Source organism: Equus asinus, chromosome 2 (assembly GCF_041296235.1).
Source record: "Equus asinus isolate D_3611 breed Donkey chromosome 2, EquAss-T2T_v2, whole genome shotgun sequence".
Classification (NCBI taxonomy): Eukaryota; Metazoa; Chordata; class Mammalia; order Perissodactyla; family Equidae; genus Equus; species Equus asinus.
This window is the reverse complement of record NC_091791.1, coordinates 10697561-10758508: the sequence shown is the minus strand read 5'-3', so window position 1 is coordinate 10758508 and position 60948 is coordinate 10697561. Positions and strand designations below refer to the sequence as shown.

General features: G+C 49.7%; 1 protein-coding gene across 1 annotated transcript; it reads left to right on the top strand.

The window, feature by feature from the left end:
* Positions 1-2120: 2120 nt before the first annotated feature.
* Positions 2121-50391, top strand: BTBD16 (BTB domain containing 16). Its single transcript, XM_070504512.1, has 15 exons — positions 2121-2195; positions 4489-4640; positions 8592-8665; positions 10507-10650; positions 14043-14132; positions 15281-15395; positions 21805-21874; positions 23152-23282; positions 30594-30713; positions 40746-40837; positions 41703-41785; positions 43406-43483; positions 44855-44953; positions 46348-46536; positions 47615-50391. Exons 1-15 carry the CDS (start codon positions 2121-2123, stop codon positions 47681-47683), a joined length of 1581 nt encoding a protein of 526 aa, XP_070360613.1. The 3' UTR covers positions 47684-50391.
* The last annotated feature ends 10557 nt before the right edge of the window (positions 50392-60948 follow it).

The window sequence follows — 60948 nt, the reverse complement described above, 5'->3', positions numbered from 1 at the left end:
CCTGGGCCCTGATTCTTCTAGAACCGTGGTCTTTAGAGCCAGCACTCAGCCTCTGAGGCCTAGACACTCCACACTGCCAGGCCCCAGGGGCTCTGGGTCTACACTTCCCACCAAGGGAGGCTAAGGGTGTGCCAAGATCTCACAGCTGGTCGGTGCCAGAACCAGAGTCGAAACTGAGTGTTCTTTCAGTGTATCCCACCGCCTCCCCATATGGTGACTGGTTGGAGTCACTGAAATGGGCAATCTGGGAAGGTAGTGACCTCCTCATCCCTGGAGTGTTCGAGAAGATGGGCATCCCACCGAAATCCCCCTGTAACTGTGGGATATGGGATTTGGTACAGGATGGTTCTGGCTAAGAGCTGTGCTCAATGAGGTTTGGTGTCTGAGCCATCAAAGGCCTTTGCTCTTAGGATTTCTGACTTGTCTGGGCCCTGGGGCAGGGTCACAGCACATCCCAGCACAATGGGCACCACCAGGAAGGGACCTTGAAGGAAACATGCAGGGAGCCATTTCCATTTATTTGCATTTGTTGTCTCTGACTTTGGCTAATAGCTCGGTTCCCAAGAGCTCTGGGGGGATGTATGTGCAAGGGGCTTTGCAGGTGGGCTGAAGGCCCTGGATCCCTGAGCTCAGACCCTATAGGGAGTGATGGACCCAGTCCAGGCCAAGGGTCCTGCTTAGGGACGGCAGGGAGTGCAGCACTTTGGGACGCTTCCCTGGAGTGGCCACTAGATGGCGCCCAAGGGCCTGCTCTCAGCTGTGCCCCAGAATTGGTACCTGAGGGCATCCTGGGCTGGCCAGAAGGGACAAGTGATCCAAGTCAATAGATTTCAAACTCTTTAACTGGAATCTTACGTGGGGCGCTACATTCCAGGGACAGGTAGCTGGGAAAAGGGAGAGAGCAGCAAAGAGAGCAAATCTATCCATTTGTGCACAGACATCCGCTGAGGTGGACCGTGACCCACACAGAGGCAGACACACACACACACATGCATAAACGTGCGTGCACACACACAGAGTGCCCATCCGTGTGCAAAGGCAGGGCAGTGGGTAGGGACTGGTACATTCAATTATCAAGTCAAGAGACGCTTGTTGAACGCTTCCTTGGGGCAGAGTTTGGTTGGTGGGCTCTGTGGGGACGCAGGGATGGGTAAGCCAACACAGGACACTCCACGCTAACCAACTACTCTGCAAAGCAGACTGTGGGTGTCCGGAGAGGGAGAATTGCAGATCTGAGGGTGAGGAGGGAGGGACATTCAGGGGTGCCCCCGTTTATGGGGTGTTTTATAGTTTCTAGAATACCACTGCAAGTAGGCAGAGCAGCTCCCTTCCTGTTTTACTTTATAAGTTACACGACTCAGGAGAGGCTGCACGTGGAGGCTCTCAGGGAAGCCTGCCCTCAGGACTCACGAGCTGCGCTGACTCCAGGCTCCTGACTGGAGCTGGGGTTTCTATGAGCCCCGGGGTGGAGGCCCAGGACTTCCATGGATCAAGTTTCCCCGGCCCGTCAGATGTGGCCCCCACCTCCCCCTTCCTAATTCAGGGCCTGGACGTGACAGACCGAGTCGCTGAGGACACTGTAAGATTCCGCCCTGCGCCCCCCAGAATAAAGATGCTTGGCCTTGTCCCCAGCTTTTTGTCAGTTCTTAGTTCCCAGAGAGAGCAGATTAAAAATCATCTACCCACAAAATAAATCATCAGACACAGCTTTTAATAAAGTAAAACCCTCTGGTTTTTACTTAAATATTTTTGCCAAAACATTTCTGGACACTAAAGCTAGAAATTAGAGGACCCCAGAATGCCAAAGCTGGGAGGGATCTGAGGGCCTTCTGGTCGGATCTGATTTACAGATGAGGCCTGAGGACTAGGGGGGGTGGTTCTCCCTGAGGCCCTTTTAGAGAATCTTCCGGGTTTCCCCAGATGCTCTAAGGACACATGGCACTAAGTGGAAACAGGCATGACACCATTCCGCTCAGGAGGGAGCCGAGGAGGAAGTGCACCCGGGCTGAGCATTGCTCCCGCAGCCCCTCAGCGACAGCCTCCCACACGGCCCCCAGGCCCCCAGCTGCGCTGCAACTGGGCCTGGGACAGGAAGTGCTCGGAACCTCCCTGATGTTGCCATGGTGCCCACGACGACCCAGGACACCAAAGGTGAGCTCCCCTGCCAAGGCACCTTGGCGCGTAAGAAGAAAAGGGTGAGCCCCAAATGTCCCGAGCTCTCTCAGGATTCAGCCTCAGAAGACGAACAGCCCCAGGGATCCTGTAATTCAGAGACTGAAGTGATGCGAGTACCTCCATTCAAGAAGCATCCCCTGTAAATGCACCTGTGCTGAGGAGGGGGCTTCAGAGCAGTAAGTGCGGCCGGTCCTTTTTATCCGGTTGAGAGTCAAGGAGGGCATCCCTGGTGGCCGGCCCTGCTTGGACTGGGTAGAGAGGGGCTTTGGGGGTTCCAGGCTGGGAGGCGGGAGGGGTCTGGAGCTGAGGGGCCATCGTAAGTAGCACATCATATGGTCAGCCTACTTCAAACCCTGCCCCCGTTCCCATCCTTTGGTAAAGGGTGAAGAATCGTGGGTTACCACCTATTTTGTCTCATCTGAGCCACTTTTCAAGCACAAAGCAGAGAATTTTCTGTCCACTAATGTGCTTTAAAAAAAAATGAGGTATTCTCTTGATTTGGTAAATATTCCCCACTCGAGGCTTACTCATTCTTTTATCCAAAATATAGATTCTTTAGGTCAATCTCCTCCAAAATATTTTGAAGAGACCTTTTGGAAATGTGTTGAAAATTTAATCTTTACCTCTTTTGTCTTCCAGGTGCTTCTCCCCCCACCGCCCCCTCCCGTGTAATCGCCACTGTCATTCATGAAAATGTTGAACCCGGTGAGTAGGTCGGCTTTACGAGAGGGCAGGCGGTGGTGGAGCAGAGCTCCTGGTTATGGTGGTATCACCAGGTTTCCACAGGCGGTGGGTCTTGCACCACCCAGGACTCCAGCTTTATTACTGACTCTGCTGGGAAGAGCATGTTCGGGGTCCTGCCGACGGAGCTCACCATCACTCAGGTCTCACACTGCAGCAGGCCAGCTTCTAGAGTCAGATTCCACAGTTTTCAATCACCCACCATATTCCAGGCACTATACTAAAACATAGTTCCCAAACTTTATTTTATTTTATCATTTTAACATCACTACCATCACCATCATCATCCTCATCCTCATCCTCATTGTCATCATTCCCATTTTACATATGAGAACCAAGAAGCCTAACAGGTTAAATGACTGGCCCAAGGTCGCACAACTAGTTTGTGGCAATAACAGGATTTGAATTCAGATCCTTCATTCCGTGGCCCCAGTTTCCCCACCACCCCGCTGGTGCTTGGCGTGGCTTAGGCTCAATGGCACCCATTCCTATGGGTCCCTCATTACGCACTTTTCCTGGCCAGATTTCCTTGAACCGTCGCATTTCAGGTTTATATCCGTGCTGGGTATTCTCCTGCTTCCTTAAGGAAATTGCTGATGCCCTGGGGCCTCAAGAAAAAGTCTAAAGTTCCTGCCCAATGACCCAGCTGGGCCTCTCCTCAAAGAATTGAAAACAGGTGTTCAAACAGACACTCATGCGTGAATGATTGTAGCAGCTTTATCCACAATAGCCAAAAGGTGGAAACAACCCAAGTGTCCCTCAGCTGATGAACAGATAAACAAAATGTAGGGTCTCCATACGATGGGCTATTATTCAGCCATGAAAAGGAATGAAATTCTGATACATGCCTCATAAAACATCATGCTGAGTGAAAGACCCCAGACATAAAAGCCTACATATTGTATGGTTCCATTTATACAAAATATCCAGAATAGGCAAATCTGTAGAGGCAGAAAGCAAATTAACGGTTGCCAGGAGCTGGGGGAGGAGGAAATTGGGAGTGATGGCTTCATGGGGGCAAGGTTTGCTTTTGGGATAATGAAAATGTTTTGGACTCGAAAGTGATGCTGGTTGTACAACATTGTAAATGTACTAAATTGCACACTATGAAATGGCCAATTTTATGTCTTTTGTATTTCACCACAGAAAAACACCAAAAAACAAAAAAGAACAGTCCCTGGCTGAGGTCTCCTCAGTTTGGTATCTCTCTGAATCACCTGTTAGGATAAGCTCTGAAAGAACCATTTCTTGAAGAACCATTTCCCTGCCGTGGGTTCTTCAGAGCCACCTACAAAGAAACCATCCTTCTCCCTGGCCTTTTGCCTCTGGCACCTGCTGTCCTAGATCCGAAATTCCAAATTACTGTGTAGCTTGAAATCCTCAGTCTACTGAGTACAATATATTGGGAAGCCCCAGGAAGATGGCTCATGAGAATACTGGCCATGTTTGAAAATTAACCACCATTTTAAAATATGCCTTGATTTTCTTTCTGCTGTACAATTTGGGAAACCTGGCATTTATGTGAGGTTAAAAAAAAACCCCACTACTTCCTCTCTTTCTTTATTTCCCCAGCAGCACAAACCTCGGCTGGAGCGCAGGATCGCTGGTGCAACCAACCGGTGGCGTCTCCCCAGACAGCCTGTCTCCGGGGACCTGCTGGCACTCTCCCAGTTGTGCAAGGCTTTGAGCATAGACTTTGATGAGGCGCTGAAGAACCCACACAGGTAGGGAGAGCACAGGCCCATGGCCAGAAGGGCCCCTCAGGGTGAACTGCATTTCTGGGAAGTGCCCCGTGGCTGGGCCACTGTGGTTGGGCAGATGGGCTGTCACAAGGCGCGTTTGTGTGGAAGGCTGCCTTTGGGACCATCCCTTAGGGATGCACAGGGTCAGTGTGTCTACTTCCTCTAAGAATGTGGGCAGTGATAAACGTGCAGAGAGAAACTGACCATGTTTTTTGTAGATTCTCCTTTGCATTGGGAACGTTGGATGCTAACAGGATTCTCTTATAAGTTTATCAACTGATTTGTTGACGAACAAAACTTAGCTAGTCCTGGCTCAGAGTCTGAACCCCTCTCATGAATGCCCATTTCCACCTGGTTGATTGGCTTCCTATTCATTAGAAGCTGGCTTCCCCCTCACTTCCAAAGTATTCTAGGCAGCTGGCTCAGAGCATCATTTCTTCTTATTGTGAGTCCTTTCTTGCCTCTCCTGGGGACACAGAGCTGGACCCTGTTGCAGAAGGAACACTTCACTGCCCTGGTGCCTTGGTCTCAGCGGATGCACTGCCCTCCCTGGGCTGGTAGCATCTGCCTTGTGAGCACACAGTCGAATCTTCCTGAGCACGGGCTGGACCCCTGGGCACACAAGAGCTCCTTGCTCCATGTTTGCTGAGCGAGTACCCTGATCTTTGCTTTCTAGACCCCCCTGGCCAGCCCTGCTCCATTGCGCCCCCCACCCCACAGGTGCACATTTGAATAAATCAAAACTCATCTGGATTTGGTGTCTAAATTCTCTGATGACCACAGCTTAGAAAAATTGAGTGCTGTGAGTCGCTACTTTTGGCATTGGCTATTCATAGCCTTGAACGATCTTGAATTTATATTCTGTTTGGTTAGAGCCCTGGGGAAGCCTTAGAGTTGTTGCCAAAGCTCGTTGTGTTCCTTAGCACCAGGGCCAGGCTGGGCAGGAGGTGCTGGAGCGGGGCCTGGGAATGTAGGGAAACTGATGCTGAAAACTGCTGAGGGTGGCTGGGCAGCGGAAGTGGGGGTCTCCAGGAGTTGGTTTGTGGAATCGCTGAGCTCAGCTGGGGTTGGTAGCCTGAGGGTGGGGCACAGAAGCCAAAGGACAATGGCAGTTGGTGCTAAGCTTTAGGACTATTAAAAGGAGTCTATCAGACAGCCTTGGAATTCCTTCTCCATCTTCTAGCTCTGTGACCTTTAACCAGTCACTTAACTTCTCTGAGTCTCTGTTTCCTCATCTGTGAAATGGCAATAATAGTGCCTCCCTTGAAGAGTTATCTTGAGGGTTAAATCAGACAGTACATTGAAAATGCTTGGCGTTATTTCTAGCAAATAGTAGATGCTCAATACACGGAGCAATTATCTTTGCAGCCTGGGCAGCACTTTTAGTTATCGATCCTGGTGACCTCATTTTGGGAGGTGTCAGCCCTGTGCTCTGCCAGCCGCCAACCCCGTGTGTCACTCTGCCTCTTAGCACCTTCTGCAAATCAAAGCGCCTTGCCTCCAACACAACAGATCTCTCCCTGGTGATGCGGGAAGCTGTGGTCCAGAGGCAGGGTGGGGCAAGTAGGCACTCTGGCAGGCTGACCACTCGTGTATCTGGTAGTCAGCCAATCTATGCTCAGCTTGCCTGGGCGGTTCGGCTCTGCTCCATGAGCCTCTCACCCTCCTCCTGAGACAGTGGGCTAACCTGGACATGTTCTTGTCATGGTGATGGCAGAAGGCAAGAGGGCAAGCCAAGTTGCACAAGAGCTTTTCAAAACTTCAGCTACATCACATCCTCTAACATCCCATTAGCCAAACTCAAAGTCAAGGGCAGAAAATCAAATTAGAGTTTTGCAAATATGAAGCCAAAAGCCCTTTGGATGGCTTGCTGTAGGAAGTCTATATGTCCGTAAGAAATATATGGAATTTCCCCCTTTCCCCTCTTGTTTCTCCATCATAGGTCATGACCGGGGAGAGCGAGCCCCAGCCTAACAGCACATTCCCAACGTCCCCACATGCCACTTCATCACAGGCCATTTAGTCCCAAACAGTAAAGAGGACAACTCACAGATGTCATTTATTCCATTAACTTTTCCAATGGTCCTAAAATGAACCTGGCCTTGGAATCTGCAGAGCCTGCATGATGAATGGTATATCTTGGCAAGCAGCCATGACACCAGGAGAGAGCAGTGTGGTTACTTCTCTCGTCTGGCTTCTCCTGGCTCAGCCAATGGCAGGGATGTTTGTGAGGGTAGTTGAGCTCATGGGCATAGCTCCATGGTTTCCAAAGCCCATTGCTCCATTTTGAGACCATGGTCTGAACTCTCGACCTGGGCTAGCAATTCCCAGATGTATGACCCAAACCACCAGGGGAATTGAGGCTGGCTTGGGTCAGGTCCACTGCTCCTGTTGGATAAACAACTCAAACTCTCACTGCCTTCCTGAGGCTGAGTCACTTGTAGCCACCCTGTCCACCTGGAAAGGGCGGCATGTGGTTGATTTTATTCTGGACACAGGTACCCCCACCCAAGCCCTCCTCCGTGCACCCTGGCCCATGAGGACTCCTGGGATCATTGGAAAACAGAATGGCAAAGGTGACAGTGACTAGATGTGGTCATCAAGTATCCCTTGGCTGGTTGGCTTTCTTGGGATGACTGTCTTCAAGCTGTGAATATGTGACTCAAACTTTGTTTCATTTCCTTGCTCAGCAGGATCAAAATAGTGTTTATGGGAAAGCATCTTACCTTTGTCATCATTCAATCATTGAACGGATATTTATCAAGCACTTGCATGATGGCGATGCTGGGGTTACAGCAGTAAATACACACTGAATCTGTCTTTGTGGAACTCAGAGCCTAGTGCAGAGGATGCGTGGGTAAAAGGCAACCACAAGACACTGTGGAAGGAGTTTTCATGGGGGTAATCCCAGGGCAGCAGTGGGGAGGGCTGCTGGTCCAGCCTGCCCAGAGAGCAATAGCTAAGCTTATCTGGAAGGATAAGCAGGAGCTCGTCAAGTGGAAAGGCGAGGAGAGCACTACTTGGCAGAGAGAGCCATGGGTCCAAGAGAATGGAAGCGAGAGATGGCGAGTTCAGGCTGTAGAGAAGGGCTGGAGTGGAGAGTGAAGAAGGATGAGAAGCAGGAGCTGGCTAGCCATGCTAAGGAGTTTGGGCTTTTCCCTCGGAGAACTGGGGAGACACTGAAGGATTCTCAGCAGGAGAGAGGCAAGACCAGATTTGCATTTCAGATGGTCCCTCAGGCTGCAGTGCAGGGTGTGCATCAAAGAGGAGCACACTGGAGTCTGGAGACTGGCAGTGACTCGGGGGGGATGATCGTAATTTGTATGGAGGTCATAGCAATGAGGGCAAGGAGAGATGGATGAATTCAAAAGATATTCTGTCAGATCTGGGCAAGTGATAAGATGTGACAGCACTCAGTGTGCTGGCCTGGGCTACTAGACGCCGCCGGTGCCATTTCCCGGTGGAGTGGCAGGGTTGGGTTCAGGGTAGATTCTGAGTTTAGCTTTCAGACACAATAAGACCGGGGCATGCATGACCCCTAGACAGAGGTATTGATGAGTTCACTTCCCAGGAATGCCTAGAACCCTCTCTTCCTTTCTCACGCAGATATTTATTGAGCACCTGCTGTCTGCTAGACATTTAAACATTCGTCAAAAGAGGTGTGGTTCAGGCAGCCAGGTGTAGCCTCAACTCCCTCCTTGGTAAGGCCTGCCCGCAAACCGAGAACAGGAATTCACGTTTCAAGCCCCCCATCCGAGCTTATGGTTTATCAAATTGGCAGACAAAGGTGACCTGTGGAAACTCTCATGGGGCGAAATACGCTAAGGTTGATTAGTGGATGCTTCAGGGAGGCTGTCCTGGAAGGACACAGGTTGCAGTTGGAGAAAAATGTCCTATTAACGCCTGGATTTTTTGTTTGTATTTTTCCTTGAGGTTATACGTTTCACAAATTCAGAAAATTTTCTCTGAGAACTTGAAGAACAAGGCCGTCCAAAATGGAGAGGCAGGTGAGTTATGTCACCAGTAGATTCAGGCAGAAGGTTTCTGACCTCAGGGGTGTCTTGGGGTCTCTATGGAAGGAAGCCAGACCAAAGGTCAGGTCTAACGTACGTTAGGTGCCCGTAAATATTTGTCAAATGCACGATGAATGAAACCAAGCTGGACAATCACATTTTCATATGCTAATGGCCATGATGAAGACAGATGTGCTGATGCAAATAAATAGGCTTTGGGTTGGACCACTAAGCAGAAGCCCCTTCGAGCACGGGGCAGCTGTTCTCCAACCCTTTGGGCTCTAAACAGTCATGAGTTGGATGTCACATTGACACTTGTCCAAGAGGACTTTTCTGAGGAAGGATCAAGAACCAGACTAGGTCTGTTCAGCTGGGAAAAGGCTCATGGAACCCCTCGAGGAGGCTGGACAGGCCAGCTCCTTAATGGGGCTTTTTCTGGATAAACCCCACCCCACGGTGTGGCTACCTGAGGTCAGAGCCAGCCTCCTCCCTAGGAGGGGCTAATTGATTTCTTCTCGCTGTCAACTCTGGTTGACTGGGGGCCCTGAGAAGGAATCTGAGGCCGTCTCCTGGCCCAGGAGAAAGAGTTTCGGGATTGGTTGGGATGTCTGCCATGCATTCGCCATCCTGGAAGAGGAAGTGGATGTGCAGTGAGGGGACACGCTTTATCCACATTCCTCTGCCTATAGTCACCCTGATCTGGTGAGATTCTTTCTAACCTGGCACAACCAGACCATCACCTGAGGCGATCCAAGATTTGAGATGAGAGCCCAGGTTCTAAACCCCAGCACCAAACAGTATCGTGGAGTTAGTGAATAACAATAAGAATAACAGGAGAAGACGCAGGTACCCAAGGTCACGTGGTTAAAGTAACAGCAAGGTCAAGAAATAAGTAGAAGGGCTAGTGGCCCTCGAGGTCCTGTCTGATACTGAGATTTAGGGTTTGGGGGATCACCCATGCACCACCCCATTCCCCCAGCTCTGTGCTAACACAGGGTCCAGCCTGCAGAGCCCTCCCACCCACAGCCCCTCATGCCTCACCTGGCCTGGCATCCTCGGATCCTCCATCTGGCCTCGTATCAAAGTCTCTCCTCTCTCTTTGTAGTCACCTGTGCTGTCCACGGTGAGACTCCCCGCATACAGCCCTTTACAGTCTTCACACTGTGTCTCAATTCCCACCTCCCAGCTGGGCTTTCTGATGATCCCCATTCCCTCGAGGAAAGATGCTCACGAGGACTCTGCTCCCTGGTGACAGCCCTTTTACTGTACTGCACTTTGCTGTTGCCTTTCAAGTGGCTAATAATTAGGCACTCATCGCCCAGGAGTTTTCAATAGGGAAGTGGATAGTGATTTTGCTCCCCCGGGGACAGTTGGCAATGTCTGGAGACATTTTTGGTTGTCACAACTTATGGGGACGGGTGATACTGGAATGCTGCTAACATCCTACAATGCTCAGGATGGCCCCACAGCAGAGAATTATCTGGCCCAAAATATCAGCAGTGCAAAGGCTGAGAAACCCCATAATGGGGAAGGCAAGAGGAGGCCCCCAGGAGTGTCCCAGCCAGTGTCCCAGCCCCATGAAGGCTTTTCCAATTCCCCAAACTGGAAGGTAGCCGTGTGCCTCTGAAGTCCTGCAGCTGTTGGTCAACAGCTCCCTTGGATGTTCGTTGCCTTCTGTGTTACCTTGTGAGTCTGCCTGTGACATCCCCTGGGAGCCAGTAAGCCCCAAAGGTCCCCACTGTCATCCTCGATGGAGAACATGGGAGAAGGAGTTGCGGGGTCTCCGGGAAGGGCCGTTGTTGAGTTGTTTGCTCAGCATCTCTTTCTCTCCTCAGACGTGATTCTCGAATGCCTGGGCTTTAAATGGGAACTCCATCAGCCCCAGCTTTTTCAGTCCAAGACCCTGACCAAGCTTTACCTGGGGGCCCTGGCCCGGGCCACCACCAGCCCCATAAAGGAACTGGAGAAGCTTCTGCAAGGTACTTTCTCACCGGCACCAGTGCGGAGGCCCGAACACCCCCTTTTTTGAGAGACCCCGGCTGGGCATTTGGTTATCTGATTTAGGCGCTTTGGCAGTTAAGGGCAAGGCCCGTGGTGTGACCTCATCACGGGATCTCATCTCAGTCTCCTCCGGTATAAAATGGGGACAACAATTCTTACTGTGTTGCGTTGAAGACTAGAGGTGTAGGCGTGAAGTTCTAGAACAATGCCTGGCGTGTGTGAACACACAGGAAGTGTCAGCCATTTTTCTCTTAACAACCCAATCTTGTCCAGCCGGCTGAGACAGAGACTCTCCCTACTTCTTGAGAAGAGGGAGTGGGTTGTGTTGAGTCTTCTGAGGGGCTCTCTGGCAGGAGGCATAGTTCTGATGTGTGTGGCTTGTTTACCCTAAGTGTGCTGGGTAGAGGTTTACACGTGTACATCGATTTTATTTTTCCTTCCCTTTCCTTAATTCCACCTCATTCCAAAAAGTATTTAAGTGACTTCTTTCTTCTTTTTCTCCTTTTTTAATCCTAATAATCCCCATCTTATCTGTCCCATAAGCTCTTCTCCGGCAGCCTTGCCAACTTCTTCTTTGGGTAACAGGTTGGCATCGCCTCAGAACAACGACTCATAAGCAGGTGTCATGGAAAATTTAAGGTTTCCCAAGCCAGCCAGCATGCCAGTCAGGATGGGATTACATTTCCAGGATGTGGCAGCAAAGCCTTGTTATTCCAGAACCAGACAGGCTGCCAGGGCCCCCAATCGCTGCCCCACCCTGAGCCTGGAGAGAGGCCCCGGCTGCCAGCCGGACTCTTCCTGGCCACAAAGCGTCTGACTCAGCCCTTCCCGGCTGAGCTGGGAGCCGAGCGCGGCTGCGGCATTCCCACAGCCGCAAAACAGCCTTCATACTTGCTCACGATCCTCGCTCTTCCTAAGCGCTTGTCCAGGGTCATCGAGAGTGGCGCTGAGCTCTTCCTTCCATGTCACCTGTGCCCAGGGCAGAGCTCTCACTTGGCCTCCAATGAAAGGCCATGGAGGCCCAGACAGTGAGCACACTGAAAAGCAAGAGAATCTGGAACGGGAAAATGAAGTTATTGTTAACATTATGGTCTTTAACATGTCTAGAATGGTCTCGTCGAGAAGATCTGACCCTGCTAACACAGCCGCTCTGACCCAAGCCCCCGCTAGAGGCTGGGCCTGACTAGGGAACATTGGGGTGGGTGTAGAGCTGAAACCCCAGCGCCCTGACTGCCTCACTTTCCAGGGTCTTCCCACAAGTGCCACCAACTGCACCAGGCTCTGGGACTTGTGTCTCCACGATTTTCAGTGGGTCCAGCCCTTCCTGTGCCTGTGAAAGCAGAATGCATCCCACCATGATGGATCGTATGTGCATCTCACAGTTACCGCTCTTGTGTTCTTGAGAACATCTGCCTTGCTGTCCTGGAGTTGGCAGCAGAGAACGTTTCTGACCAAGCCCTGACGTGGCGGGCTCTGTGGAGACGCAGCCCCCCGTTGGCCACACAAAGCTGTCCCAGCTGCTCATTATCTTTCCACCAAGAGTGGAGGGTCAGCTGTACTTTAGCCGGGCATCTTTATTCTCTGGGATGAAATCCAAGAAGGAAACGGCACTGTTACTAAAAATGAACCACCTTGGTTTAAGAGCATCTCAGAGGCATGTGATCAAATTCTTACTTTCCTATAGGATTTTGAGGTTTTCCTTAAAAAGGAGGGAAGGTTGAACTTCTGTCTTCTGCTTACCCGCCCTAGCTAAGATTCCTTCCTTTCTTCAACAAATGTTGAGTGCTTAGCCTACGCCGGGCACTGTGCTGGGAACTTACTGTCAGGGTAGGGGACAGAGAAGCAAACCCCAAATGATGATAAAGCGTGATAAATAGCATGATACACACTGATACTGACGACCACCTCCTAGGTGTCTACCATGTGTCAGGCACCCACCAGCATCATCTTATTTACTCCTCCCAATGGGGGTGAATGATAGAATGGAGCATGCCAATGGGAGGCCGTGCAGAAATCCAGGAGAGGAAAATGATCCAGAGCCTGGAGCAAGGCCTGGCACTCAGTAGGTGCTCAATAAATATTTGCAGAATGAGAGCCTGAACAGAGCCGGTGCCGTGAGCCTGGTGAGGGGAGGGGAGGCCGCCTCGCTTGCCTGAGGAAAATGCATCTTTGTTCTCTCTTTTTCCTGCAGTCTTTGTAGTTGCAAACTGTGACAGTTTTTGGCTCCTGACTCATGTCGTTTTTCATTATCTGGAACCTTGAGCTCACTAGGCTTGGGATTCTGGCAATGGACTCCATTCATTCTGTCAATTCAGCTGATATTTACTGAGCACCAGTGTGTGCAAGACTGTGCGGGGTCCTGGGGATGGAGTGGCGAGTAAACCATCCCATGTGCGTGCCCGACAGATAGTAGACCCACAGATCCATGGTGTAGTAGCAGATGGTAGTAACAGCAGGTGGTTAGTCCAGGAGGAAAAATAAAGCCATTTGGTGGGGGAGAGGGGGAGGTGGTGCTACCTTATATATGGGGTCAGGCAGGCCCCTGATTGGGGAGGGAGGGAGCCCCGAGACTCACTTGGGAAACAAGCCTCAAGGAGGCAGGTTTGGGACACAGTGAACCAGAGACTGGTGGGAGCATCCTGGGGCCACTGGAGAGGCTTTGGCTTTGTGCCAAGGGTGTAGGACGCCACTGGAGACCTGAAAGCAGTGTGTGTTGTGATTAACATTTTAGAATAACCCCGAGTGGATGGGGGAGGCTGGCAGTGAATCAGGCTGCCCTTTCCCTTCCTCCTGGACGCCTTCAGTGGTGGGGGTCCCCTGGTTGGAGATCTGTGGGACAAAGTTTCAAGAGCCACTGGGTGGATGCCTCAGTCCCACATTCATCCTTCAGCAGGCGGTCCCTGTGCTCTTCTCTCCTGCCATGTCTGAGCTGGGTGCTCAGGGTCGGGGTGCAGAGATGACCCAGGCCCACCCCCTGCCCTCCAACTGCTCACAGCCTAATGGGGTGGGGGTGGGTGAGGAGGGAAAGAGAGAGCAAGGAGGGGCGTAGTCATAAATATTTGAAGTGCAGTGTGAGCATCAGTTTCCCAGTTTTGACTGTCACAGTGGCTGTGTTATATCATTGGGGGAGGCTGGCTGAGGGGCACACTGCAATTCTCTATACTATTTTTATAACTTCTTGTGAGTCTTCAGTTATTTCAAAATAAATAATCATTTCAAAAATGCATCCACTTAACAAAAAACAAACAAATTACAGTGTGGTACATGCCAAGGTCAAGGTTGTGCAAAGGGTGGGAAGCCTGACACTGTATCTTGCACAAGTCACTGTGGCTGTCATGTCCATATGTCCTTATCACATTTCCTTTACCAGCTCACTTGACTGGGAAGATCAAAGAAAGACCCCCCATAAAGAAGATGATCATTTCCTTGAAGATCAATGACCCCCTGGTGACTAAAGTTGGTAATGTACACCTGTCTTCATATTCCAAGATGCCATTGAACCAGTGGTCCTCCCAGATTTTAAAAAACAAGCAACAACAACAAAACACAGCAAACAAGTGTCACACAACGTTCAGTGCTTCCTTGTTAGAAATGCCTGAATGATGCAAAGAGAGGAGGGGAGAGAGGCTGGGACAAGTTGGGAGGCAAGAAGGCATAATGCTGCTAAAGAGAGGTGCTCCTCCTTGGGAAGGAGGCGTGAAGGATGCAGGGGTGGAAGGAAGTAGCAGGCTTCTCAGACGGACCCAGGGACAAGTCCCTGCCGCTCTGGGTGCACATGGCCCCCCGGGCGCACACTGCCCTCCCAGGGCACCACTGCCCAGGGAAGCTCTCAGGCCCACCTTTGTCCCCAGCCAGCGCTAAACTCTCCCCTTCCCGCCAAGGCCCCTCGCTGGTGGGCTTCCAGCAGCAGAGGCCTCCCCAAGGGGACTCCCTTGGGCTCATCACCCTCTCCCCATCTCGCCACCTAGAAACAGACTTCTGTGTTAATACGACATGTCAAGAAATCATCTGCTTGAGTGCTGGTTGGGCTGTTTGTCCTCAGAGCGCTCGGGATGGCCCCACAGTGCTATTTGGGACCAGGTAGAATTTAGAACGAACCAGGTCATCTGCTCCCTCGCCACAGGAGCTCAGTTCCCACACTATCAAATTATCCTGGCTCTTCCCAGGGGTCCTTAACCTCTTTGAAGACCCCAGACTCCAAGGAAAATCTGCTGTAGGTTATATGTCATCTCCAGAGAAAAAAATGCTCCAACATGCACTCCACCTTCTGCGCATATTTGGGAGGGCACCTCCCTGCACAGGCTGTGGGCCTGCGGTGAGGAAAGAACCCCTGAGGCACAGACTTGGAGGACGAGCTTACAGGACCATCCTTTCAGCAGGAGCTCAGTTTTCTTTAGTTTCATCCTCACCTCCTTTTGGGAAGCTGGGAGCCCGGGTGGTGTCTGCATCCAGGTCAGAGCAGGTGCATTTTCTCTAATGGTGTCTCTGGCCACCAAGCTAGTGGACACTGGAGCATCCAGCAGGGAGGGCACTGCCTGTGCGTGAGGGACTCAGGGGTGCAGAGCGGCCTGCTGACAGCTCTCTCCCTCGGATGCTGCCTCCCTACAGCCTTTGCCACAGCCCTGAAGAACCTCTACATGAGCGAGGCGGAGATAAACATGGACGACATGCTGGGTGTGCTGGCTTCCGCTCACATTCTCCAGTTCAGCACCCTGTTTCAAAGGTAAGGAATGGTGGCGAGGCATGGGCCAGGGCCAGCCCTGGGCGGGATAGGAAGGGGCCTCCTGGCCCATTGCTTAGAACATTCCTTTTCCGTAGGTTAGAACATCCAGGATTTCTTTGCACACAGCTTTGAGTCTGCAAAGGAACCAAGACACTAATTCACACTAAGGCATTATGAGCTCACAACCGAGCTACCTCTTCAGCAACATGCTCATTTTAACTAGTGATTCTGGACTCACAGGAATGAAATGCAAATAGGGGAATTTCCATGCGTGGGAGCTATTTGCCTCTGCACAAAGTGACTTCCCAATAGCACTCAAACTGCGCATGCTTATCAATTTCACCTGTGTTCATTTTGGGCTCAAAAAATCTCTCTCCATTTGGTGCCCACACCCATAAACTGGCCCTTTGAGGGTAAGCTGACTTCCCATCAATCTCAGGGCTCATGTTTCCTACTCATTTTCTACCTTGTTTTTCCTTGTAAATAGCATTTTCATCTTTACAAACGTTACACACAGTCATTGTATATCTTTCAGAAGAGAGAAACATGCAAAGATTGGAGTCAAAATTGCCCATCAATCCAACTGCCCATTTTGGGCACAGCCTTTCTCCTTGGTACTCAGACCCCGCGGCCTCCCTGGGCTGCCCATCAGCGGGGTCCGGGTGTGAGGACTAGGAGGCATTGACAGTGCATTGGCATCGAATGTGAGAGCGGCCTCACCCCGACCAGGGTTACCTGCGTTCATGGAGAACTTGTGGATGCTGGAAATGTGGGGGAGCGATGGAGACAGCTCAGTGTTTCTGCTGCACCTAAGCAGCCAGTGAAATGCAGCCTGGAAGGTTGAAACTCTTGGGCTCCCAGTTTTCGTTAGACTTTTTCTGCAGCACTGAAAGCAACCCAGGATGTGAGCCTCAGGGTCTGTGCTCAGCCACCTGGAAGCGGCTCCTTAGTCTCTCCATGTGCCTCAGTGGTCTCAGCTGTGAAATGGGGCTCATTACACCTGTCCTGCCTGCTTCACAGGACTTGGTCGGGGGTGGGGATGTTGGCACAAAGGGCTTTGAGACGGAGCGTTTGCTGTGGTCAGATGTGCTTCCCAGCTCCTTGCAGGGATTACCTCATTTCATCCCTGCAGCCCTAGGAGGAGGTATGTTACTATGCTCACTTTACAGATGAGGGAACCGAGGCCTCCAGAGGTGAGTAACTTGCCCAAGGCCACCCAGGTTGCACATAGAGCAGCCAGGACTTGAAGGAGGTCGAGGGGCCCCAGAACCTGCACCCCTAAGTCTGTCCCATTCTGCTTTGCTCAAGTGATGTGGTAACGTCCTTTGCTCATTCATAGTCCTGACGTCCCTGCTCCCCTTCTCTCCAATGGCGTTTGGTCAGACGGGGTTTCCTAGGGCCAGCCATTCATGAGTTTATTCGGTCACACCTTCATTCATTCATCTGTTCCTTTGTGAATGATTCCTTGGCCTTCTCCAGTACACCGGGGAACAGTGAGGACCAGGTGGGCAGGCTCCCTGACCTCTGAAGCTTCCTGCCCAACAGTCTCCAAGACACAGGAAATGAGTAAAGTGAGGGAGGAGTGAAGGGTGAGGATTCCCAAATGGAAAATTTTGTGTATGTGTGGTTAATTTCAAGTAAAACTGGTACCTGTGATTAGAAAGAACATTTCTTAGAACTGCCCCCTCTTTTTGTATCCTGTAATATTCCTCCATTCCATTAATGCTTATTAAAGAGTAAGGGAACCAAATGGAAAATAACTGATGGGATTAATTTTTCTAGAATGTTCTGTCCCTTCCCTCAGGCTTTTTCAGGGATGTATGGCTACTGCACTCACGTCCTAAACACAGAGGTGGCATCTTCTAGCTCTTTGATTTCCTGGTTTCTGATGCACTTCAGTAGAGAGAGGAGATTGAGGGCAGGGATGGTCTGCCTGGCTTGTGTCACCGCCCTAAGCCTCAGTTTCTTTATCTGAGGGAATGAATGAATGAATGAGTGAATGGACTTCCCATCTAAGCCAAGAGAGGACATTAGCTGGCTCTGTGGAGGGCAGGGGCAGGATCTCTCCCAGGGACCTTACAGGTCTCAACTCACTTGTAGAGTCCACACAGCCAGGTTCAATCCCACAAGCGTTTGTGAGCTAGTGCCTCATTCCTGGGGCAGAGCCTCCATCTGGAGCATCTTGAAGCCTCGTCAGGGATGCAGAGGCCTCGTGCACGAGGGATGCAGGCTCTCCAAGGCCTGGATGTGACAGCAGAGGACACGCTGAGGGGGACCAGAGTCTTGAAAAGGCACTCTGGCATGTCGGCCTGGCCAGACGGGTGGGGAGGGGCACTGTGGGAGATGGGAGGCCAGCAGTCGTAGGCAGGGTTAGGTTGTGTAGGGTCGTGGACTGACTAAGGAATCTGGCCTTGACCTCGCAGGTGATGGAGGAAAAGGCTGGGTTTTCCTGAGATTCCCCACGCCCCTTTCATTGTCTGTGTCACCCATCTTCAGCTCGGCAAAGCCTCGTGACATAAATAACTACTAAATCACAGCTTCCTTACGCAGGCGTTTCTGAGCAGCTATGTCCTGGTGCTGTCCAGGAAGACATCTCTGACCCAAAGGCTGGAAGGCCAGCTTTCCTCTTGGAGCAGGGCCTCCAGCCACCTTATGTCTGTCTTGGAGCCTCGGCTGCCCGACCTCGGGCCCAGATTCAAAGCCCCATCTTACTCTCCGAAGCCCAGCCTGGCTTACTTGTGGCTGAGCCAAGAATCACAGGTTCTTCATTTCTTTCCTCCTCCCATGCCTTCCTTTGAGAGCCAGAGCAGGAAGGGCTTTGGAGATAATGAGCCAAACTTATCATTCCACTGATGAATGAATCTCAGCCTGCCTGGGCTGATGGCGGTGCCCAAGATTCTACAGATCATGGTGGTGGGCCTGCTATTCTCAGTCAGAGCTGGGCAGGCCTGGCACACAGCTGGGCTGGGTCTCGCCTGCCTTTGAGAGGCTGATGGTGCAGTTGGCAGGGGTGTGGCAGCACAAGCTTTAGCATGTGGTGTGTGTGTGTGCATGTGTGTGCACGCAGTGGAACAGAAGTGCCCCAGGTCTCTTTGATAGCATCATAAATTAAGGTGCTGGATGAGGCATCAAAGGTCAGCTCGGCCGAGCTCCTAGCCAGTGCAAAATTTCACCGAGGTGGCTGCCTAGGTCTGAATCCTGCATACCTGAGGGTGTTCATCTTTAGGGGATGAAGTGTGTACATGCAGTTTCCACTGGGTGCTGTTCATTAGACTCACGCATCAATATCTGCACTGGCACTGCTGGGATCATGGTTGTCACGTGCATATGCACGCATACGCACGAGTACGCACACACACACATAATCTCCCTAAGGGTCACTTGGGTCCCTCCAGGCTCACAAGGCTGGAAGGGCATTTCCTTGCCTCCATGCAGGACTGAATTCCATCTGCGCCTTTAGACTTTCCAGAAGTAGGAACCCCCACCCTCCCTGAGCCCAGGGACAAGTGACCTGGGTAGTCCCAGGGCTTGCTTTGTGTCCTCTGGTCTGGGAAGCCTGACCATTCCAGCCCAGCCCGGCCAGTGAGTCTGACAGTGAGAACGGGAGAGCACAGGCGAAGGTGTCAGCCTCCTGGAGCATGAATTTCTGTATCCCACCTCCAAATTCAGCTAATTCTGCCCCTGCATCTCTCCTGACGGAAGCCAGCACCTAAGAACACTGTGCCTGGTGAGAGGTGGGACCTGACCCTCTTGCACAGCCCCATTCATGCCTCAGTTTCCACCTCTGCTGATTGGTGAGCTCGGCTGACAGTGAGACCAGGAGCTCCAGGAAGACAGGAGCTTTGTTCATGACAGGTATTTCCAGAACCAGCAACAGAAGCCAGCACACAGCAGGCACTAAGGGGATGGATTTAGGCTGGGAGGGCTGCTTCCTGGCAGTGTGTAGTTTCATGGGGGAGTGGTGGAAGAGGCAGAATACCAGGCAGAAGGAAGCCATGGAAATCAAAGGAAGGGGAGCATGTGAGGAGAAGCAATCAGGGAGACTTCCAAGAGGAGGTGGTACTTGAGCTGAGCTCAGAAGGATTCCAGCCATCAAAGGGTGAGAGAGAAGGGGACTTCGGGCAGAGGAGCATGGAAACGGGGACATGCTCGGCCACTAAGACCCCATGTGGCCGGAGTTGGGGAGGGGCATGGAACAATGAAGGGAAAGGTGAGTGGGGAGGTTAGGATCATGCAGACCTTGAAGCCCACGTGGGCAGGTTCCACCTGGTTCTGTCGGCAGAGGAGAGAGCCTGAAGCTCGGAAGGGGATGGGGACAGGACCCCCTCTGTGCTTTCTGCTGGGACCCTCAGGCCACAGCATGAGGATGCCATGGGGAGGCGGAAGCTGGTGGAGGCAGGGAGACCTGTAGAGAGGCTGTACCAGAGACCCAGGGGAGAGGTGAGGGGGATCTGAGCTAGGCAGGGGCAGTGGGAGGGAGGGGTGGAGGCAGGTCTTCCAAGAGGCAGTGAAGATATAGCACTAGGGACTCCAATCTCACCAGCCAAAGTGCCCGAGAGATGACAGCAGAGTCTCGTGTTTATGCAGCCCAGATTGCTCCAATACTCCAGACAATTCCTTCAACTGGGTGCGATCAGTCTCACTGTGGTGAAGGGAAATCCTAGGATCCATAGGGGTAAAGTACCTTGATCATGACCAGATTATTTATTCATTCATTATTTCTTGCTTTGTTCTAGTAAGGGCTTTTGGTGACTTAGAAGAATACATAAAATAACAGGGCACAAAATAGTTAGAAAAAAAAGAAAAAGAGGAAAGAAAAACAAGGACAGAGAGGCTGAAGTTGCATAACAACCTATACTCTTGCTGTAGGTGGGCCACACATTTGGCTCTGAGCTTCCTAGCAGCTAATATGAAAAGGGAAATTTGATCAGTGATGTTAGACAAAAACAAATAAGTGGCTTGGGAGAAGCAAAGCTACCGTTGGTAATAAAACCCTAGGTGTCTTCATCGGATGACACTAAGTGACATCATGATCAATGTCCTCAACAATATCCATAGGGTGAATGCAAGAATAAATTTTATTATATTATTCTTTCTTGGTATTGGCAAAGTCTTCACACCAAAATAAAACTCAGTAAAAGCTATTCTTTGGGGATGCAGCTGATGGTGGTAATGAGCCCCCCAGCTCTCTGCTGATCTGGCTTAATTGAAGAATACATTTTAGAATATGTGCGGGAGTTACTGGGTATCCTTTAAGCTTTTGTCCACAAGCAGTGTGTATCTCGGCCGAGCTTAGGATAACCATTGAGTGATAATGAGTTCAAGATTGTGCTTCTACACGAGATCCCAGTAGCTATTCTCTGGGCCCTGTTTGACAATGTAATGTGAACAAGCCTTAAGAAAATTGTGCTGAAGAGTGGTTAATATCCGCTATGAATTTGTTTGAGTCACTGAAACTCCACGACCCCGCCATCCGCCTAGCATATCCAACCCTCCACCCACCTGTCCATCCCAGCTTATCTCCTCTTTGGTCTTGCCCCCTGCCCCACTGCACTGCAGCTGTGCTATCCTTGATGTTCCTTCAAAGTACAGCACCTGCTCCTGCCTCAGTGCCCTTGTACATGATGTTTCCTTCTCTTGGAATGCTGGTCTCCCAACTCCTCCCTGGCCAATTCTTTGCCCTCCTCCTTCAGGTTTTAAATGTCACTTTTCCGATCCTTCCCCCGCTAGGTTAGATTCCCCTTTTTCTGCATTCCCTTGGCACCTTGTTCTTTAACTTTTTAACCCTTAACACAATTGTAATAATGTGGTTATCTTCTAAATGTTTACTTAATGTGTATTGTCTCATTGGCCCATCAGCTTTGCTTTTTGCACCCCAAGGGCCTCACCAGGTGCCTGGCACATGGTATGTGCTCAGTAAACAGATCTTTAATGAGTAAGTGAGGCCTAGTCGTGAGAAAGGACCAAGATTTTCATCAGAAAGTCGCTCTTTGAATCCACTTGTGCACAGAGAGGAACGGAGTGAGAGGATCCTCTGGCAGCACAGTGGTGGTCTGTGCAGGGAGAAAATGCCTCTGGCAGGGCAGAGATGGCCATCCTGGCTGAAATTAAACCTCAGTACGACACCTTAGGGGCTTCAGCTCGAGTGCTAACGCTGCTCCCTGGTGTCACAGCTGCTTGGTTGCCTTCTGAAGGGTCTGATCTCAGGCCTCGCCTCCCCCAGGCCAGAGCTCTTGCAATAGGCCTTGCTGGTCTTGTCCTCCTGTCCCGTGTTCATATCCCTCAGGCAAGGCTCCCTCCCATGTGAAGGGCCCCTGCTGCCGTCTGGAGTTGAATGGAAACCTCTGGAGCCGCCCCGTTTTCTGAGAGCAGCCTGGGGGCCGGCAGGTCAGCAGCCCTCTCTCCGCAGGTGCGTGGCCATGATGATGAGCGGACTCACGCCGAGCACCATCAAGAACGTCTACCTGGCCGGCTGCAAGGTGAGAACAACCTGGACAGGGCGCCTGGGGGACCTTCAGGGGCACCCAGACTCGGACCTCACGCACCAGACGCACATCCAAAAAACCCACCCGAAGGCACCAACTTCAGAGTGCCAATATTTTATTTTGCCAACTGAACTTTTTTAATCATCTTATTTTTAAAAGGATATTTTAATGCCAAAAAGGTAGAAAAGCCTTAAAAATGGGAGTGGGGGCTGGGGGGGTTAACAACCTTTCTCACCAAAACAGCAGACAACCTTCCAGGACATTCTTGTTGGAGTCAAGTGACATTTGTCCCACCGGGGCCCAGTCACTGTTGGGAATAAATGAGCTAATCTAACTCTCTGATCTTCAGAAGAGAAAGCTGAGACCCAAGGGGGCGGAAGACCTGGCCAGGGTGACACAGCTTCTGAGTGGCAGCGCTGGGTCTGAACCCCAGGCCTCCTGATTCCAGCCTGTGAGGCCACCACTGACCTGGATGGACGCTCACACTGAAACAGACACATTTGACCCTAACGCTTGGTTCATGCATAATCAACGTGTCACAGTGTTCTTAAAATAACATCTAGCGATATTTTAAGTACCTATTTTGTCAAAGACAACTTGATGTCCTCACCGTCACTCCATTGGTCATTAGACAGTCCCTGGGTGCGTGAAATCTTTACATTCCGGTCAGCATTTCTCAGCCACTCTTTGGCCTGGGGAAGACCTGAGGACACGCAAGGTATACTAAGTAAGCCCCTGTCAAGGTCCCTGGCCCCGGGAGACCTTTTCCATTTTCTCTGGACTTTCATTCTTCTTACTTTTAGGACACGCGCCCACTACTAGCCTCAGAACTCCACGTGAGGCACACCCGACAGGACCTTCCGCGACCTGTCACTGACTTTAGGCCAGAGGTTTCAGCATGCAAGCCCTGTGGTCAGACCACCTAGGTTTGCTCCTGGCTCTGCCACTGACTTGCTGCGTGACCGCCGGCAAGAGCAGGAATCTTGGAGCCTCAGTTTCTCCATCAGTGAAATAGGGATACTAGTGAACTAGCCTCACGGGGTTGTGGTGAGGATTGATTTAAATCAACCTAGTGCTGTGCCTTGGGCATAGTAAACCCTCAGGAAATGTCCTCTGCTGCAGGACGTCTGTATTTTCTGTACGTTACGGCGAAGGTTTGAGCTCGCCTGCAGCACCGCGCTCCCAAGATGCTTGTAGCATCATCACGGTCCAGGAGAGGGCGCCGAGAGTTCAGGAATGCCTTCATCACTCAGCCTTTCTTGCCTTCTCAGTACAAGGAAGAACAGCTCACCACAGCCTGCGAGAAATGGCTGGAAATGAACTTGGTCCCTTTGGTGGGGACGCAGATCCACCTCCGGAAGATCCCGCAGGAGCTGCTCCACAAAGTGCTGAAGTCCCCCAGGTCAGAGCTGGTTCCCTGGGATACTGTGTGCAGGACCAGGAGCCGCCCCTGGGTGGGCCTGGGGGAGCAGGGGCGGTGCAGGGAGGGCAGTGCTGCAGCGGGGACACCTGCAGCCCTGCTGGACAGGGCCAGTGTGCAGCACCCCCTCGATCCCAAATTTCCTGCCCTCCTGGACAGCCAGGCCTCGTGTGGGGGCCAAAGCGTGGGAGACTGTGGAGTTGGGGAGGGGGCTGCATTCACGCTCTTCAGCAAGGTGGGGACCTGCTGGGTGGCCACTGTCTCGTTACCCACCTGGTAATTAATTAACTAGTTGCCTAAGTAATTTAAAAAATCCTGACAACGTTAATACACATTCATTATGGAAAATGGAAAACAGGAAAAGCAGAAAAAGAAAAATAAAAGCGCTCACCCTAAATCAATTTCTACCTCCAGCCCTGCCCACTCTCCTGAACAGCTCTGGACCCAGACGTTCCAAGGGTGTATGACTTCTCTGACAATTAAGGCCAAAACCCAACTCTTGGTGCCCCCGCCTGCCCTATGCTGCAGCCCCACCCCCAGCCTTCCTCCACCAGCTGCTTGTGTTAGCACCTTGGGATTCCTCTGGATGCCCGCTCACCCTTGCCCCCCAAGTGCGGTCAGTTCTATTTCCAGACCAAATCCGTGTCTCTGGGCCTTTCTGCACCGGCAGCAACCAGAGGCCAAGCTTCCATCGTCTCTCATCTGGACCACTGCAGGGACCTCTAACTCAGGGTCTTGCATCTGCTCCTGACCCCCTTCCACTCACATCTGCAGCCAAAGGGGCTTTGGCTCTGCTGATCTGGCTCCTCTGTCCCACACGCCCCACAGCAGCTACAGGGCCTTCCTGAGGTTCCGGCCCCACTGACCGGCTCGCTGCCCACAGGGCTTCTTGCGTGCCTCCTGCCTGAATTGCCTGGCCCCAGTGGCTCCTTCTCATCCTGTGAGTAATTCAGGAAACAGCCCCCAATGCGTGGGCTTTTAGGTTATTTCCAATGTTTAACCAACATAAATAGCGCCTTGGTGACATCCTTCAATGTACATTTATCTTCATCCAGATCATTTTCCCACTATTTCCCTTTATTCTTAGAAGTGACATTACTAAGTCAAAAGGACTTTCTGTTTGTTTTTATTAGTATTTTAAAAATATTTTATTTGAAAATAATTTCAAACTTAAATAACAATTACAAGAATAGTACAAAGAATATCTATAGACCATGTACCCTGAGTCGCCCCATTCAATTTCCCCCCTTTTGCTGTGACGTTTGCATCTGTGTGCGTATCTACATACACGCTTTTTTGTTCTGGACTCTTTGAGGGCAAGCTGCACACATCATGTTCCCTAACCCCTAATGCTTCAGTGTTTACGTATCATCACAATGCGGTTATCAACCTCAGGAAATCTGACGTTGATGTTAACCTTAACATCACTGACCCAGTACTGCCTTTCATAGCATCCTTTTCCCTAGTTTAGGATCACAGATTGCGTTTACCTGTCATGTCTCTCTGGGAATCTTTGTTTTCTTTCCTGCTTTTTCTCCCCAAATCCCCTCAGTACATAGTTGCGTATTTTTAGTTGTGGGTCCTTCTAGTTGTGGCATGTGGGATGCCACCTCAGCATGGCTGGATGAGCGGTGCCATGTCCGCGCCCAGGATCTGAACCAGCGGCACCCTGGGCCGCCGAAGCAGAGCGCGCGAACTTAACCACTCAGCCACGGGGCCGGCCCCCTCTCTGGGAATCTTTAAAAGGTTCCTGATCCTCACTGCCAAGTTATCAAGATTATACTCCCTTCGGGTGAATTTCGAAAGTGAGAACTAAATTCTACTAAAAACTTGAGCGCTATATTAGAAAATAAATGTTTACTCATGCTTATGTGGTAGAGAGCATTCTGATTTCAGAAATTAGATCTGGAAAGATTTATTCTACTGTTAGTTCAAAATTCCTAAATAGCTTGTATTGCCCTCACACTTAGGCAGAAATGAGGTTGGTAGACTGTTCTAGAGTTGAAGGCGACCGTATTACCTAAGAAGACCTCAGGACCCGGGACCCCAAGAGCAGCCCCAGGGTCATTCTGCCCTGCTCCCCACTACTTTTCCACGCATGTCCCCCCCACCCCCACCCCGCCAACAGAGCAACGGTTATGGAACTCTTGAAGAAAAGATAAACATGGCATCCCTTAGACTTTTCATAACACTGTCCCTCCCTTGGAAAGACTGAGCTGCCCCACCTTGGTAGCATTTAACCAAGAAAAGGGAAAAAAATGTCTGACCACAGCCAGAACATTAGTGACGGGATAGGCCTTACAAAACGTACACTGGGCAGGAAAAGAGGTCAAGAACATTATGTGTCAAACGTCTAGACTCTCAAGCTTGGGGAGACATGACTGATGTGGAAACTGGGTCCTGCTCCTCCGGCCCCTCCCCTGGAACAGTCAGCACAGACAGGCCAGGGCTTTCCTGGCTCAAGGAGGGGAGAGCCCTGCGTGGCCACGGGCACGTCATCAGCCCGTGTGCCCTGGAGTGACCAGGCCAACAGCTCCCAGACTCGTGCGCTCATTATCCCAGGTGAACTCTCCACCCGGTTAATGTCCAGTGGCCACTTGCTTTAAGCTGGAGGGAAGTGGGGAACGGAGGGTGCAGGACAAGGGGGCCTGGGCCACACCCACTGCCTGGTGAGATGGCTAGAAATTTCCCTAGGCTCGGGTTCCTCATCTTGGTGCGCTTGCCAGCTGGTGGATCTGGCACCACAGACCACACCTGATTAAGAATGGACCTTTGAGCGAGTTACCTTTCGTTAGCACTTCTGGGTGTGTGCTGTGCTATGCGCACTATCTCTTTCCCCCCAACCCCATGCTGTAGGTACAATTGCTGTCTCTAAGATAAGAGGGACTAATAAAAGGCAAGCCTCGGCCACCTGGAGCTCCAGGCTCCAAGGTCCAGGCTCCCACCCTCCACACTCCACCGTCTCCTTGTTTGTTGAGAGGCCAGAGTCCCCAGCAACCAGAACTCAGTGAGGACTGGGCTGTCCTGGGAAGTCACGTGGCCCCAGAGCTGCTGTGTGGAAGTGCCAACCCCCAGGTCACAGATGGAGTGTCCCTTGGCCCCATTCAGCATAGACTGTGGGCTGTGTTAATGGTCATAGTATTTGGGTCTCTAAGCCTTGTTGGAACAATATCCATCTCTCAGCAGATGCTTTGGCTTCTGAGCCATTCAGCCTTTCCCTTCTGAAGTCCCTTTGACCTCATCTTCATTTGGGCTTTGCTTTCCATCTTATGAACAGTCTGGGGGAAATACGCACAGTTTTCCTGACCTCCTAGGCCTCTGGTTTTAATTTCTTTGCCTGGGCCTTTGGTTTTCAGTAAATTTTCTTCTTAGACGTCACCGCTAGGTTACCTGTTCTAAGTCTAATATTATGAAAGCTTCATTCCAAGTTCTGTTTTTCTGGAAGCCAAGCTCTCTGTAGACTTAGGAGGGTGGAGAACTCGGAAAGTTACCTGGTTCCTATGTGCATGAAAGGCTCCCCTGCAACCAGGGGCACAGCATCCCTCTGTGTGTCCACTTCTCCCTGACTTCCTACCTATGACACAAGGAGTCTTGAGGCTCAGAAATTCCCTAAGAGAATCCACCCCTGTCCTGCACAGTGTGCCTGTCCCGCAGCTTTCCCACGAGCATGTGGAACGCCATTGGGCATCCCTCTCAAACAGTAGTTCCTGAGGCTAAGGCTTCTCTGGATAATACTAATTATTGAGCGTTTGTAGGATATGGAACGCTCTGAGTGGGTTATCCACTCTGATTCCTACAGCAACCCAGTGAGGTGGGTACTGTTACCTGTGCTCTCACCTGTGGAGTGCAGATTACAGGAAGAGATTGGCCCAAGCTCCCGCCATGCAGCATGAGGGTTGGGATTTGAACCCAGGTCTGAGCAGCCTCAAGTACGCGTTCATCACCAGCCCACTGGTATGCTCTGCACGAGGCCTTTTTCCTTATTGATGGTCAAGATCAATAAGGATGTTGATGTTCATGTTTTTTATTGTGAAAGGAAATTACAAAGGTAGGAGGATAATACAAAACACAACTGGACTCAACTCCCCAAATGAGCGAGTGGTAACATTTGGTCATAAGTTAAGAAATGAAGCATTACTGATAAAGCCGCCTGGGTCCCCTCCCAGCCCTGAACTTTCTCTTCCTCCCTCTTGGCCTCCCTCCCTAGAGACAGTCAAACCCCTGTTGGGGACCTGTGTGAGCCCAATCCGTGGGATTATAAATTTATTACCTCTGTGTATGTACATAAATAAGGCGCGCTACTGTTTTGCAAAGGTTTAAACTTCAAATAAATGTTCTGACAGTGATTGTAATGTTCTCAACTTACTTTGTTCACTAACATCATGCAATGCTTTCTCTCCGTGTTGACACTTACACATCTAATTAGCATTTTAAATTTAATTGCTGTGCAGTGTTCCATTGAATGAATAGACAACAGTTTTTTCATTCCCTTCCTAAAGGCCTCTTGTTTTATTTTGTTTTGCTTCATTTTTTGCTGTGACAATCAATGATGCAACGGGCATCCTTGTTCATATTTTCTTGTTCACATGGGCATGGCTTTCTTTATGGTCTGTATTCAAAAGGGGGCTTTTATTATTTATATACAATTCTCTCAAAAAAAAATAGAGGACAAACAGTGCTTTGTTAAAAGCCTTTTTTTTTTGTCTTAAAGAACAAACGCCAGTTACATCCCTATATATATATATATATATATATATATATACTGGCTATAGCGGGCACCAGTAAACACACATAGAACAGCCCAGATGTTCACTATGTTGGAGGGAAGTTTAGGATCTCTGAGTTCCATCTTGGTTCAGGCCACCGGAGCTCTTAGGTAAATAAAATATGCTTGAATGTCCTCAGCAAGGTTATTTCCTGAAGGAACTAATACTGCAGGGTACTGGCCTGAAGACAGAGGGCTTTATTTCAACAATTACCCTTCATAATAACAGTAAAACCAGGATCCTGGTTCATGGAGCTGCCAATTACTCCCCCTGTGTTGCTGTCAGCCCGTCTTTTTTTTTTTTTTTTTTTTAAGATTTTGTTTTTTTCCTTTTTCTCCCCAAAGCCCCCCAGTACATAGTTGTGTAGTCTTCGTTGTGGGTCCTTCTAGTTGTGGCATGTGGGACGCTGCCTCAGCGTGGTTTGATGAGCAGTGCCATGTCCGCGCCCAGGATTCGAACCAACGAAACACTGGGCCGCCTGCAGCGGAGCGCGCGAACTTAACCACTCAGCCACAGGGCCAGCCCCAGCTGTCAGCCCGTCTTTGGTGTCAAAAAACCTTCTGGGGTCCAGGACCTCAAGCATGGATTCTATACCAGAAGTCACGTAGCACCCCGGCCCAGTGGTGGTTGAAGTCCTGGCAGAGTTCTTTGTGGGGACATCATCCCAAATGGCTCTGTGACATCTCCCCTCCTACCTCACCGTTACTTTGCAGACAGTGACAAATTTGGTCCTGTCTGGACAGACTCGAAGTCTATGCTTCTGTAAGTGGCCTAAACAAATAAGCGGAAGAGTCAGTTCTGCTGTGTCCGGAAATAGCGTGGGAGGTGGGTGGGTGACATTTCCATTGCCCTTTAGAGTCACGATTTAGCCTGGATGTCACCCACCAGGACCACTCAAAGTGGTGGGTGAAGAGGCTGTGATCTATTTTGAGGGCAGGATGCCATCTCCACGGTCAGAGATGGCAAATATCAATGGGTTTAAGAAATGTTGAAATGACTTCTTAGATCATCAAGTCGTCAGAGGCTGTTAAGAGAGCTGTTTGGGAAACATCCTTCCTTTACAGAGCTGACACATGGAGAGCAGCAGCTGCTCCTTCTCAGCCCTTGTTTCTTGACGACAGGCCTCCTGCTGCTGCAGGCAAACAGTGGGCTCTGGAGTTGGGACCCAGCCTACCACTTAGGAGTCAGAGTTGCCATTTGCTGAGCACCATTGCAGGCACTGTGCCAAGCAATCCGTATGTATGTGATTGGCTCAATAATGGTCCCCCAAAGATGTCAACATCTCAGTCCCCAGAACCCGTGAACATGTTAAGCTGTATGGCAAAGGTTAACAGGTTTGCAGATGGAACTAAGGTTGCTATTTGGACGGCCCTGAGATGGGGAGATGAACCTAGATTATTCAGATGGGCCCAATGCAACCACATGGGTCCTTAAATGGGGAAGAGGGAGGCAGAAGAGTCAAAACCAGAGAGAAATCTGAAGACGCTGTGCTACTGGCTTGAAGATGGAGCAAGGCGTCACAAGTCAGGGAATGGGATGGCTTCTAGAAGCTGGAAAAGGCAAGGAAACGATTCTCCATGGAGCCTCCAAAAGGAACGCAGCCCTCTCCACACCTTCCTTGATCTTAGCCCAGTGAGATCCGTCTTGTTCTTCTGACCTCCAGAACTATAAGTTAATAAGTTTGTGTTGTTTAAAGCTGCTCGGTTAATGAGAATGTGTTACAGCAGCGATGGGAACGCTACCACGTGTCACCTCCCATAGCCTTCACCAGTGTCCTCGGAACAGCGACAATCATCACTGTTCTAGAGATAAGGGAGATGTGGCTGCAGGCGGCTAAGCATCCCGCCAGAGGTCCCACAGCCAGTGTGGGCAGCACTAAGATTCTAAACCAGCCCATGCCCAGGTCTGCCCCCAGAATTGTGTGACCCTGGATAAGTTATTCATGTTTCAGCCCTTGATCAGGGCTGGGACTAGAATATGATGAGTGAGGCACTCCTCTCGGGTGCAAAATTTAAGGGGGCACCATAAAAGCTCAGTTATCGAGATAAAGTATATTTTAGTGCAATATTTTAAAATCAAAATGAATGTGAAAAGCCATGATGAACAAAATATTAAAATTTTAAATCAACATAGGGTCAGTCTCAATTTCTACATCTGTGAAAATAAGGACTATAGCCCAGCTTTGCAGGATTGTTGTGTGGAATTAAATGAAAGAATGTGTGAAAGCATCTTGGGAACACCTGTCTGGAGGAAGTGCTCATGAGACGACAGCCATTGCTCGGGGCAGCACAGCGGGTGGTGAAAGCGAGGGCTCCAGCGTGAGGCTGCTGCCGTTCAGATCCCAGCTCTGCCATTAACCAGCCAAACGACCTTGGCCAGGTCATTTAACGTCTTTGTCTCGGGCCACCTACAGACTCAGGAGAGGTGTTGCCTCGTTCCCAAACCCATTTTTAACTTTTCGTTTTCTGCAAACACTGTGGTTTTTTGCTCTTCCTAAAATTTCTTCTCAATCTTTTATTTTGGCCAGGTTGTTTACTTTTAGTGAGTTTCATCTTCTGAAAATACTACTTTTGTGGGTCTACTTGCAACTAAACCACAAAATTCAGACAATTCCAACGTATGAAACGGTGCTGGCATTTTTTATCAGGTAAACATAACTTAGTGTTGATTGATGGAATGTACATACATTGGTTTTTTGCTCTTAATATCATGGGGGAAAAGCATTAGTGATATAATTTTTCATAACCTCAGAGTGCAAAGAATGCAGTTTCCTTTATGGGGCCTAAGATTATGGGATATTTTCGAACCACTAGATTACTTGAAAAAGTGAATAATATGTAGGTGTTATAATATGAGATAATTACGTGTTTCTGGGAATTTTTTTGTGTCCAGTAAAATACATGATGCAAAAGGTACTCCTTTTATTCAAGAAAATTACCATACTACACTGACCTTAAAAATTTCATATTTAAACCATATCTAAATGAGACCAGGTCAATCTCATTTATATTTCACTAGATAGCATATAAAATTCTGGATTTTCTGGACAAATGAAGAAGCATTTGAATGTACAGAGGTTTCATAGAATTAATCCAGTGGGTTTTTTTTTTTTGAGGAAGATTAGCCGTGAGCTAACATCTGCCGCCAATCCTCCTCTTTTTGCTGAGGAAGACTGGCCCTGAGCTAACATCCATGCCCATCTTCCTCTACTTTATATGTGGGACGCCTGCCACAGCATGGCTTACCGAGTGGTGCCATGTCCACACCCGGGATCCGAACCAGAGAAGCCCGGGCCACTGAAGCAGAACGTGCACACTTAACTGCTGCACCACCGGCCAGTCCCTAATCCAGTGTTTTATACTCTCTAAACTTACAAATTCTAAAAGTTATATATATCAACATTTACATGAAAAATGACAATTACAGTATAATAGTGGGCACCATTTAAATGTGCTTACTAAATGCAGTGACTCTGATAAGCACTTTCTACTTGTTATCTCATTAATCTGCGTAATACTCAGGGCCCGGTTTTATTATTCCCATTTTACAGATGAGGAAACTGAGGTAGAGGTGAAATACCTTGTCAGAGATCATACAATTGATAAGAGATGGAGCCAGACTTGAACCCAGACCTGCCAAATCCCAGGATGCTTTAACGCCCATTCCTGGAACAGCAGATAGAATCCTTATCTGGTGCTCGCTCCAGCTGGTTCAGTAGTAGCTTCCTGGGCATGATGTTCAGAAAGATCCTGAGGCTGCCTCTAGGTTCGGGGTTGTTGTCGTTAGCCACGGACCTCTAATATTGCCCTGCAGGGCATTTCTTCCTCTCACTGTGTCCCCTCTGCCTGTGAGTGTTCTCTATCTGTTCAACTGAGAGTGCCCCATTAGTGGTGTGGCAGCACGGGGCCAGGGAAGCGGGGTGGGGGTGGGGGTGAAAGCAGTAGATTATGGGCTCCCTTTTGTGTCTCCGTAACCTTTATGAAAACTTTGTGAAATATGCTCACATCGTCCAAGCTGGCTGTGGAGGGTGGCGCCCTAGACAGCCCCAGGTGGCCCCCAGAGGCTCTGCCCTAGACAGGAAGTTGCTGGTGGCATTACCTTCACTGTCAGGTTTATGCTCCTGTTCCCACGTCAGCAGGAATGGGCGCTTCCGAGCACGGTAAGGTGTGTTCAAGGACGTCAAGCAGCTCTATTTCTTTTGCACATGCGAGTTTAGCAGATAAACACATCTTCCACATATTCATCAGCAGATTGACCTGTGGAAGCCAAGTTTCGTTTGCATTGTTCTGAAGCATTTAATCCTTCTGGAACATCTGTGCACCACATTAACTAAAGAGCCCATTTTTTTCTCTCTTAGTATTTGGGGAAAGGAGTATTCAGTGCCAGAATTACATGTTCTCTGCTTAGTTTCTGTGTAATTTGCTTTGAACCTAAATGTTTTAAACCCTCCTCCCCCTACTATTTTAATAGCCCAAGAGACACTTTTTCCTATGACTCATGCACACCAGGAAAACTTGCTATTTGGCTCTGGGTTAGCTCTCATACTGGAAACGTCTTAGCACCGGGAGATAGGAAATGAGCTAGAACGCGGCTGATTCACTGGAATGGCGTTTTGAATGCGAGAGAAACAAGTGGGAATGAGAAAGCTAAGATGTGTAGCCCCCTCCATTGGAAGTGGGGTTTCCTGGGCCCTCCCGAGCTGGGGTCTCAAAGGCTCCTCCCACACATGGATATTTCTCACCATCACAGCTTCTCCATTCCTCTTGAATCTACATTGATTCCATTTTGACCCCAAACCTCACCCTCCACATGGCATTTCCTTGAGTCCTCTGATCCTGCACGGTTTTCCTTGTTGGAATTCATTTCCATGTTTCCAAGTGGTCTCAGTGTCCAGCCTAAGCAGTTCTGACAGTATCTTCTAACAGGGCCCCAAGTCCAAGTGCCGCAGTGCAGGAGTGACTCCTGCTGGCCTTCGAGCCTGCCCTGGGTCCTTCCCTCCCTCGCTCCTCTTCCCTCCCTCCAGCCAACTTTGTGTCCACTGGGAGAAAAGACAGGACAGTCTGGACCTTGGATGATCTTAACCCTACTGTCGCCCAGACCCACTCCCAACTTTGAGGACCATGTGGCCCTTTTTAGGATCGTGGGTGGTTCTCCTCCCATCCCAGCTCACTCATCTGCCCCAGAACAGTGGCACCTGTGGGGTGCACCGCAGTTGATGGCCTCCACCTCCCACATGCAAGTCCCTGAGCCCCCAGGCTCCTCAGGTTGAGGATTAGCTTTGCTGCTCCTGCTTACCCCACCCCCACCCTGGCTGCACTGCCTCCTCTTCTCCATCTGTCCGCGGCAGGGGCCTCCCCTAATGACCTCTCTGACCAGTCCCTTGTGATGCATGTGTAAGTCCTACCTCGCCGCATACCTCATAAGCAGCTTAAAGGAAGGGTTTGTGATCCTTTCTCTCACCCCCAGCTTGCCTGGCACCGTGCTGGGCATGTAATAGCTTATCGAATGATGAGATTCCATCAGACATTTCTATGTAGCTCCATTCCCATCAGGGAAACGTGTCTTAGTATGCTGATGCAAAATTCAGAGAGCACCACGTCTGCAGCAGCTTGAAGTAAAAGGGGTCGCAGACAAGTTTCCGTTTTTATCGATGGGTAGTGCCTGCTGGTGTGCTCGCCTAGGAGGGATTCCAAGGCTTTCTCTAGGCTCGGGGAGAAAGAACGTCTCGGCAGGTTAGTGACATCTACCCCTGATGTGGGAGCAGGCAGCAGAGGTGTCCGTGCGCCGTGTTCACCACCCTTCCTGAGGATCCTGGGGCTGACCAGTGGCAGTGCAGGGCCTCGGAGCTGCTGGCCCAGCAGGCCTGGTGGTCCCGAGGCTCAGGCTGCGAGAAGGCACCTGTGCTCCCAGTGGTGGAGGAGGGAGGCCGTGGGAAGTCACAGTCAGCCTGGGCCAGAATTGATCTACACGGTTCCATGAAGCCAAAGGAATGGCTGGTCCGCGGCCATGGACAGGGCTATGCCAGGAGTATTTAAAGGTGGGGCAGAACGGACCCCTGGGAGACAGTAAATAGGTTTGGGAATGAGAATGGAGGAAGTTGACTATTTGGTCCAATTTGTAAAGTTGCATCTATTGATGAGATAATGTAAATGACAGAGTGATCTATAAGCTATCTTCAGGGTAGTGGAGCAGTGGTCAGAATGGACATTCTGAGGCCATAACAGTATGGGAACTCCCAAAATGAGACTGTATTTTCATAACGTGGTGGCAGTGGGACAAGCTGCACGAATATTAGATAACCAGGCCCTCTGACGAACTAGGGACGAGGCTGAGCTGCAGCTGTGGGTGTGGCCTTGGCCAGCCCAGCATCCGAAAAGGAGAGGTTAGAGCGGTAATTGAATAAAATGAATCAGATGCCCCTTTCTTGTCTGTCTTAGCAATGTCCAGAAGACAGGCGAGGAGTGAACGTATTTGCATAGTTGACTCTTCCAACTGTACCTGCAAATAAAGACGTATGTCCCAGACATATTTTCTACTCTCCCAATTTCTTTCATTCATTGATTTTTTCAATCATTTATTCATTCAACAAATATTTATTGGACACGTATATGTGCCAGGGACACTGATGGAAAGTTGAATGGGCAGTTTCTCTACTTAGCCAGATGTTTAGGAACAGCTTTGAGCTTATTTTCATTGCTGTCTAAGTACGTCAATATAGGAAGAGAACACACATGCACGCTTGCGCGAACACACACACACACACCCCCCTCGGCACCCCACAGCCTGTTTTCCTGGCAGTGGTTACTTTAGAAAAACAAATAGGCTGTCCAGAATTAAATTTAACATTTCCTTGTAGGAAAAACAAAAAATGTAAGCAAAGCTATTGCCTTCGCCCATGGAGGACAAGTCATCACTTCATTCCACTTAGCAGTCTGAGAAGTCCAGGAAAGTTGTAAAAACTCATCAATTGGAGCAGAGCCAGAGGCAGGCAATGTTTTCACTTTTTTACAGTACATTTTTAATCAAAGTATAAAATACATACAGAAAAGTACCCAAACCTTGAGTGAACAGCTCAATGAATTTCCACAAAGCACACACATCTGTGTAACCAGCACCCAGACCAAGAAACAGAACTTGACTAGCCCCGTAATGTGTCTTATCTCGGAATTCCCCCTCCCAGGCAAAGGGAAACAGTATCCCGGCTTATTTACTATGGAGATGTCTTGGCTGCTTTGGAAATTTATATAAATAGAATCCTATCGTATACACGTTTTAGTGTCAGGCTTCTTTCATTCAACGGTGTGGCTATAAAACCCAACTAGGTAAGGGCCTTACTCAGGCTCCTTTTGCAAATTGATGGTGGAGCTGGGTTGACCTGGATCTCCTAGGTCTTCTGAAACATCCTTCCACTTTGAGATCTCAAGGTTGAGGGCGAATCATCAACAGACCTGTAATTCTGGTCCTTGACTGCTTTACTTATCACTGAATTATTAACCTCTGAAGCAGATACTCCAGAGGCGGATTCCAGCAACCTCACTGGAAGGCGGTCATGGAAAGCAGCCGGGGAAGCCACCTTCCAACTGCTAGATTTCCCTGCCCTCTGCAGCTGAGTCTCCTCTTTCCTGTGCCCTGTCCCAGTCTGACCCAGCCTGAAGGAGCTGGCCAAGGACTCCTCCAGGAAGCCTTCCTGGATCTTACCTGCACATTGGGTGGATTCCTCCTCTGAACTTCTCTTTGCAGAGAGAGCAAGAGCATCTGCTGGCTGCGTGGGTGTGCACGAGCCCAACAAACCCAACACCACCTTCCCCCATATATCATGTGGGGGGAGTCTCAGAGGAGAACCGCTCAGCCACGGCCTTCACACCTCTGACACCCAAGCCCGCTGATGGCTGGCGGGAAACGCCCTGTGATGCTGTGTGCCAGGGCGGGCAGAGGCCATGTGTCTCTTGCGATTAATGAGTGGCATTTGCAGATTGGCCACAGAGTCATCATGAAACTGGGCACCTTGGCGTGACAACTCTGATCTCTTTACCAGAACATTCGTTTTGAAATATCCCATGAGTCATGGACATGAGTGCCGTTAAATTGTTCTCTCTCAGAATCGCTCCGCCAAGTCGTGTGCAGAGACGTTGATGTATTTGGGGACAACAGGGTTTCTCGTCACCTGACTCTTGTGCTTCTGGCCTTTTTCGTTTCTTCTCTTGCTCTGGCTGGTTGCCCCCGTTCCCCTTTAGCTTGGCTCTCTGGAAGCTGAATCTCCCTTCTCTCCAAGGTCACTAAATGTTGGTGATTCCTATTCCTCAGTAAGTTTTCACTTCCCTCATGTGGCGCCTTGGCTTTCCACCCAAACTGGGTAACCCCCAAACACATCTTCTTCAACAATAAGAGTGGAGACATGGCAGGAGCACGAGGAGTGTAAAGTGTCTGGCTGCAGGAGGCCCTTACCAAGAGCAGATAAGGTTATCTTTAGACAGGATTTCCAGATCCAGTTCTGCCTTTGGGCAAAGGTCAGACCATCTTCAGAGTCAAGATGACATGGAACTGGGTCTCAATAAATGTCTGGTAGGACTTGGCCTGACAAATAAGCATGGCAACAGCAGGCAGGACCCCCTGAGCATAGGAAAATCAGCGTGGAATAGCCTTGTCTGTGCATGCACATGGGTGTGTGCATGCATATGGGTGTATGTGCACACATGTGCACTGGGGCTGGAACCGCTGGCATCCCTGGAAGATAAATTGTGGACGAGTGGAGGGGCAGGACGGTAGGTTTGACGCTGGAGAGTTGGCAGGGAGCGGGTCATTCATTCAACGAATTCACCCAACATGTGGCAGGCTGACTGAGCGCCCGGCACTGTAAGAGGCACTGAGAATACAAGAGGAATCAGAAAAGACCCGAATCCCCATCTTCTCGGAGTTTACAATCTAGGAAGCAGAGACAAGCGATACATTTGATAAATAAGCTGTCTGTTAGAAGATGGATGGCAGCCCTGAGTCTGAGTCCACTTCTGCCATTTATTAGCTGGAAGACTTTGGGTGAGAACGCAACCTCTGATGGAGGTTAACAATCCCGCTTATCCCCCTCTATGCCTTCACTCTGACTCCAAGCGGAGGCCCAGAGCAGCATTTGGCAGGATGTACTGAGTGGTGGCGACATTTGGTAGGTGATGACGGTGGTGTTGGCATTTACCTCACTTTGGCATTGGGAGCCAAGAGGACCATTTTCTGGTTGTTGGGTTTCAGAAGGTGCCCTGGTCTTCTACACAGAGTTACGTTTTGAAAAAGCCTTGTTCCCTTCTCATCATTAGTTATTGCCCCACAGTGTGTTTTTTCTTTCAAACTTTACCTTAAAATTTAATATATTATTTCAAATATTTTTCATATAAAATAAGTATTTTTTAACCCCCAATCATTTTTTATTATGATAAAATATGCGTAACATAAAATTTACCATTTTAACCATTTTTATGTGCACAGTTCAGTGGCATTCAGTACATTCACACTGTGGAACAACCATCGCCCCCATCCATCTCTAGAACTTTTTCATCATCCCCTCTCTGAAACTCTACCCCTTCAACAGTGACTCCCCACCCCTGGCAACCACCATTCTCCTTTCTGTCTCTATGATTTTGGCTACTCTAGGAGCCTCAGATAAAGGGAATTATCCAGTATTCGTCCTTTGGGGTCTGGCTTATGTCGCTTGGCATAGTGTCTTCAGTGTTCATCCACGTAGCCGGTGTCAGAGTTCCAAAGAGTGTATTTTAAGGCTAAAATCTGAAGTGCTGATGCTAACGGGGCTCTGAGTCTGACACTCGGCCAAAAGAGTAAATGACTCCAACAGATGGCAGGATGGAGGAAGTGAGAAGGTTGTGGCTAAGAGCAGCTCTAAAATTACAGTCTGTGCCAGTCACAGGGACACTTGTCCCCAGGCCCCGCCTTTCAGGAGGTCTGTGGGAGATTTGTCTCCGGGTCCTTGAGAGCAGGACCCAGAGCCAACCTGGGTGTGTCTTTCAGTATCAAGGGCCTGTGAACTGTCCTCTCTAAAGGGGTCGCCCCCAAAGTGTTTCTTGATGAACTTTAGGAGGCAAAGACTACGACCTGAAGTTTGTCCCAGAAAAGTCAGTGCTAAACCCAAAGAGGTCTTTGCACAGACCGAGCTCAGCTCCAGGGGAAGCTATGCCAGCTTTTGATTCCGCCAACATAGCCCTGCAAAGAGGACCCCAGACTTTGCAGCCAGCCTCCTCCCACTTTATATGACGTCACATAAGTGCACTCATCATTGAGCCAGAGAGTAGCACATGGCTTCACACACAGACAGTTGAGAGGCACCCGGTGAGATGTAACACGTGCCGGGCTGGACGCCGGAGGCCTGGGTAGATTCCCGGCTCTGCACTCATGGACCTCGCTGGGCTCAAGGGCAGGGTTAGACTGATTGGTCCAAGGAGTTGAATCACACCCCTCAGACCCTTTGAGATTTTAGAAAATCAGTGTTTTCTTCCTTTGAGGTGGTCCATGGCTTGGGCAATGTAGAACGTGGCAGTGGTGATGAATGCCACCAAGAACAATTCCACACCCTTAACCAGCTTGAGTTCAGGTCACATTCTGTGGGATGAAGGGACAATGGTGGTAATCATGAGGTCCTGAGGACTCACTGGGAACCAACAGCTGTGCCAAGCACCTCACAAACACCAACTACCCAGGGAGGCACGTGTGGCTGTTGTCCCCACTTGACAGAGAAGGAGATTGAGGCTCAGGGAGGCTCGGTCCCATGACTGATGACCGGCTGGCCCAGGACTGGCACCTGGTCTGTCTGACTCCAGGACCCAAGCTCAGGGAACTGAAGCATGATTGGGCAATAAATCAGCTGACCCATGACCTCCCCAAGTCAGCCACCATGGTAAGCATCAATGCCACTTCCCTGTGGCCCAAAGGGGTCTTAAGGTCCCATCACCAATCTCAACAAAGCTCTTCCTCTGTGAGAGGAGATCTGTCTGGAGAGGTTCTGGCTGATGGTGCATGAGGTCCGAGTGTCTGTCACCGGGAGAATCAGGGACCTTGGTTCCCTCCTACTCTCCCAGCAGCCTTCCCACAAAGCTGCAGAGTTGCTGCCTGGGGGCTTCTGAGTTGGAGGGGCAATGCTGACCTCTAGACTCTCCTTTCCCTTCTGGACTGAATCTGTGTTTAACCTCAGCTCTAGCAAGCGCTCACTTCTCAGGGGCATCCCCAGGCTGTGGGAGCCCTTGCCATGGACACAGGCTTACTCCCCAGAGCGCTCGGCTAGGCTCGGGAGACTGCACCAGCTGGGCCCCTTCTTCCCTCCTTGGACCTGGCCATGATGCCACCAGCTCGTTCCTCTGTTAAATGGTGACAGAGAGGCAGGGAAGGAGGCAAGGGAGTGTTATTCATCCACCTAAGATACCCATGGTCTCAGGACATTGGCACGGCCCATACCAGCCCAGCTCCACCCGCCCTGGGTTATGGAGGGCTGGTTCTAGGATCAATAGCCCTGCACTCCTGAAAGTGCCAGGCCTCCTTTATTTATACCTGAGCTGTCCACCCCAGAGACAGGCACCCAGTGGATTCTAATCATCATTGAATTGAATCAACTCATTCATCTTTGTGCCCCTCTCCCCTCCGCCAACGCCTTGGTGCCCCTAAACCTAACCTGACATGGACAGGAGTTGGAGAGTCCCAGGAATTCCCAGATCTTATAAAAACGAATGGTCCCCAGGCAGGTTGGCGGGCACCTCCAGCAGAGGCAGGACACGGGGCCAACGGTGCGTTCATTCGGGCTGGGACGGGCTGTGATTTGGACATCACTCTTGATTCATGGAAAAATCATCTAAAAGTGCCCTTGGCTGCTCTCATACGGGATCTGCCTTGAGGGAATGACTTTGTCTTTCCAAAGGGACTTGGAAAAATTATCGCCCGTTGTGAAAAGTGGCCATTTTATGAAGCAAGTTGTTTCAAAACAAGAGTGGTGGGTGTGTGTCTGCGTGTACGTGTCTTCTGGAGGGGAATTGATCTTCTTAACCCAGCCCTGACCTTCAGCTGCATGTGGAAATTAACTGGAGTTTAGCATTGACACTGACGGTCACACAACTGAGTGTGAAACCAGCTGCTAAAACTAGTTACCCGCTCATCCGACATTTTTTTCTTTTTAATTCTACCAGAAAGTGCTTTTGAAGTGCCTAAATTGGCCACTTATTCACAGGGCAGCATGTGTCGAGGAAGAATCAGAAGTCTCGGGTTCAAGTCCTGGCTGAGCCATTGTTTTTCCATCTGTAAAATGGAGCCAATGATACTTTCCCTCCCTGTCTGTACCACAGGGAGCTTGTGAGCCTCAAGGGAGAAAATTTCCCCTGAAATCCCCTGTAAAAAACATGGATTCCCATCAGTCATTTAATAAGTATTTTGGGGGCACCTATTATGTGCACGGCTCAGCGGTAGATGGCAAGGGGCTATAACCATTTGTCTCGTCGTAATCTCCGGGTCAGCCTTCACAAAGGTTATCTCAGCTGCCCTCTGCTTCCGCAGCCCTCACCCATCCAGAGAGAACCACGCACAGTCTACCCCTGGCTAGTGAAACCGCTAGTCTCTTTGACGCGGCTTTCACTAGCCCCAGCTCATTCCAGAAAGGAGTTTTCTGAAGCCTTTTATTCCTCTTTTTGCCTCTGCTAAGCTGCCCCAGGAAGTCTTCCTTTCTGGATCGGGATACAGGACAGAGCCTGATACCCCTCTTCCTTTGCCTGCGTCTGCACGGCATCACCAAAGGTAAGCCCAGCCCGTGTGAGTGCATCCATGGGAAGGCTGGTGGGGCTCTACCCCACGCCTCAGTCCCCGCTACCCCCCAGGGAAGTTCCACCAGATGCTTCCAAAGGAATCAGCTGAGATCTGGTATTGCGACTTCCAAGCTGTGTGGGTTTGGGAACGTCATGTAACTGCCTGGTCTCAGTTTCCTCGTCTGTAAAATGGGGATAACCAGAGCTTCCGTAAACTATGATGATGGATGGAAGGGACTTATTGACTGTGAAAGAGTACACAGCTGCCAAGCACTGCATTATTGCCGTCTAACCACGTGCCCTGCCTCTTAGAGTGGCATTCATTCCTCTAGGTCCCCTCTTCAGCAGTTTGGGAGAAAACTCTGGATGTGTGCTCTGGGCTTGAGCTCCCTCAGCCTGATGTCCTGGGCCGGGGGAAGGCAGCTGTGACTTGGAAAGAGGAGGGAACTATTGAGGAGTGTGTTTTGGGCAGCCCAGGAGGCTGCCCAGGGAGATCTTGCCTCTGAAAGAACATTTTTCAAAGCCATTTCCAGTTATCCAGATAGAATGAATAGCTCTAAAATCCAGGATGGTTGATCGGGCCCTGGTAGTTTTGTACAAGTTGCTTCTAGACACTCCGTAGACACTGATTATCGGACCTCAAGCCTCCCTTCTCGAGCAGGATTGCGGCCAGGGGCCTGTGAACGCCTTGGGGGGAAGTGCTCTGTAATGTCCCATTTGGGTTCCACACACCTAGTGACTCCCGGGCCCCTGGGAAGGCCCTCCAATTCTCAGCTCCTGACTTTCTCCTTTTTCTCTCGGTAAATGAAACTTTTGTGAATAAAACTGTGAAACGTTCCCTTTGTATTTCTCCCAAGGCAAAGATCTGGAGGAGTTAAGGCACATGAACTTCTTCCCCGAGTCCTGGCTGGTCCGGGTTATAGCCAACCATTACCACGCGGTGAGTCGCCGGCCCAGCAAGAAAAAAATTCTCAAAATTTATTGCCTGTCTGACTTCGCTTTTTCTGGAGACATGTTTTGCATTTGAAACCTCTGGGCCTTTGAGGTCGAGATGCATCTGGATCCTCCGCCAGGGGAAGGGGGCGGAAAGCCAAGCCTGGAGCCGGGAGGGAAGAGGCCCAGCCTTAGAACCGAGGAGCTTAGAGCATTGCACTGGTGACCCGGGGAGTTAGACGGGGTCAAGGAGCCCTGCCACACCTCCCTCCAAACCGAGTCCCCTGACAGACACAAATGTAACCTGTGCCTATTATTGAACATTTCCAAAATGCAGACAAATTGAAAGAAAGAAAAGACGTACCCTCAGACCCATCACCAAAGACAACCACTGCCGACATCTCACTGCATTTTATTACCTTTCGGTCTGGTTTCAAAATACACTTAATTAAACGTGCTTCCTATCACCATTTTTAATGGCTGCAAACTCTTCCACCAAAAGAATATTTTGCAAACAATGCTGCTTTACCATTCCTCTGTTGTACACAGTTGACGGTGTTTCTAATTAACTACTGCAAAGGACCGTATGCTGAACATATTTGCACATAATGGTTTATTCTACTATATTTAGAATTATTATAGGAGATTCTCAAGAGTGGAAAATATTGGCCCAAAAAGGGATGTGCCTTTTTGTTCTTGATACATATTAACAAATTGAGGACCAAACTACTCCTCCGCCAGTAATAAACGAGCGTGCCTCGCTTTGCACGTGCTCAGCAACGTAGGGCATTTCATTTCAGATCACTTTAGTTAATTGAGAAGTGAACAATGGCATCCCACTTTTAAATATGCATTTCCTTTATTACTAGTAAATATGAGTATTGTTCCATGTGGCGTTTCCCCCTTTGTGAATCGTCTGTGCAAACTGCTGTACTTCTTATGTGTTTCCAATCTTGCATTTTCAGAGATGAAATAGGGCAGTGTTTGAGTTCTGAAGATTTATGAGTCACTAGTTAAAATTCAATTCAGCTCAACAAATCCCTATTGTAATGTGCAAGCCACAGTGCTCAGCGCCCACTGCACGGTAGTGACGACTCCATGGAACCACGCTTCTCTGGGACGTAACTCAGAACTGTGCCCTAACAGAGCAGAGCTGGGGAGGGGTGACAGAGGGAGAGGACAATCTCTGGGGCTGGACACCTCAGGAAGTCCCCCACTGCCCTCTTCATGTCTTTCTGAGCCTGCCCACCTCCTTCCTTCACCCCCCTGCTGCCAGTATCGTGGAGTCTGCCACGCGGGACCATCCTTGCTCTTGACTTTACAGCCACAATCGTTCACAGCCTCGTGATTGGGCTACTTAAGTACACATTTTATTTCCCCAGAAAGACCACTCGGGCATTTTTCTTTGTCTTAACCTCTACATCTTCTGAAAGCATTGAGCATGGTACCCGGCACATAGTAGGTTTTCCATAAATACTGTCGACTGGATTAATGTGGGATCCAGAGACATGTGGGATCTCTTTTGAGCACGGCGTGGGTTGTGGGGGTCCATGAACGGACGTGAAGATGGCAAGAGGCGCTCCCCTTGAGGATCAGGCTGCCAGTGAGCTGTGTGTTTCCCTTTCAGCTGGAGAGTGGGGGCGACATGGCCCACGTGAAAGATCTGACCGCCCAGGCTGTGAGATTCGGGCTGTTCTTCAGCCAGGTACTGACCCCTGGGCCTGAGCAAGGGGAAGAACTGTGCCCCCCATGCTTGGTTAAGGACCTCGGTACCATCACTTCTTACCTCTGGTAGGAAGGCCAGGACAGAAGAGGAAATCGTAGTGTCTCTTCTGCATGCTCACCACCCCCTAGGAAATAAAATTCACGAGACAGGGGCCTGGGCCAGGCCATTCATTCACCTGATGTACACGTCCAAAATTTCCCCTCAGGGGATGACCAACTGTCTCTGTTTTCCAGGGATAGAGAAGTTTTTCTGAGATGGAGGACTTTCCACTCTAAAACCAGGAAAGGCCTGGCTAGCTGGGATGAGTTGGTCATCCTCTTCCCCGAAAACATTGGCAGTTGCCAACTACTTGATGAGAGATTCCACTCCAAGCTCATGTTTAAGGTTACGAGGGTGAACCTATTCTGGGAGACTTTTTTTTTTTTTTTTGGTGAGGAAGATTGGCCCTGAGCTAACATCTGTTGCCAATCTTCCTCTTTTCACTTGAGGAAGATTGTCACTGAGCTAACATCTATTCCAATCTTCCCCTGTTTTATGTGGGCCATTGCCACAGCTGGCTTGATGAGTGGTGTTAGGTCTGTGCCTGGGATCCAAACCCATGAATCCCAGGCCACCGAAGCAGAGTGTGTGAACTTAACCACTATGCCACCAGGCCAGCCCTCTGAGAAACTATTTTGATGGGTCCCGAAATTAAAGCAGCAGTGAGTCTGGGAGCTCAGCCACAAGGCATCTGGGTGCTGAGTCACTAGGGGAGCATCCAGGATTGGCGGCTGCGCTTTGTCTTGGGTTTCCTGTGATAGGCAAAATTCTCCAAGAAATCACTGCTCTCCTTCGACTTCTTCAAAGCCACAGTAATGATCTCAAAGGAATTCGTGTTCAGGGATTCAGGGCCCTGAATCTCTCATCAGAGACTCCCATCTAGGTCAAACCTGGGGGGCTGGGTCTGCCCTCTTGCTTGCAGAGACCCACCTAAGTGGACAGACTACACCCCACAGAGGCCAGGACACCTTGCAATATCATGAGGATGGAGTGTCTATTAGGTCCATTAAATTGGGGCAAAATGTTTTGTTTCAAAAGTCTGCAGACCACAGGTCATCCAAGAACATGGTTAACTCATTCTTCTTCCCCCAAAAGGACACGCAGAGCAGATAATATCGTCACTGAGTGCTACCCATAGGATTGAGGTCACTGCGATTTGACTTTTCCTATGCTTACTAGACTAAAATCGCTGCTGTGTTTTAAATTTGTTGTCAAATTCATCACTTTTGTTGTTGTGGCTGGAATTTGTATTGCCTTTGAGTACCGAAGATTTTTTCCCTGTCACTGTGTTGTTTATCTTTCCCAATTTAGGAGTATACAACTTTTTCAAAAATGATTGCCATATACGGATTCTTCTTTGAGATAAAGGGAACCAAACATGACACTACCTCTTATAGCTTTTACATGCAGGTAAGAAGGACAGAGCACAGGAAAGATGTGTCTCTGACAGTCTTTTAGATTCAGCATCAGTTCATACTAAATTAAAAATAATTGATTCTTCATTAGTTAATAATTAATACGAAATGTGTTGGAAGCCTGGCATGAATCCACCTCGTAGAGGTGATGTCATGTGATTTTTGCAACAACCTTGGGAGGGTGCTCTTGTTAGCCCACTTAGATGAGGATCTCGAAATTGAGTGTCTTCATGGTCATCTGGCCTCCACTGGCAAAGCTGGCGTCCAATTCTAGACTCTGACTCCACATCTGGGACTCGATTCCTCCTCAGTTCCTACATGAATGGGTGATGCTTTACCGATGGCCATTCCTCTGTGGAGGTAACAGGTCGAGCCCGCAAGGGGAGAGGGATGGGCTTGTTTAGAGTGGCAAAGCAGGTGGCGGACAGACCGCAGAGAAGTCAGGAGGGTGGATGGCTTCGCCTCGATGCTCCTGCTGGACTTTTAGGAGAGGCAGGAGAGTGCTGTGTTTAAGAGCAGAAAGTTGAAGTCAAACTGCCTGCTGAGCACTATGACCTTGGCAAGCCTGCGAACGTCCCCATTTCCAGTTTCCTGACCTTTAAGATGGGGAAGGTAAGAGTACCTACCTCACTGGCTTGTTGGAAGTATTCATGTGTTAATTTGTACAAAGGGCTTGGAACAGGGCCTGACACATAGAGCACTGCATGATGATGATGATGATGATGATGACGGTGACAACTATGATGAGGGACCAGTACATTCCCCTTAGGATCCGCTTATAAGACTGTAAGACTTCAAGCGCCTTGGGAAACCATATGTGATTCATGTTTTTACTATCACTGCCAGTCACAGTACCTGGAACACAGGGAGGTATGTCTGTATCGTGAATGGATAAATGAATGAAGAAACCTGAGTTTTAGTCCCAGCTTTGCCGCTACCTCTTCATGCGCCCTTGAGCAAGTCACGTCTCTTCCTTGGCCAGTTCTTGGTCTTCAGGGACTCAGGCATTTCCCCACACAATGGATTCCACTGGTTAGAAGAGATGAATTATGTAACAACAACAGTCGAAATGCTCATATGAATGCTATGTTGGTTTTTAAATTCTGGCAAAGTGATAGTGAAAACCTTCCAGTTCAATACAGCTTGTCTTAATGGCGTTTTCCTGGTTTGGCCAAACCCCAGTCTGTCAGCCAGTGGTTTGCTCATGGTGAAGTCTCAAATGCCAACTGACTCAGCAGCAGAGGCACTCAGGAAATGGGGCCACAGGGCAATGCTTCCCTTCTCTCTGCATACGTTATACAGGAGGGTTGATGTGCCAGAAACCAGGTTGCGCTAACTCTGGGTCACCCCAGTTTCAGTTCCAGCTAAGGTGGGTCACCCTCCTTGCAGAGAATGAGGCACACCGACGTGGAATTCTCCTCCTTGGTCAGCGACCACGGCCCCGTTAGCCTGAGAGCAGAACGCTTGGTGAAGTACGAGATCAGAGCCCAGGCCCTGGTGGACGGCAAGTGGCAGGAGTTCAGGACAGGCCAGATCATGCAGAAGTTTGGGTTGGTCAAGCCATCCTGCAAAAGCCACGTGAGTGTTTGTCTCTTCCATTTTCCTTTTTGCCCTTTCTCTCCCTCCATCCCTTTTTAAGGATCACTGGTTTTACATCTCCAGTGATCTACGAGGGAAACTTGCTCAGTTTCTTAAGGATTATCAGACCTCTAAATAATGCTAAAGAGAAACCTCCCAGAACAAAAAGCTGGGGATACTGAAAGCTGTGACCCAAATCTGCTGATTTGTCTGCAGATCAAATCTGCAAGACAGTGTGATTTGAGTCACACCAGACCATTTTATAAAGGTCAAAGGGACTTTTTTTGGAGGAGGGGAGGTTTGGTGGCGTGTATTTGCCCACTCCACCTCCACTGTCGACTGGACATCACCTGTCACATCCACTGAAATCCACAGCCTGGCCCATCTGCCTCAGTGGGCTGCACCAGCATCCAGGCGGATTGGGTACCCAGCAAAAATTGCCAGAGAGCCTGTCTGTAGTCCTGGGAGGAACTCCGGGCTGTGAATTAAAGGACATTTGGGGGCCTCCCTTGCTGCCCTGCAAGAAATGGGACTTGGCCTTAAACCAGTGAGTAATTCTCAGTCCTGCCTGCACATCAGAATCACCTGGCTCTTTGCAAAGTCCCCAGGCCTGAGCGCCACCCAGACCACGAGAACTAGATATTCCATGGTGGGGCCCAGGTATCGGTATTTATTAAAGCTCCCCAAATTATTCTCTGTGATGTTAGAAATCAGAATAGCGATTTCCTTTGTGGAGGTGGGGGCAAGGGAGGCCAGGATATTGACTGGGAGGGAACATGAAGCGGATTTCTGAGGTGCCTGAAATGTTCTTTATCGTGATCGGCATGACGGTCACAGAGGAGCGCTGACTTGTGAAAATTCATCAAGCTGTACCCTGAATATTTGTGCTCTTATGTATTTAAGTTATACTTAAATTTTTTAAAGTTTGTTTTAAAGGCCTTCCCCGGTGATTCTAACATGCAGCCAGGGTCGAGAACGTCTGCCTTCCACAGCTGTTAGCCCTTCCTTTTCCGCCTTCCAGAGAGCAAATGTATTTATCCTGAAAGTCCCACTTGCTTTGTTTTGTTCCATCTTTTAGGTCTTGAAAGTCCAAACTGTGGGCATCCCAATCTATGCAAGTTTTTCATTCATCTTCCCAATATCTTGACAGTTTCCAGAAGAATCTATGGGATTTTTTTTTCTTCCACCGATCTGCATAAAAGAAAATAAAATGACATTGAAGGGACTACTCAAGTATTCAGCTGACTTTCCTAATTAGCAATGGTCTCATTCGAACTTTTGCCCACTGGCTTAGTCTGTTCGGGCTGCTGTGAAAAAACACCACAGACTGAGTGGCTTATAAACAACAGAAATTTATTACTTACAGTTCTGGAGGCTGGAAGTCCAAGATCAAGGTGGTGTCTGGTGAGGGCCCGCTTCCTGGTTTATAGACAGCTATCTTCTCCTGTGTCCTCATTTGGGAGAAGAGCAAAGGGAGCTGTCTGGGGCCGCTTTTATAAGGGCACTAATCCCATTTGTGAAAGCTCCACCCTCATGACCTAATCACGTCCCAAAGGCCCCACCTCCTAATGCCATCACCTTTGGGAGTCAGGATTCAACATATGAATTCTGAGGGGACACAGTCAGACCATGGCACCCACATTTGTATCATTTGCGGTTGGAAAGTACCAGAACCTTGAGTCCATTTACCATCATTGACCCCAAAGTCCCCTGAGCCCAGCCCTAACTTTTCACACCCTTGGGAGCTCTCCTACAGGAGCACCAGCAGTAACAACATACTCCATCTCCATCTAGGAGCATCAAGTGCTCCCCTTTTCATGTTGCATCTCTGACTGCTGCACAGAACAACACACCTGGCCATTGTCCCTGGCACTTTTGGTTCAACCAGAACAAGAGATAGGAAAGGAAGCAAGCAATTCTAAGGTATAAAGTAACTTATCTTATTTACCATCCCACCTTTTTAAATGGAACTCTATGGTTTGGAAAAAAGTAAGGTAAGAGAGTCTTTCTTCCCACTTTGTGGATTAGTTTTCTATTGCAGTGTAACAATGTACCACAAATTTAGTGGCTTAGGACAACGCGTATTTATTATTTCCCAGTTGTGGTGAGTCAGGAATACAGGTAACTATGCCGGGTCCCCCTGCTCAGGGTCTCACAGGTCTATAATCCAGTGGCGGCTGGACTGTGTTCTCATCTGAAAACATGACTGGGGAGAACCCCTGTCCAAGCTCATGAGGTTGTTGGCAGGTTCGTTTTCTTGCAGCTGTGTGACTGAGGGCCCTGGCTGCTTACTAGCTGTTGGGAGAAGGCTGCCCAGGTCCTAGAGGCCCCCTGCAGTTACTTCCTTGCCACATGGCTCCCTCTATAGAAAGTTCAAAACATGGCTGTCGGTCCTTAAGGCCAGCAGGAGAGTCTCTCTCACTCTAGTCGGCTAAGACAGAGTCTTTTATAAGGTAAGGTAACCATGGGAGTGACATCCCATCACCTAGGCCATATTCTCTGGGCTAGAAGTAAGTCGCACCTTCTGCCCCCACTCAAGGGGAGAGGATTATACAAGGGGTCACCTTAGGGTGTGTCCACCACAGCGTGTTATCCAGTGTGACTGGAAAAGTGGTGGAGCATCAATCTTCCCAGCAGAGGACTGATGCCCTGTGCAAAGTGACCTGGGAGGGAGAAAGCCTGGTGGGAACATGTGAGGGCGATACAGTGGAAGAACTGGAGCAAAGGAAGGGGCGTTGGGTCTGTTCTCAGGCGCCTCCCCACCCACCCATCTTCCACAGCAGATTCTGGCCAGGTCCAGCCACTGGGCAGCGGTGGACAAGAGAGCGGGAGAAGCAGGGGCGTTCTCACCCTCTTAGCATGGAAGGCATTTTCCAGCAGCATCTGTGCTCCTTCATGGCTCCAGCTCACTCAGCCTCCTGCCAGCGCCCATCAAACGGGCCCGCTTCTGGTGCTGGTGACACTACCTCATGCCCGTGTCCCTCCAGCCCCAGGGTGGTGAGGGCTTCCTGTTGCCGCCAGTCTCTGGGTTGCCTCCTTCTCCCCTGTTCTTTCTTCGGTTCTCTGAGTAGAATCTTTAGAGTAGTTTATGCTTTCCGGGCTGGTCCCTGGTATAAAGGGCTTTGATGAGTTGGCAGATGGGGTCCAGTGGGGTAGATTGTTGGCAAACGCAGCCTCAGTAATTCCTCCCATCCATGCAGGGCCGAGACTAGGGTTAGTCTTGGCACATAAGGCACTCATTTTGGGTCAAAATACTCAGTAATCCAGATAAATAGAACTTTAATGCAGTATTTTAAAAAAATCAAAATCAATGCAAAAAACCTACAGCGTAGCCCAGTGAGGTACTCTGGAGTGAACATACCCATGTAACTAACACCCAGATCAAAAACAGAAAAGGCACGGTCAGCACCCCAGACGCCCCACCTTGGACGCTGTCTCGGTCACTACCTGCAAAGGGTAAACACCATCCCGACTTCCATCACCATTAATTAGTTTAGCCATTTAGTTTGAATATTTAATAAACGGAATCATTCAGCGTGTACTCTTTCATGCCTGCCTTCCTTTGCTCAACATCATGTTTAAGAGAGCCATCTGTGTTTTCATTGGGAGCGATAGTTTATTTTCAAATAAGCACGATAGTTTCATTTTTAAAAAAGCAAAATGTTAGTTCTATAAAATAATACAGCCTTGTGGAAGAAAAATGAGGAAATACAGAGAAGAAAATAAAATCCTCTGGGACTCCCGTCCCTCAGAAGTTTGGCAGGCGACCTTCTGAAATTATTTTTAAGTGCACTTATAGTTTTCTTCCTGTTCAAAATGGGATTATGCAGTGCATGCTTCCTTAGAACTAGATTTTATTTTTCTCAAAAATTAAACAGGATGGTTGCTTCCATAGTGGAGCGCTGTCTTTGGGCAAGAAGGGGATGACGTATTTGCCTCACCTCCAAACCAACCAGCTGTGCGAAGTCAGAAAAGTCACTTGTCGCTTACCCTCTGCGAAGGTTGCTCCCTTGTCTATAAAAAGGGCATAAACCAGCCCCTCTGCCTCCCTCTCGGGGCTGTGAGCCCTGCAGGCCCCACTGCCTGTGACAGCCCCGTGCAGACATGCGAGGGCTTGACGTTACTGGCTCTGGAGAAGGAGCAGCCTCGTGGCACTCCACCACAATCCTGTGGGATAACAAGGAAGACAAGAACTAAAGACTTTTGGAGAGCAAGTCTGTAGATGCCCGAGAGAGAAGAGGCTGGTTGGAAGCCTTGCTGAAAGAGGAAGGATTGCCCACTTTCTAAGCGAAGCAACTTTCCTAGCTTAGCTATTTGCAATATGCTCCAGGAGTCTGCAAGACTGGGAGAAACTTGCAAAGCAGCAATGCCAAAAACATCTCCCTAAGGTGAACAGTAAAGCTGTGAAGGGTCCAAAAGCCAGGGATATAGGAGGACGGCAACCCCAAAGAGGGTGGGATGAGGGCCTGAAGGGTTGGGCTGCATCCCTGCCTCTCAAACCAGCAGCAGGAAGGCACAAGAGGCAGAAGGACTTGGGGTGTCAGGGAGAGGGGCCCTTGACCTCATTTCCACCTCCTCATGTACAGTGGGGGAAACTGAGGGCCAGCGAGCGGGAGCGACAGTTCTGGTCAGAAGATGCTTACTAAGCATCTCTGACTCTTTACACACTTGACTCTCACTCTCCCACTGAATTCTTCCACCCCTCCATGAGGTAGGTGTGTTTTCCGTGTCTGGTCAGAGTGGAGGCTGAGGCCCAACAAGCAAGGCTTTCACATATCAAAAGGGCCTCAGAGAGGCAGAGCCAGGGGCCAGCTCAGGCTTGGCCACAGGGCTCACATGTGCCATCTCCTCCTTGGCCGCCTGAGAAGAGGTGAAATGTTTTAGGGCGCTTAATTCAAATATATATTGAACACCTACTGTACGCTCGACAGAACTGTGGCTAAGCATCTGCGGCACCACTGGGCCATGCCGTGCAGGGGGCTTGTCACATGTGAAATTGCATTTGATTCCAAAGGGGGCGTTGGGATGGGCTGAGGGGGGTCTCACTGAGGAGGCGGCACGTAAATGTGCCATGACGGATGGGCGGAAACCTTGCAGGCGGAGGATCTGTGGGAAATGATACCCAGGTGACATTCAGACCACTGAAAGCAGACTTGTCTCCAGCTCCGGCTCTTCGACTGGGTGTCACCAGCATCACCCGGGAGCAGAAGCAAATGCAGGCCCCTGGGCCCCAGCTTCAAGAGGCTAATCTGAGAGACACCTAGGAATCTGCGCTTGGACAGGCTCTGCAGGGTTCTGAGGCAGGAGGTGGCCATCACACCCAGAAATGACTCCAATCTGAAAACGGTTCCACGACAGGGTTCCCCTCTGGACCCCACACACTCCATTATCTTCCTTGCCCAGTGCAAAAAAATCCAACGACAACAACAAAGCTGACTCTGTTTCACCACTGTGGCTGATTTTATTTTTTTCAATTTGTTTATTTTAGGAAGATTAGCTTTGAGCTAACATCTGCTGCCAATCCTCCTCTTTTTGCTGAGGAAGACTGGCCCTGAGCTAATATCCATGCTCATCTTCCTCTACTTTCTATGTGGGACGCCTGCCACAGCATGGCTTGCCAAGTGGTGCCATGTCCACACCCGGGATCCAAACAGTGAACCCCAGGCCGCCAAAGCGGAACGTGCGCACTTCACCACTGTGCCACTGGGCCAGCCCCTGATTTTATTTTTAAAACCAAACTTCCTAGAATGTGATGTAAATGGAGCCTTAATGGGGTATCCTATGGGTTAACCGTTGTAATCCAGAGTCCACCCCTTTCCACTAGGGGGCGAGGTCTGCCTCAAAAACGGGAGCCAGAAGTTTAGCGGCACAAATTTGCAACCTAAAAGCTCGTCCTGCAGCACAGAGCCCTCCTTGTTTAGTAGTCACAAGTGAACTTCTGTACATCCTGGGTGCAGCTCTGGTCGTGTGAACACCCACAGTGTTCATGTCACGAAATCTCTGAAACTGGGAAGTGAAATTTATGAGACAATTCTTATGATGATTTTACAAGCTCTTCTTACAAGTGAGAACATCTTAGACTAGAGTTGACAAAGACCTACAGTCACAATACCCAAACCAGTGACCATGAGCGCTGGTCAACAGAAGACCGTCTGTACCATGTCCATGGTACATGGCTCACCTCCCCAGACCCTGCCCCCCAACCGAGATGGCCCCAGGATCCACTCTGTGCACAGCAACTTTTTTGGATCCCAAAGTCAGGCAAACATGGGTTTGAATCCTAGCTCTGCCGCTTACTAGCTGTGTGGCTTTAGGCAAGTCATTTAACCTCTCTGAGCCTCAGAGCCTAATCTGGAGTCGGCAGTAAAACCTGCGGTACGTGTTAAATAAATTGATGTGGGATTTTAAAGCACCTGACCCATAGTAGGTGCTTCATACAGTATATCCTGTTCCTCCTTTGCTGCTTGGGGTCATTTAGCATTCGAAGGTCAGGATGTGATCCTGGGCAAGTGGTTTTCCTCCTCTGAGCCTGCTTCCTGTTATGCAAAATTAAAAGGTTGATCGAGATGCCCTTTGTAGACCTTTCCAGCCTCAATTGTTGGGTTCTCTGATCCCGTGAGTGGGAAGAACAGAAGTGAATGATTGAGCCAATGAACCAGGAGAAAGAAGACCTGGGGAAGGACGGAACTGTGTCTTTTCTCCCATGGGCTCATCAGAGTGCGAGTGAAGTAGGAAGAGTAAGAGGGACTTTTCTCCTCTCCTGTCTTTGGGGCTCTTGCGTCACAGAGACTGAGGTGTCTGTGGTACCAGGGAGGAGAGAGAGGGGCAGATTGTGCTCCTGTGAGCCTAGGAAGAGAAGGGGAAGTACCGGGGCCTGCCGATTGTTGGAGAGAAGGGTGGGCACCCTGGGACTGGGTGGGGGAAGTCTCACACCCCATTTTTACGCAGGAGTTTGGTGGAGGCTGTGGTGGAGGCTGGCCCACAGGCCCCGAGGCCTTGAGAGCTGGGGCAGGGAGAGCGGATTCTCCTAGAGGAAATGGAGGCAGGAGAAACCTCTGTAACGGAAACCTCGGGAGCCTCAGAGCCTAATCCAATAGGACTTTCTACAATGACGGAAATGTCCTGTATCCACCCTGTCCCGTGTGGTAGCCACAAGCCATGGGTGGCCACAGAGCTTGCAATGTGGCTAGTGTGACTGAGAAATTGAGTTTTTCATTTTATTTCATCGTAATGTATTTAAATTTAAGTAGCCATAAGTACAGGTAGAAGGAGGCGGGTAACAATGGTATCAACCACGGAATGAGAGCTGGGTCCTTCCTGATTCTGGAGACCCTCCAGGGTCCTGAGCCTCTCAGTCTCTCCCTGGGCCCAGAGGAGTGGAACAGCAGTGCCAGGCAGGCCCGAGGCTCAGCCTGCAGCCACCCCAAACATTTGCCTGGATTGCCGGCTGAAGGCACCTCCCTGGGAACAGGGAAAAGCCGTGTTGGGGGAAGAGAGGTTCTAATGCCACAGAAGCAGAACCCAGCTCTGTACCGGGAGCACCATTGTTACCAGGCTCCTCCTACCTGTGCTGATGGTTATTTAAATTTAAATGACTTCAAATGAAATAAAATGAACAACTTAATTTCTCGGTCACATTGGCCACATTGCAAGAGCTCAGACCACACATGACTGGTGGCTACCATGTGGATGGTGCAAACACAGGACAGGAGGCTCCCATCGCCCCTCTTTGTGACTTCAAATGAGTCAGTGCCCTTTGCACTTTCATTCCCTGACTCATTCATTCATTCCCCAGATGTCAGGCGAGCTGCTGCTGTGGGCCAGGCTGGGTTAGGATTTCGAAGGTAGACAACACAGACCCTGCCCGCCTGGAGCCCGCACTGTGGGGAGAGACGGGTGCTCATGGAATAATTGTGCTAATGGATGCCTGAGTGCCCTGAGGAAACAGAGCCCAGTTCTTTGAGAGCATTAAGCAAAGAAAGCTGACCTAGACCCCGGGACAGGGTTCGAGGCCCACTTCCGAGGGAAGTGACGCTGAGAAATCAGAACCCTCATATGCTGCTGGCTGGGACGTGGAAGGGTGCAGCCGCTTTGAAAAACAGTGTGCAAATTCCTCAAATGATTGAACATAGAGTTGCCTATGATCCAGCAATTCCTCTAGGTATCTATCCAAAAGAAATGAAAATGTATGTCCACACAGAAACTTCTACACAAATGTCTGTAGCAGAATTATACATAGTAGCAAAAAGGTGGAAACAACCCAAATGTCCATCAACTGATGAACAGCTAAACAAATGTGGCATATCCATACAGTGGAATATTATTCAGCCATGAAAAGGAATGAAGTACTGATCCATTCTATAACAGGGATGAACCTTGAAAATATTATAAGTGAAAGAAGCCAGTCATGAAAAACCACATATTATATGATTCCACTCATATGAAATGTCCAGAACAGAAAAATATAGAGAAAGAAAGTAGATTAGTGATTGCTGAGGGCTGGGAGAAGGAAGAAGCTGAGCAGATGGGGGTGATAGCTAAAGGGTACAGGGTTTCTGTTTGAGGTGAAGAAAATGTTCTAAAATTGACTGATGGTGATGGTTGCAAAATTCTGTGAATATGCTAAAAACCATCGGACTATACACTTACGTGGGTGAATTGTATGATACATGAATTATATTTTAATAAAGCTGTTAAAAATAAAAAAAGGAGGAGCTTGGGGCTCGGGAAAAGATTCAAGCCCAGACGGCAACACGTGCAGGGGAGCCTGGCACCTTTAGAAGACACGGAAGAAGCCCAAGTGGCCAGAGCCCGCAGAGTGAGAAGTGGCTGGAGCGGTGGGTGAGTGGGACCTCGGTGGGACCTCAAGGCCACGGGAGGGGTTTCAGTCTCTTTCTCAGGAGCAGCCAGGAGCATTGAGGAGTTTTAAGCCAGGGTCTAATTGATGAAATCTGCATTTTGAAAAAAGTCGTTCTGGATAATATATGACCAAAGGGTGGGGGCCGGCAGAGCGGGAACGAGGGGACTTAAGAGGCTTTTGTGGTGATCGGGGGAGAGATGAGGAGGGCTTGGGCAGGAGTGACAGCCCTGGAGAGGGTGCCAAAAGGACAGACAAGAGAAATGTAGAGCTTAGCTCCTGCTCTACCTGAGGACAATGACAGTCCTTTAACTGCCCTGCATGAATGTCGGCCGTGCTGCCAGGTCCCTGGGTTACCACCCAGGGGTATGACTATGGCCACTCAAGGGACAGAAGCCTCCTCTGCTACCACGTATGGTGTATACTCTTCCAAAAGTGGTTGCACTAGTTTGTTTAAAGATAAAAATTCCCAAAGGACGCTGGCAGCTGGCAGTATAAACTGGTTCTGCCTTTCGGAGGACAGTTTGGCAGCATACTGGAAAAGAGTTTAGGGTGTAACTACTGTGGTAAATCATTATAATAATGGGCCCAGTGACCACCACTCCCCAGTGTCCGTGTCCCTTGGCCTTGCAGCTCCACTCATCAAGAGATGGTGTCTATTTCTACATCCTCCTGAGTCTGCGCTGGCCCTGGGGCTGGCTTTGGCCAATAAAATGTGGCAGAAGTAACATTGTGTAAGTTTGGGAGTCTGGACTGCAAGGGGCACTGCAGCCTCCACTCTTGTCCTGGGACCACACCAGGCAGCTGCCTGAGCTAGCCCGCTGGAGGCTGAGGGGCCACGTGGAGGAGAACCGAGGGCTTCAGGCAACTGCTGGCACCAATGGCCAGACATGTGAGTGAGGCCACCTGGAACCTTCCAGCCCAGTAGACCCTCCAGGGGAATGCAGTCACATGAGTGACCCCAGAAGGGAATCACACTGCAAAGTATATCTCCAGCCAACCCTCAGAATCACAGGAAATAATTAATTGTTCCTTTAAGCCACTATGTTTTGGGATGGTTTATTACCCAGCAATAGATACTGAAATGCATACCTTTTCATTAAATACATCCGCTGCAGGTATTTATACTAACAACAACAAAATCTACAAAGTAACCAACAGTTTAGCTACAAAGGCGTTCCTTGCATCATTGTTTATAATACAAAACATCAGCTTGATCTTAGATGTCCAACAGCAGGAATTAGATAGAATATGGTACATCTGTACATCATGCAAGCATTAAAAAGTTAGTGTTGGAGCATTCTGATGGCAAGATTTCCAGAACATACTGCTAATTGGGAAAACAAAACAATATCTAAAAGCATATATGATCACATTAAAATATGCATATTTTAAATATATTTGAATATGAAATTGATGGGTCCAAAGGCACGCGCAGTTCTATATTGTAAAATTGCCCTCTAAAATGGATGTTACAATTTCTCTTCCCACCAGCAGTGCTGCTTCCTCTGTCCCAGTCACTTCCCGCCAGCCCCCGGCTGACACTTCGAGAGGCAGGTCAGTCACTCCCAGAGCTGATGTCAGTTAAGCAAAGGCAGTTCCAACCTTTATTTCATTGAACAGGATTTCCTGGTTTCTTGGCCACCCAGAGACCTTCCCTCGGCCAATTTTCTCATCCAAACACAGGGGTCTGATTTACTCCTGGACTCCCTTAGGGAGAGGGAATGCTTGGGTGCAGCCTGGCGAAAACCCAGCAGGGACCAGGCGTCCTGCGAGTGGGCTGGGACCGCAGCTGCCAGCTGCAGAGTCGTCATGTGTCCGCCCAGCGCACCAGAAAGGGCTCGGTGAGTCTCGAACACGGTGTTTAACTTCTGTTTAATCTTTGCATCACTGATCAGCACGGCTGCTTGGCCTCCCAGACGAGCTCTGCATGAGTCACTCAGTGTCTTACTGTGGCCTGAGCACATTTCATTCCAGGCAGGTGCGACCGTACTTGACATGCCCTGAGATACCTCGAGAGTGAATAACGCTTGCTGTCCCCCTACAACACCAACTAAAGAGCAAATCTAATGCTTTATTTAAAAAAAAACAATATTGCTCTAGAGTCTTTTTTCTGCTGGTTCAGTACCCATGAGATGAGTCCCCGTTTCTTTCCCTTTTTCCTGGCTGTTGAATGAAGGCTGAAGGTCCCTGGGATATGGAGCATCTCTTTAAGTAACAGGAAGTTTATTAACTCATGAGTTAATTGAGAAAATCATTTACCAAACCACATGTGAGCGTGCTGTGCAAGCAACCCTTGAATTGCCGTAAAGACCGGGCCCCAGCTGTGGCTGTTCAGCTCTTTCTGCTAATGTGGGTCACTCCTGATCTAGGACAGCCTGCAGGTGTTCCCTTTGTGCCCAGACAGACACTCAACTCTTAACCCTGGAAAGAAAGAAGTAGGAACAAAGGCCTGCCAGGGCACGTTGGGGCTCAGAAATCGCAGAAAGGAAAGCTGCAGACCTTTTTCATGTTGCAGCTGCCTTCTTCTCCTCTTACTCTGTTTTATAACCTGTTAAAATCAGTTAGAATCACAAGGACGTGGACTCTACCTCCCCTTCACTACGAATTTCCAGCTGTGTGACTTTTAGCAAATCACCTAACCTTTCTGAGCCTCAGTTTCTCATCCTCACAAAGGTACTGGCAAGACAAAATGAGGTGATGAGTGGGGATGTGTGGGAGGCAGAAAAATAGCCCCAGAGATATCCATGTCCTTAGCCCTGGAACCTGCAAATGTTACTCTACGTGGCAAAAGGAACTTTGCAAGTGTGATTAAGTAAAGGATTTTGAGATGGAGAGAGTTGCCTGGATGATCCAGCTGGGCCTGATCTAATCACAAGGGTCCTTATAAGAGGGAGGCAGCAGATCAGAGAGGCAGAAGGTGACGAGGCTATGGAATCAGAGATTGGAGTGATGCAGCCACAGGTCAGGGAGAGCAAGCAGTCTCTAAAAGGCAGAACAGGCAAGGAAGAGAAGGAACCAGACCTGCCGATGCCTTAACTTTAGCCCAGAGAAACTGATTTGGGACTCCTGGCCTCCAGAATGTGAGCCAATAAATGTGTGTTGTTTGAGGCCACTCAGTTAGTGGTAACGCGTTACAGCAGCCACAGGAAACAAATACAGGATGATATGTAAATATGAATTCCTGCACAAATGGAAGGATTTGCAGTAATGCAGCCAGAGCCAGGTGAGGCCCAACTCAGTGGGCGTGCCTAAGGAGCCAACAGGTGTCAGCCTGCAGTGTCTGTTTGCATGAGCTTATTTCTCGGGAGGGAAGATGCCTCCATGGAGGGCTGTGCGGCTGGAGCAACGTCTGCTGCCTGACTCTGCCTGGTCACCCAGATTTGAGCCCCAGTCCAGTGGGGAGAGGCTTCAGACAGAGCTGAAGGCACCATTTTCCAAGGGACCCTGACAGCCTTATGAGTGCAAGCTGTGCTGCTTTGAGGCCCAATGACAAGGCAGGACACAGAAGGGAGTAGGGAGCATTTGCTCCATTTCTACATGCATGGCTGTAGCTCAGTAGACACAGCCCGATGTGTTCTAGCATCCAAAGGCTGCGTCTCAAGACCGCTGGCCAACCTCAACCTCATCCTGGGCCACTGCTCAGGTTGCGGGGAGAAACACTGTTCTTGGGGCCTTACAGGCAGCAGGCATCACTAAGAGATTCAAGCCAAAGACACAAAATTTCCTGGAAACTCCCCCAAAGAAATAAGGCAGTGAGTTGTCGTTGGGGATAAACATAAGCCGTCGGCATTGGGACTCACGCACGATGGTGCCCAACCACCAATGGGGCCTTGGGACCCTCAGGCCACTGCACGGCCTGTCGACACCTACCAAAGTTCCTCTCCAGGACAGCTGTTACCTAGAGGATCCCTGACCCAGTTCACAGTAGCCACTGGGCTCCCTGCACAGGGGTGGCCACACCAGACTTTTTGTAATGTGGCTTATTCTCTGGAACTCAGGTATGATTCCCTGGGAATTCCTCCTCCTTGCTGCACCCACATTCTGAGTCCACCTGGAGAGCCATCAAACGTGGCAGCCAGGAGAGATGCTGGATGTCACAAGTCTTCTCGTGCTCCAGGTGTCTAGGAGAGTTTAGTTAACCCAGCAGCTCTGCGACCCTGGCGCTAGATGGAGGATTGGGGTGCACTCTGCTCAGGTATTCAGTCAACAGACCCTGAGTGGACTGACCTCAGGCCTCATCTATTGGAAAGTACACTTACCTGCTTGGCTGCGCTCCGAGCCGACTAGCCTGGGCCATCACCTCTTCTGTCTCCTGATCTGCGCGATCCCTGCTCCTCCTGCCCCACTACAGCCCACCATCCACACGGCAGGCCAAACGGCCCAAACAGAGCGCCACTCCATCCCTTTAAGACCCTCTACTGCATTCTAAATAGGACTTGGAAATACATTTAGCAAAGGAAAATACAGGTTAGATTTGACTTCCAGATAATCCATGAATAATTATTTTAGTATAAGCATGTCCCAAAGTTTATCTGAAATTCAAATTTAACTGGGCATCCTGATTTTATCCGGCAACCCTGGTTGAATATGATGACTGTGGTCTCAACTCCTGGCCTTGGCTGACGAGATCCTTTGCGGTCCTGCCTTTGCCTAACTCATGGACCTCCTGTGTTCTCATTTGCTCCACATGCCCCGCCACATTAAGCTTCCTCCTGTTACTTAAACACTTTGAAACCATCCTGCCCTCTGAGCCCTTGCGCTTTCTGTTCCTCCACCTGGAACTGTCCTCCTTACATCCTCACAGAGCTGGCCTCTGCTTATCAGTCAGGTCTCAGCTCCAGGTCACCCCCTCAGGTGGCTTCCCTGAACCCTCCAGGTGCTCCCTGCCTCATCAGTCTATTTTCTTCCTGCTGCACATCTAAGCCCCCTGCTCACCGGGCTGGAAAATCTCAGCAACCAGACAAGTAGAAAAGGTGGAGGAAGCCCACGAAGTGATTTTCCTCTGTAGTGGCCTGAGCGAGGGTCAGTGGATCTCTGGAACAGTCAACCTGGTTCTCCTGCCCCATTACAATTTACTCTTCCCTCAGGGCGCTGGAGAGACTGGAGGTGGGAGAGGGAGGAGGAAGCAAGCGGTGTTTTCCTTCGGGATCTTTCTCTTCCGACCTTACCCTCCTCGACCATGTTTTGCAGCATCGTTGCAGACTGCATCTTCCTGTCCTCACCACTGCCCTGCCTGTTCTCCCTTGTCAAGCTCTGCTTAAGGATACTTCAGAAAGCTCCTCCTGGCCACCCAGTGTTTAGGAAAATCTCACAAAAGGGTCTTAGCATGGCTATAAGTTTTCCTCTGAGCACTTTTCTCAGAACAAGATGTGCTGAGTCATTCTAGAACTTCAAAATTGGTGGCAGCACGAGGGGTGGGCAAGAGAGGAGAGAGAGCTAGAGAACTTCTTTGTTTATGCAACGTCATCTCCTTCTGGAAATCGAGAGCCAGTTCTCAAAATCCCAGATGTCCTTGATCTCTGAGTCTCTCAAAGGCCTACAGAGGCAATCCC

What these genes read in the sequence shown, in the direction of transcription:
- BTBD16 (XM_070504512.1), top strand. Translation starts at nt 2,121, where the DNA reads ATGGTGCCCACGACGACCCAGGACACCAAAGGTGAGCTCCCCTGCCAA. An exon ending in GCGCTGAAGAACCCACACAG is followed by an intron (nt 4,641 to 8,591) that starts GTAGGGAGAGCA and finishes TTTTTCCTTGAG; the next exon opens with GTTATACGTTTCACAAATTC. An exon ending in ACTGGAGAAGCTTCTGCAAG is followed by an intron (nt 10,651 to 14,042) that starts GTACTTTCTCAC and finishes TTCCTTTACCAG; the next exon opens with CTCACTTGACTGGGAAGATC.